Below are 60,948 nucleotides of genomic sequence, written 5' to 3' on the forward strand. Positions count from 1 at the left end.
CACCTTTGATACTCCGGGCTGCCTAGAAGTGCCCTTTGTGTGATGTGCAAACCCAGCTAACACCTCTTTCTCTTCCTTTGGAGGGCGGGGTGGGGGGGTGGGGTGAAATCCTGTTTTTCATGGGCAGCTACTTAAACGCAGAGGAACTTTCAACTTGCTGGTTGCTCCCTGAAAATAAATAAAATTTGGGGGTCGCCTCCCTCCCTCCTGAAAGAAACTCTTCCCCTTAATTGCTTTGACCAAGTCAGGCAAGTTGGAACAAAACCAGAGGTGGCACGTGTGTGTGTGTGTGTGTGTGTGTGTGTGTGTGTTTGTGCGTTTCTGCAGATGCGGGAGAGGGGGAACCAGGGATTGGTTGGTTAAGGTTGAATCAATTTATCTCAGAGCCAGACTTTATTTTGTGTTTCTCTTTCTCCTCCATTCATCCCTGCCTCCTGTTTTATTTTTTTTTTTTATTATTTTCCTTATTTCTTTGGCTTTGGCACCGCTTCTGAATTCTTGAGGCTGCCTCTGCTCCTTTTTCTGCTCCACCCTGCAACAAGGAGGTGGGCAAGGGGCCAAAATCTGCTAATTTTAAGATGTTCAGCATTAACCGAAGTGGACGGAAGGAGCAGGCAGCTGTACAGTCATTCAAAGGGTGTGTCTGGGTGTGCATTTTTGCAAGGCGTCTCTTTCAGGCCTGTTCCGTCTGTGGAAGCAAGACGGGTCCCGTGCAAGGAAAGCAGCTCTCAAAACTGCCACCTCTTGTGCCTGCCCATCAGACCACCGCCTCCTCCTCCTCCTCCTCCTCCTCCTCCTCCTCTTCTTCTTCCTCTTCTTCCTCTTCTCCTCCTAATGTTCTTTTCTCCTCCTCTTCTTCTTCCCTCTCTCCTCCTCCTTCTTTTCTTCTCCTTCTCCTAACCTTCTTCTCTTCTCTCCTTCTCCTCTTCCTCCTCTTCTTCTCCTCCCTCCTCCTCTTCCTCCTCCTTCTCCTCTTCTCCTTCTCTTTCTCCTTCCTCTTTTCTCCTCTTCCTCCTCCTCCTCTTCCTTCTCCTCCTCTTCCTCCTCTTCTTCTCCTCCTCCTAATGTTCTTTTCTCCTCCTCCTCTTCTTCTTCTTCCTTCTCTCCTCCTCCTTCTTTTCTTCTCTCCTTCTCCTCTTCCTCCTCTTCTTCTCTTCCGTTCTCCTCTTCCTCCTCTTCTTCTCCTCCCTCCTCCTCTTCCTCCTCCTTCTCCTCTTCTCCTTCTCTTTCTCCTTCCTCTTTTCTCCTCTTCCTCCTCCCCCTCCTCCTCCTGCACCACCTCCTCCTCCTCTTCCTCCTCCTCCTCTTCCTCCTCTTCTCCTCCTCCTCCTAATGTTCTTTTCTCCTCCTCCTCTTCTTCTTCTTCCTTCTCTCCTCCTCCTTTTTTTCTTCTCTCCTTCTCCCTCCTCTTCTTCTCCTCCCTTCTCCTCTTCCTCCTCCTTTTCTCCTCTTCCTCCTCCTCCTCCTCCCCCTCCTCCTCCTCTTCCTCCTCCATGTGTGTTACATGTTAAAAAAAATAGCTGGAATTTTGATTGCACTGCATAACCGCTCTCTTGACATTTTTCACCACACCCTGTAGACACTCCCTGCCCCCTCCCCCCCCCCCGAATCTGGTTAATGAATTAATCCATTTTCTGTTTCTGTACCCTTCATTGGGCTATCAATCATTTAAGGACTGATTGGGCTCACCCCCTGCGTGAAGTTGCAAAAGGCTAAAAAACGGTCAGGACCAAGCTCCTGGGTGCGGTTTTGACTAGGCTTGTTTGGGAGCTTGCAAATGCTGATCACATGACCCTGGGACACCGCAGTTGTGGAAAATACACGCCAGTTGTGCCAAGTGCCCAAATTTTGATCGCGTAAGCATTGGGGTGCCAGAGTGGTCATAAGAGTGAGGATTGATTGCAAGTCCCTTTCCCCAGTGCCATTGTAACTTCAAACCATCGCTAAACGAATGGTTATAAACCGAGGACTGCCTGTAGATACTCCCACTTTTACCTCCATCTGCATCTCTGAAATGCTGCACGATGATTTTCAGTTTCAGATTAAGGAGAGGCTAGTGAGACCAAAGAGGCAGGTGTTTATGGATCTGCAAGATATGTTCCGAAAGCTTCAAGCTGCAAAAGATGGCGACAAAGCTTAATAGAAGGGAAGAATATACTTTTAATTGGAATATATGTACCTATAAGAGCAAAGGGATTTTGGGATTAAAATTTGGTGGATTACGTAGAAGATATTTAAGAAAAAGATAAGGTTTTCTTTGCAGTTATTTTTGTTGGACAGTATTACAGAGTGTATTGTTATAGAAATTAAATTTATGTTGAATTTAATAGCGGCAGCAAGACTTTGGGTATCGTAATATTGGAAGAAGGAGGATCTGCCTATTATAGAAGAGTGGACTTTAAAAGTTTCGAACTTAGTAGAAGTTGGTACAAGTTTCAGTATATTTGAAAGGTTAACTGCAGCAAAGATACATTTCGGAATGGAGAAGATGGATTGATTACATTCTGAATAAATATGGGACTAAAAAGTTTTATTTAGCGTATGAATGAGCATTAGAATTTAATAAGATGTATTATTGCTTAGTTATGCTTAACGGGAGTTAAAGTGCGATAGGATTTAAAGTGTATTTATAGATAGTTAGCATATTCTAGCTTAAGCTTGTTAGATGCAATACCCTGTATTCAGCTCTGGGAAGTCGGGGGGGGGGGGGTAGAGGGGGAGGGAAGTGTGGGTTTTATGGGGAGGGGGGGAAGTTGGGGGGAAAGGGAGGGAAGTGTGGGTTTTATGGGGAGGGGGGAAGTTGGGGGGAAAGGGAGGGAAGGGTGGGTTTTATGGGGAGGTGGGGGGCAATTTATGTTTAAAATCTACTGTAAAACTTTTCAATAAAAAAAAACCCGAGAGGCTGGCCAAAAACAGACATTCAAGGGGCACAGACTGAAAAGAAGCACTTGCTGGACTGGGCTAATAATGTGGCATAGGCCATTTTTTCTTGCAGCATGCAGTATAAAGCCAGCCATTGTTTCTGGAAAACTCAAGCTGAAAAATGAAAAGCAGAGGGGGAAAATTATCAGCTTTTATAATTACACATTATTGAAGCATTCTTGCAAATATTAAATTTTGACCCCTGGCAAATAACCATCTATCCAGGTGATAATATCTTTGCTGGGCTCTCATATTGTGCTAAACCATGATTTCCTTGGTGGTGTTTCCCCCCCCCCCCCCAAAAAAAAATCACTCATTGCTTAATCATGACCTTTATATACATCTATCTTTATATACTACAATGACATCCATTGCATAAGCCACACTTTATTTAATTGTGATTGTTTCACAAAGGACAGTTGAGCCAGGATTGCTTAACTGCAATAATTGCATAAACCACAAAAGGCTTGTTATGCAGGCTGAGACCAAACCAAAGCAAGGGCAATCTGCCTTAGCCAGTTGTATGAAGCCAGCTGCAGGTTGTCCTCGACTTCCTTAGTGACCGCTCAAAGTTTTTCACACTTATGACAGTTGCAGCCTCCCCAAGATCACGTGGTCAAAATTCAGACGCTTGGCAACTGACTCGTATTTATGACGGTCGAAGTGTCCTGGGGGGGGCGGGTCACGCGATCCCCTTTTGCGACTATCTGACAAGCAAAGCCAAAGGGGAAGCCGGATTCATTTAACAACCGTGTTACTAACAAGTGTAGTGATTCACTACACTGTGGCAAGCAAGGTCATCAAATGAGGCAAAACTCAGATAACCAACATCTCACTTAGCAACATAAATTTTGGGCTTAGTTGTGGTGGTAAGTCCAGGTCTACCTCTACTGCATTTTATCCAGCAAACCACACTGGGAACAAGCTGCGGCTTAACCCCAATCTGCAATCCCAGCTAAGCCCAACCTCTGTTGGGCGAGACCCATACTCTTGGGTGCTAACGACCCCTCTTTCAGACCCATGCAAGACGTGCTGGCTGGATTAGGAACTTGTTCTGCCAACTCGTTATCCACACAGACTGTGGTTTGGGGTTTTTTCCCCCCTTTTAATTTAATCTGCTATTCATTAATCATATCCTTGGAGAACAAGAGACCGTAAAGGCCTCTCTCTGATCCTGGAGAACGATAAAGGAAGAGTCTATGACTCATCAGATGTATGTTTATGCTCTTGAGAGGCAGATCTTTCTTTTTAACCCTGGGCATAAAGAAAGTTTAGAGATTTGTTTTTTCAACATCACAATGATTTATGGCTTGCTTGGAGAGCACGGAGGGCTGCAAGAGGCTGGAAGCGCATTCTTCACCTGTGGAAGGACGAGAGGAAGGAAAGAAGGAAGTGCCTTCCAAGGCCTTACCTGTGCCCCGTGGCTGGTGGCTTTCAGAATAATAGAATAACAAGAGCGCCACAGTTGGAAGGCAGGGAACGCTATAACATTATGATGGCTGGGGTGGGGGTGGGGGTGTCCTGATGTCACGTGATCCCCTTTTCCAACCTTCTCACAAGCAAAGTCAAGGGGGAAGCCAGATTCACTGAACAACCATGTTACTGACTTGACAACTCATAATCATAATAGTAAAGTTGGAAGGGACCTTGGAGGTCATCTAGTCCAACCCCCTGCTCAGGCAGGAAACCCGATACCATTTTAGACAAATGGCTGTCCAGTCTCTTCTTAAAAACTCCCAGTGTTGGAGCACTCACAGCTTCTGGAGGCAGGTTGTTCCACTGGTTAACTGTTCTAACGGTCAGGAAGTTTCTCCTTAGTTCTAGGTTGCTTCTCTCCTTGACTAGTTTCCATCCGTTGCTTCTTGTCCTGCTTTCAGGTGCTTTGGAGAATAGCTTGGCTCCCTCTTCTTTGGGGCAGCCCCTGAGATACTGGAAGACTGCTATCCTGTCCCCCCTCACCCTTCTCTTCATTAAACTACACATGCCCAATTCCAGCAGCCATTCCTTATATGTTTTAGCCTCCAGATCTCTAATCATCTTTGTTGCTCTTCTCTGTACTCTTTCCAGAGTCTCAACATCTTTTTTACATCATGGTAATACTTCACGTGATCTTGATTCTATTCCTCTGTTAATGCAGCCTAGCACTGTGTTGCCTTTTTTGGCAGCTGCAGCACACTGCTGGCTCGTATTGAAGTGATTGTCTACTAGGACTCCGAGATCCCTCTCACAGTTACTACTATTGAGCAAGATACCCCCTATACTATACCTGTACATTTGGTTTTTCTTGCCTAAATGTAGAACCTTACTTTTTCCACCATTGAATTTCATTATGTTAGATAGCGCCCAGTGTTCGAGTCTGTCCAGATCCTCCTGTATTTTAAGCCTATCTTCTGGAGTATTGGTTATTCCTGCCAGCTTGGTGTCATCTGCAAATTTGATGAGTTCCCCATCTATCCCCTCATCCAAATCATTAATGAAGATATTGAAGAGCACTGGGCCCAGAACAGAGCCCTGAGGCACCCCACTACACACTTCCTTCCATGTAGATGCGGTTCCACTGAGGACCACATGCTGAGTACGGCCTGTCAGCCAGCTACGAATCCATCTGGTGGTGATGCTATCTAACCCACATTTTTCTATCTTATCAAGTAGTAGGTTGTGATCTACTTTATCAAATGCCTTACTGAAGTCCAAGTAAATTATATCTACAGCATTCCTCTGGTCCACTAATTTTGTCACTTGGTCAAAGAATGCAATAAGATTTGTCTGGCATGATCTGTTTTTGACAAACCCATGTTGACTTTTAGTGATAACTTTGCATCAAGGTGTTCGCTGATTTGTTGTTTGATTATCTTTTCCAGAATCTTCCCAGGTATTGAGGTCAGGCTGATAGGTCTGTAATTTCCTGTAATTTCCCATCTTTTGTGAACATGGGAACTACAGTGCAGTTAAGGCAATCAACTGCAGTGACTGCTTTAACAACTGTGGGAAGAAAGATCGCAAAACGGGGCAAAATTCACCTAATCACTCTCTCACTTAGCCACAGAAATTTTGGACTCAATTTTGGACTCTTAACTATAAACTATTAACTATAAGGAACGGTTGCTGGAATTGGGTATGTGTAGTTTAACGAAGAGAAAGACGAGGGGGGAACAAGATAGCAGTGTTCCAGTATCTCAGGGGCTGCCCCAAAGAAGAGGGAGTCAAGCTATTCTCCAAAGCGCCTGAAAGCAGGAGAAGAAGCAACGGATGGAAACTAGTCAAGGAGAGAAGCAACCTAGAACTAAGGAGAAACTTCCTGACAGTGAGAACAATTAACCAGTGGAACCACCTGCCTCCAGAAGCGGTGAATGCTCCAACACTGGAAGTTTTTAAGAAGAGACTGGACAGCCATTTGTCTGAAATGGTGTAGGGTTTCCTGCCTGAGCAGGGGGTTGGACTAGATGACCTCCAAGGTCCCTTCCAACTTTATTGTTGTTGTTGTTAGCTGGGGGAAAGACAGTCAGAGGAATGGGATTTATACTGGGCTATGAGAATAACCTTGGGGGACAGGAAGGAGAACTGCAACCAAGGCATCAGTTTGATAAAGGAAATCGGAGTCCCTGGCTGAAACTGTAATCTGAGAAAGGGTCCCAGACAAGACCCTCCCTAGTTCTCTTGAATGTAAAGCAGGGGAGTCATACTGCTGGCCTCTTGGGCCGGGTTCATCATGTCACCATATGTCGGGACAAGTTTGACACCCCTGATGTAAAGGCAAGAGAGGGAAAGGAGCAGACTTGGAAGATTCTGTTACTACAACCTTATAATAAAAGTAGTATTTACGCTCATAGCATTGGTTTCCTGGTCTGGACTAGCTCAGAGGGCTGATAGGATTGTTCATCATAGGTTATGCCTGTGTCCATGTTCATATGCATGCCGTGCATTCACACGTGCATTAAGAGAGTGACATTCCATCCGGGTTCTGGCAGGACAGAAAGCCACCAAGAGACATCGCTGAGCCCAAAACCCCATTCTCTTGTCTTGTGCATGATAGATATCTTGAGAGCCCAAGATTGGTTGGTCTCCCTTTAAGAGGCCTTCAAGAATCTCAGCAACTTTACAGGCCTTCAAGATTCTCAACTGCTGTTGAGTCATCTCTCTCTGATTCTCTTCTGCAACCCTCTGACCAGCTCTTCTCCTCCAGCCTTTAATAACTGACTGAGAAGGACCATCCCCCAGGAGCTTCTGTCGGTGGAGTCCTCTCTTGGCCCCTAAAATAAGGAAGGTAGGATATGGTGAATGTTTGGGAAGAGGAGAGGCAAACACTGTTAGTGTGTCAGGTAAATAAGACTAAGCATCCTATCCAAACATGTCCAGAGACTTGTTGTCAAGTCTTGGAAGCTCTCTGCCTCTTAAGCTGCTCGTTTTGACCATCACTGGTTCTTTACTTGCTCCCTGTGAGCAGACAAGAAGATACCACAGAGAAGACTTCTTTCAGTTGCCTGAAGCTTCCTCATTGGACTAAGCCAAGAAGGAAAAAGCAGGGGTGGCCAAAACAGGGTGGCCTTCATACCCCCAAAAACCCTAGGTCTAAGCAGGCAGGATCTCTAGGCGGAGCCACAAGCTTCAAGATGTCTACCACAACCTCAGAATTAAAGTTTCACCCTTTTTTTCCCCTAAGATGTGTCCCCCATCTTGACTTTGTAAATTCCTTGTGGATGACCCTGAATATAAAGACGTTGGTTTAATATTTTTGCCCTGGAGAAAACATGAAACATTTGTGTTATAAAAATATTCCTATTTGAAAGTGAGATATTTAGGGAACGTAAGGGTGGTGGCCCACCACTTATGGTAGACTGTGTGTGTGCATGCATTAAAAAACACACAAACCAGCTTTGTTTGCTTCCACCTCTGGGGATTGTGTGACACACACACACCCCCAGCCACTCAGATTTCTATGTTGTGATTTGTGGCTTACTATGTTATGCAAAGCCAGTCAAATGTGGTTTATTAGCAAACCATGAATAAACCATGGTTTAATGTTCATGCAAAATCAGGAAGACGCCCCGTCTTCTAGGACTTTTCTGAAAACTGGTGCAATGAGTTTAGTCTCAACTATACTAGGGACGCGGTGGCTCAGTGGGTTAGGATGCTGAGCTTGTTGATCAGAAGGTTGGTAGTTTGTTTTTTATTAAAAAGTTTTACAGTACATTTTTTAAATAGAAAAAAACGGGGGGGAAAACTGTTACTCGTCCCAGCTTCTGCCAACCTAGCAGTTTGAAAGCACGTAAAAAATGCAAGTAGAAAAATAGGGACCACTCCGGTGGGAAGGGAACAGCGTTCTGTGTGCCTTTGGCGTCCAGTCATGCCGGCCACATGACCACGGAGATGTCCTCGGACAAGCACCGGCTCCTCGGCTTTGAAACGGAGATGAGCACCGGCCCCTAGATTTGGAAACGACTAGCACGCATGTGTGGGGGAACCTTTACATTTACCTTATTTATTTTATTTATTTATTTTATTGCATTTATATACCGCCCTTTCCCTGAGGACTCAGGGCGGTTTACAGGGAGTTAAAAATCAACCATACAAAAGTTAAAACCCAATTTAAAAAATATTAAATCAACCCTGTACTATTAAAAACCCCAATTAAAATGAATGTCTCCTCAGCCTGGGCCCGAGAGGTCAAAGAGCCAGGTCTTCAGGCCCCGGCGGAATGATCGGAGGTCGGGAGCAGTCCTCAGCTCCACCGGCAGCTGGTTCCAGAGGGCAGGCGCCCCCACTGAGAAGGCCCTATCCCTGGGTGTCACCCGCCGGCAATCTCTTACCGGCGGGACCCTGAGCAGACCCTCCCTGTGGGAGCGCACTGGGCGAAGGGCGTTTGATGCCGGCAGCAGGTGTTCCCTCAAATACCCCGGACCCAGGCCATGTAGGGCTATAGGTGATAACCAGCACCTTGAATTTCACCCGGAGGGCAACCGGAAGCCAATGCAGCTCGTGTAGTAGAGGTGTTACATGGGAGTATCGGGAGACCCCCATTACAACTCGCGCGGCCGCATTCTGCACCAGTTGAAGCCTCCGAGTGGTCTTCAAGGGCAGCCCTATGTAGAGAGTGTTACAGTAGTCCAAACGGGAGGTCACAAGCGCATGAGTAACTGTGCGTAGGGCGTCTCGGTCCAGATAGGGACGCAACTGGCGCACCAGGCGAACCTGTGCAAAAGCCCCCCTGGTCACGGCTCCTATGTGATCTTCAAAATTGAGCCGTGAATCCAGGAGGACGCCCAAGTTGCGAGCCCTATCAAAGGGGGGTAACACCTCACCCCCCATCGTTAGAGGTGGAATAACTTGGTTAACCCGAGATGCCGATATGCACAGCCACTCAGTCTTGGCGGGATTGAGACGAAGCCTGTTTCTCCCCATCCAGACCTGAACCGCCTCCAGGCACCGGGACATCACGGAGAGGGCATCATTGGGTTGGTTCGGGGTGGAAAGAAAAAGTTGGGTATCATCAGCGTACTGGTGATACCCCACCCCGAAGCCACGAATGATCTCGCCCAGCGGCTTCATATAGATGTTGAACAGGAGAGGCGAGAGAACCGACCCCTGAGGGACTCCACAAATGAGAGGCCTCGGGGCGGATCTCTGCCCTCCCGTCAACACCGACTGCAAGAGGCCCTGGAGGTAGGAGGAGAACCACCGTAGAATGGTGCCTCCCACTCCCAACCCCCTGAGACGCCGCAGCAGGTTACCATGGTCGATGGTATCGAAAGCCGCTGAGAGATCTAATAGGACCAGGACAGAGGAGCAACCCCTGTCCCTTGCCCTCCAGAGATCATTCACCAGCGCGACCAATGCCGTCTCCGTGCTGTGTCCGGGCCTGAAGCCCGATTGGTACGGGTCCAGATAATCAGTTTCCTCCAGGAACAGAGGGAGCTGATGCGCCACCACACTCTCAACAACCTTCGCCAAAAAGCGAAGGTTGGAGACTGGACGGTAGTTGTCTAAAGCAGCCGGGTCCAAAGCAGGCTTCTTGAGAAGGGGTCTCACCACCGCCTCCTTCAAGGCGGCAGGGAAGACACCCTCCTTCAAAGAAGCAGTTATTACTGCATGGAACCAGCCTCGTGTTCCCTCCCGAGCCGCATAAGCTAGCCAGGAGGGGCATGGATCCAACAAACAGGTGGTGGTGCTCAGTCTCCCCATGATCCTGTCCACATCATCAGGGGAAACAGGGTCGAACTCAGTCCAGATAACCTTATACTAAGAAGCGGCTTTCTCTCAGGTTGGACTATGGATCTGTTCATTCAGTCTAAAAAAACTAGACACAAATGGTTTGTCTAATTACAATTAAAAAACTTTGCGGTAGGTTCATCAATATATAAACCATAAATCATAGCTTACTAAACACAAGGACTGACATTCCATCTTGGTCAATCAATTTCAGCATGAGGAGAACAGCCACTGTAGGAACAAGCTTATCTTCTCTCCCCACAGAAGGTGGCTCAAGCAAGAGGCCATATATCATTCCAGACAAATGGCTGTCCAGTCTCTTCTTAAAAACTTCCAGTGTTGGAGCATTCACAGCTTCTGGAGGCAGGTTGTTCCACTGATTAATTGTTCTAACTGTAAGGAAGTTTCTTCTTAGTTCTAGATTGCTTCTCCCTTTGGTTAGTTTCCATCCATTGCTTCTTGTCCTGCCTTCTAGTCCTTTGGAAACTAGGTTAACCCCCCCCCCCTTCTTTCTGGGAGCCCTTCAAATATTGGAACGCTGTCCTCATGTCTCCCCTAGTCCTTATTTTCACTAGACTAGACACACCCAGTTCCTGCAACCGTTCTGCATAGGTGTTAGCCTCCAGCCCTCTAATCATCTTTATTGCTCTTTTCTTGTACTCTTTCTAGATCCAGGGTTATAAGTTTGAATCCCAGGGTTTATAAATTAGAAATGGAAGCAAAAAAAAAAACAACCCCTAGAAGAAGAGAATGACCAACCAGTTCTATTATTGTCAAGCCCATGGGTCTTCAAACTTGGCCTTTTTAGGACTTGTGGACTTCAACTCCCAGAATTCGTCAGCCAGGTGCGTGCCTGGCTGAGGAATTCTGGGAGTTGAAGTTCACAAGTCCTAAAAGGGCCAAGTTTGAAGACCCCTGGTCAAGCCCGTCATTTACAGGTGTCCATGGAGCCACCAGCTCAAGTGGAAGAGAACTTTGCTCTCTTATTCCCTTGATGCTGGCCTTTCTCTCAAGCCCAGGTGCTGATTTGCTCAGCCACAGCTTCCTGTTTCTGTAAGTGACCATTCAAAGTTGCCACGGCACTGAAAAAGACCATTTTTCACACTGACGACCGTTGCAGCATCCCCATGGTCGCGTGATCCAAATTCAGATGCTCGGCAACTGGTTCGTAGGTATGACCGTTGTAATGTCTCGGGGGGGGGGTCACGCGTGATTGCCTTTTGCCACTTTCTGGCCAGCAAAGTCAATGGGGGAAGCCAGATTCACTTAACAACCGTGTTACTAATTTAACAACTGCACCGATTCACTTAGCAGCTTTATGGCAAGAAAGGTCGTAAAATGGGGCAAAACTCACTTAACAACTGTTAAGTTGTTTAGCGGTGGAAATGTTGGGCTTAACATGGATCCATGTCCAGGTCTACCCATACGTGAATAGATAAAGACAACCAGCTAGAGATGGTGGGGATGACAAGTTATTTGGGTCCCAGTGTAAAGTCGCGTGCTTCACATAGAGACGGACACAGAGCTGGGGTAAAGATGAGTTTATTCTGAACAGAACGAACTGGGGAAACAGGGAAGCCTGGCGTCTATTTGTACCTGCCCAGGTGGATGGCATCCAATCAGTTCAAACCTGGGCTTCCTGCCAGTGCAGGTGACAATGGGTGTAGATCCTGGCTTCCCACCAGGCTGACCATGCCTGGGGCTGTCAACAGCTTAACTCATTAGGCTTATCCTGAGTGAGCAGTTATCGCCCGGAGCTGTCCAACCCCTCTGCTGATCTGCACCATCAGGCTCCTGCTGTGCTGTCCTTTGTGTATGCTGGGAGGCATACACTGCACCCAGGGCGAGAGTGATGGTTCTGCTGTGGAGCAAGGAAAAGTTCCTAATCCTGGAGTTGCAGGCTAGACCGAGACTCCCTCCCACATCCACACAGTCCCCCAGATTTAGCTATTTCTACTCTCAGCAGCGTGGGGTATTCCACACCCATTTCTGTAGCTGTCGTGCTTCACCACGTTCTCTCGTCAACTCGGCACTCTCAGGAGGAAGAAAAAAACCACAAGCGGAAAATACGAAACTGAAACTTCACACCAATAAAGAACCCCGTGGAGTTTGCTCCTTGGGACATCTCTGAGCTTACTATGAGTTCGCCAGACCTCAGATAGCTTTGAGTCAGAAGCGATAATTGCTGCTGGATTCATGTTTTTCCACCATATTTCCTGTAGCCTGTGGAGAGAACGGGAGCTGGAATGTGCCTTTTTCTCTGTCTGACTTCAGTCTTCATCGATGAATTCAAGGATTAAGATTCAAGATCGGGGGGGGGGTGTCTTCAAACTTGGCCCTTTTGTGACTTGTGGACTTCGACTCCCAGAATTCCTCAGCTAGGCTGAGGAATTCTGGAAGTCCACAAGTCACAAAAGGGCCAAGTTTGAAGACCCCTGTTCAAGATGAATTTTAAATAGGAAAGCTTAGGGACAAAAAATGTCTGTGGTTTTACCACCCTCTCCAGTTAACAAATAATGTTCAAAAAATGTAGAAATTAGAGCTAGTTTCTTAATTTAAGGAAGCTGAGGGTAGTCCTGTTTGGAAATATCTCTCCTACTTAATGTAGGAGTGTGTGCTTAATGTATCTAGAACGTGCATGTGGAAAAGTTATGTATGGCAGAGAGTAGTTTGATGACATGGATCCAGTCCATGCTGCTTTCATTTGTCTCCTCCAGTGCCTCAGACATAGTACAGGTAGTCCTCGATTTACGACAGTTTCTTTAGTGGCCGTTCGAAGTTACAACAAACGCTTGGGGAAAAGATGACCATTTTTCACACTTATGACTGTTGCAGCATCTGTGATGGTCATGTGATCAAAACTGAGATGTTTGGCCACCGTCTCATATTCATGACGATGGCAGTCTCCCGGGGTCATGTGATCACCCTTTGCAACCTTCTGACCAGCAAATCCAGATGCCCTTAACAGCCGTGTGGCTCACTCAACCTGCAGTGTTTCACTCAACAAATGCAATGAGGAAGGTTGCAAAATGGGACAAAATTCGCTTAGCAGCTGTCTCACTTAATGACAGAAATTTTGGGCACAACTGTGGCCGTAAAGTCAAAGACAAATTACAAATGAGTTGCCTACATCCTGTCAGGCTATGACAGAATAGGTGTAAGAGTTACGTGTACAGTACATTTGTGGTATGTCCAGAGCAGACTTAAATGTTACGAAGGCCCATCGGCTACCTGAAGATGCTTGGTGCTAGTTCAGGGCTGGGGAACGATGGCCCTTTGATGACCTGTGGACTTCAACTCCCAGAATTCCTGAGCCAGCCATAGTTCCCCACACCTTTGTGCTGGATGGAATGAATCGATAGTTCACCTCATGAGAGCGTTCTGCAGTTGACTTGGGTATCCTTTCCTCCAATTCTGTTTTCAAAATATCCCCACTAACAAGGGGTGGTGGTGGCTCAGTGGGTTGTGCGCTGAGCTTGTCGATCAGAAGGTCGGCAGTTTGGCGGGTCGAATCCCGAGTGCCGCATAACAGAGTGAGCGCCTGTTACTCGTCCCAGCTTCTGCCAACCTAGCAGTTCGAAAGCACGTAAAAATGCAAGTAGAAAAATAGGGACCACTACGGTGGGAAGGTAACAGCGTTCCGTGCGCCTTTGGCGTCTAGTCATGCCGGCCACATGACCACAGAGACGTCCTCGGACAAGCGCTGGCTCTTCAGCTTTGAAACGGAGATGAGCACCGGCCCCTAGAGTTGGAAATGACTAGCACGCATGTGTGAGGAAACCTTTACCTTTACCTAACAAATAATTTTAGCCAACTGTAGCAATAGCAAAGGAGCTCTTGGAAGGAGGTCCTTTGGCTATGACATTTTGTCCACCTGGAAGCAGGAGTGGCCGAAACCTATTAAAGACAGTCGAGAATTTGTTATCATTTGTTGCCGTGAATATTCCAAACAGGGAGCGCATCCTGGCCCATTTTGTCAGGGAACGCCTGTGCCGTTTGTAATTTTGGAATATTGCTGTATTTCTAAGTTGGCCTTTCACGTATTCAGTACTGGTTTGAAAGCTGCCATGTCGCTGAGAATTTTTGCTGAAAGTCTCTTAGAGACACTTTTGAGCTGGCAAGAGTGTGAGACATATCAGGGCGAGCTGGTGGTGCTGGGCTGTGTGGGTCTGTGCGTTTGTGCTATATCTTTCTGTTCCTCTCTTGCTTCCCGGGCTGATCTCACGTATCTCAAGCCCGAAGAGATATTTCCTCTTGATGTTTTATCTTGTTGGCTCCTAAGAGACAAAGCCAGTTTAGCCAACCCAGGAAAAAACCTATGTGTGAATGAATCATCCTTAAGCCTGTGTCCAATTATCTCGGGTGGGTTGAACGATCTGAACCCAGCATACTGAGCGAGCCTAACTATTGTACTCTGCAAACCATGATTTACAGCTTACTGTGATCCATGACTGACCCCTTACCAATTCATGTTTCTTTAGCTAAGTCAGGGGTTAAGCAAACCATAGCTGACTGTGATATGGCCAGCCAAGTCACCGTTTCGTGATACAGCAGAGAAGATGCTGCGTTTTCAGATTTGGTCTTTCTATGCTCCACTAGGTTCCTTACCATGAATGCTAGACCCGTTTTCCTAGATTAAGCCAGAGTTGGAAGGTTGTGTCAAGAGTCCATTTCTGTGCCAAGCGAGCGGAGGGTGTTGAAATAGTTGTGGCCTGCAGAAACAACACACATGGGAGGTCCTGCACATTGGTCAACCGCTCTGCCATCATCCCCTTTGCTCCACAAAGCCTTGACCCCACCTTCCTTACCCAGCAGCCTGCAGATGCATTGGACTGAAATTCCCATCATCCATCACTGGGGAAAATGGGGATGGTAGTCCAGCGCCTCTTGAAGGCATCAGCTCCAGCAAAAGCACAGGAAGTCATCACACTATAAAGTGTTCATATAGTGACCAAGCTTACCACAGCAGTGGGGGGAAAAAGTGGCGTGACTGTTTTCCCCACATAGGACCGTCGCAGCTTCCATCTTTGCTCATGGTCACAGGATCAAAATTCAGATGCTTGGCAACTGGCATGTACTTATGACTGTTGCACCGTTCCGGGCTCATGTCATCACCCTTTGTAACCTTCCCAGGGGGCTTCCGACAAACCAAGTCAATGGGAGGGGAGGGGAAAGCCGGATTCGCTTAGCAGCCACGTGGTTCATTCAACAACGGCAGTGCTTCGCTTAACGACTGTGGTGAAAAAGGTCGTAAAATGAAGCACAACTCAGCCCCCATCTTGCTTAGTGACAGAACTGCTGGGCTCCCTTGTAAGTCGAGGACTATGTTGTACACGAGCTTTTATCCCCGTGGAGGTAGAACATTTCCAGGGCAGAAAACTGGGTGGTCAAGAGACATCATGCAGCTCTTGGGGTTGGGGAGGGGGGAGGGGGGAATGAGTTGTCTACCTCAGGGCTTTTCAACCAGTGGTACAGGTACCACCTGTGGTACACTGGCACCTGGCAGGTGGTACGCGACCATCCTAGAAAAGTGGTAGCGGGGGAGGGGAATGAGCTGAACCGGTGGCAGCACCGCGCAAGCCTGAGCGAGAGACGGCTGGAGCTGCAGGGCTGTCAGGGCTCAGCGGAAGCACCAGGATCAGTGCTTCTTCAGGGCTGTCAGGGCTCAGCGGAAGCAACAGGATCAGTGCCAGGCTCCAGCTGGAGCTCGGCGCTGATCCTGGTGCTTCTGCTGAGCCCAGAAGAAGCACTGATCAGCTGGAATGTTGCAGCATCTCCAGGGTCTTGTGGTTTACATTCAGATGCTTGGCAACTGATTCATATTTATGACGGTCACAGTGTCCCAGGGTTGTGTGAAGTGACCAAAACCTGCTGCAACCACCCAGCAGACAGAGGGGAGAGAAATAAAAACGAAACTCCCCCCCCACTCCACCCCCGCTGCCAATCCTGAACAGAAATGCTCACAACAATGAAAACCTCGGACAGGAGGAAGAGCGCCGCCGGGCAGGCAGGCAGGTGTCTTGCTCAGTTGTGGCTTGGGGGGGGCACTTTTTTCAGTGCCATTGTAACTTCGAAGAGTCACTAAGCGAACTGTTGTAAGTCAAGGACTACCTGTACTTCATCACTTTTTTCCTTTTTTTTTTTTTGGTCATCAAGTTTTTGACACCTTGCTAGGCGACTCTGTGATACTCGGACCATATCCTAAAAGTGGTACAAAAGTTGAAAAGCCCTGGTCTACCTTAAAAGCCTGTTGTCGTTTTTTTTTTAAATGTTGGCTTTCACTTTTATTTGGGGTGAGGGAAGCCTGGGAAAAAAGCTTTGCTCCACCCAGGAGGCTCAGAAACATAGTCTTGCGTGTGCCCTTCTCCAAACCAGGGAGGGGGCGATTCGTGCAAAGTTTGGCCATTTGCCTCTCTCACAACTTCTCTCTCCCCCCCTCCTCCTCCCCCCCTGGAAGAGCTGCCTTTTCTTTTCCTTTTTCTTTGCCACCCTTCCCCCTTCCTTCTTTAAAATGCAAAAGGGCTTGCATTTTAGGAGGTAGCAAACCTGCCCAGGCTATTGGGCAAAGCTGCTGAATGGCCTTGTGTCTCCCCCCACCTCCCTCCCACCATTCACCTTCTGAAGGGGAGGGGGGGGTCCCCAGGAAAGAGGAGGGGGAGGGAGGGACTGATTGCCATTCTGGTCATGTGCTTGTAAGCTGGCTGGTGCACTCACTCACTTGGCGCTCTCGCTCTGGTGTGAAACCCAAAAAGGGAACTGACAGACGGGAGGGGCCGCCCCGTTTGCTTGTAGCCCTGGAAGAGACGGAAGCACGATGGGCAGCTGAAAGCAGAGGTAAGGAGGATGCAGATCCCACCGCTCAGCTGAATTTGGGGAGGGGTGGAGGGTCCCTGGGAGTCTCCATAGCTTTCTCTTGGGCTGACAGCAGAAACGCAACCTAGACAATGGCTGCGCTGCTTGGAGGGTCATCTCCTCGGGGAAGGAAGGGCAGGCTGAGAAGAGACCAAACTCAAGGAAATCAGGATAAATGTTGCCTCTCACTCACGTCCTCTTTGTCTCCAAAGGACTGGCGCTTTTTCTGTTTTTCTTTTTCCCCAGCAGCAGCAGCAGCAGCAGCAGCTTAGTTGTCTAGGGGCAAGTGGTCTTCTCCTGCCCACCTTCAGAGTTGGATGGTGTGGCCACCAGGAGATGCTGCTGATGGGTCATCAAGAACAGAAGTAATGGGGTGGGAAAGAGGAGGCTATAGGGTGCGAAGGCCCCCCGGGGAGATGAAGGGTGGTGGGTTGTGTCACGATTGCAGAGTTTGAAGGAACCCCGGACAGACGTGTACTCTGATTTTGACCCTCCCTGGCTTGCTTCCTTTCTGTAATTGAGCAAGCCATCTTTGCTAGTAGAGTAGTATGTGCAATGCCTGGGTGGGCGTGGAGATTCTCCCGGTTCCTGCTTTTTTTTTCTTTTTCTGCTCTCTGTGATTTTCTGCATCTCTGCAGACTTTCTAGTTGCTGGTTGCCCTCCTGGAGAGGTAGATATTTAGCTGTCATCTAATATCCATTCATTTATATATTTATATATATACATATTTATATATTTATACACACACACACACACACATATACATTGTCTCTCTCTTCAATATATATATATATATATATATATATATATATATATATATATATATATATATATATATGGATCTTCGGTCATTCGGGTTTTTCCCCGCGTAGAACTAAAGGTGTAGGTGCATATATATATATAGTGAAGAGAGAGACAGACAATGCAGACAATGTGCATCTTTGGAAGAGGTTTCATTGCTGCAAAAAAAATTTTCCATCCTTGCCATTGTGTGATGAAGGCGGCTGGCTGTTTTTTCTCCTCATGTCAGGGACAAAGGCTAGGAGACTGTCACCTGCACAAAGCCAGAAAGTAAATCCATGGCGGAGGAGAATTCCTGATCTCTAGAAATGAAATCAACCCCCTGTGTAGCAGACAGGAGGAACAGGGGACTAGACATCCATCAATCTAGATTTTAGTGTGCAGACAGAGGCAAAATGTTTTTTCGGGTGGACTTTGTCTGGGATTTTAAAAGAACCATTCCCCTTGTATACAAATATTGGCATGTTCATTTGTGCAGACATGCATGGATCTAATCTGAGGGAATTAACAGAACGACAGAGTTGGAAGGGACCTTCGAGGTCTTCTAGTCCAGCCCCCTGCTCAAGCAGGACCCCCTTTACCATCCCGGTCAAATGGTTGTTCAACCTCTTCTTAAAAACCTCCAGTGATGGAGCACCCAGAGCTTCTAAAAGCAACCCATAATTGATTGATTGATCTAAGCAAGGTTAAAACATTGAATGGAGGATGTTGTGTGAATGCAGCTGTTAGTTTTTTTTTTACTGAGCTGATTAAGCCTAATGTATCAAGGAGGCAAGTCTGTCTCTAGTCTAGACTTCCTACCTGATATTCTCAATTATTTCTGGACATTTTGGACTCCGTTACGATCAAAAGTTGAAGACTGCCTGTAGATGCTCACGGCTGGTCCAATCCAGTGGTGGAATTGAAATACCTGAACAACTGGTTCTCTTATTGGATGCAGGCCTGAGCCTCTGAGGCCTAGAACGGACTTCCAGATTTAGCTACCGGTTCTGCCAAACTGGTGCGAACCGGCTGAATCCCACCACTGGTCCAATCCAACTCAAAAGCTCTTTGAAGGTTCTTCTTTGGCAGCTGCTAGTTGACGGAAGGTTTCGTCATGACAGAGTCAACCAAGTTTCAGATGCTCATCTTTGCTTGCATGGCTCTGGCCCAGCTGGAAATATTGGGTGGGAAGGAGGAAGAGGAGGGGAGACTGATGTCCTTGATCCTGGCCAATGTCTTTTCTTTTGAGGGATGTAGCCAGAGCCCTATGCTCTGAAGAACAACAGGAAGTTGCTCCCACGCTGTTCCAAGAGCAGATGGATTGATCCTCACACCCGCGGGGAAAGGGGGTGGACAGGAAAAGAGATAAAGGCAGAATTTCTGTCTTCTTCTTCTCCTTCTTGAATAATTGCAAGCAGCTGCCCCACAGGGCTAGCATGAAAGGGTAAGAACTGCTTGGCCAGAGAAGCAAAGGGAGATGTTAAGATTCAAGGCTTCTGACTTCTTTGGCTTTTGAGGGTCACCAAACTCTGGCTGACAATCTTTCCCCTTCTTAAATATCAGATTTGCAGTGGGTGGGGAATCAGGAACTCCTTGTCCCTTTACACCAGAGTCCGTCAACCTTGGCAACTTGAAGATGCTGGACAGGGAATTCTGGGAGTTGAAGTCCACCCAACTTCAAGTTGTCCACATTGAGGAACACGGCATCTCTGTCATAAATATTGAAGGACCAACTCAGAAGATTAGGGTTTGGCTCAACTTTCTCCACTGCCATGGCTCAGATTTGAATCCCCCTTCCTTCTTATTAATAAAATTGAAAGAGGTCATGGGTGTATACACACAGATCACAAAGGGACACCATTTGGTTCCAAGATGATCCAGGGTCTTCTATTGAAGATAATGGCATGAAGCTCTTGTAATCTTGGAAAACTATTGCAATTAGAAGAGTGGTACCCCATACTACACACTACAGAAGGTCAAGACCACTTTATTTAACTGGCCTGTGAGTTGGTATCTGCAGCAGCATCTAGCCAGCCTTGACTAAGAAGATCAGATCTGGTCAATATTGGGATGGGGAAAAAAATGCATGGACATTTCTCTAGCCTGGGAAGTTGGAAAAAAACAAACAAACCAAGAATGGCCAAAGAGATCCGTTAACCTGATTGGTTTGATTGCATTTTTTAATCTGTTCAGCTTTGAAATTAAGCACAGGCTGCCCTCTTCTAAAGGATGTTTTCATGGAGCTATGTCCCAACTTCCCAGTCTTTTGAACAATTTAGCCCGGTTAAGACCAGACTTTTTTCCCCTTTTTATTTGGGGAGGTGGGGGGAAAAACTAACCCCTTTCTCTCCCACGATGCCTCTGCAAGGCTTCCCAACTCCTGGGCTGGGTGCCAACCCTCTTTCCCCCACCCCTTCTCTTCTCCAGTGAAGGCCCCCCTCCAGCCTTTTCGGATGAGCTTCTCTTTAAAGTCTGACCTTTGTCAGAGATGTTGCTGTGCATCTAAATTCACTTCTACTTCTCTCTCCCTCTCTCTCTCTCTCTCTCTCTCTCTCTCTCTCTCTCTCTCTCTCTCTCTCTCTCTCTCTCTCTCTCTCTTTTCTTTTTCTTTTTGCTGGCCTAATGGCCTTCTAAGACAAATATGACCTGGATGGATACAGCATGAGAAACCAGCACAATGGGGGCTCTGCTCATGTTGAGGAAGTTGCTTCAGATATTGAGACTCTGGAAAGAGTGTAGAAAAAAAGCAACAAAGATGGTTAGGGGACTGGAGGCTAAAACATATGAAGAACAGTTTTGGGAATTGGGTATGTCTAGTTTAATGAAGAGAAGGACTAGGGCTGACATGACAGCAGTCTTCCAATATCTCAGGGATTTGCCCCAAAGAAGAGGGAGTCAAGCTATTCTCCAAAGCACCTAAAGGCAGAACGAGAAGCAACGGATGGAAACTAATCAAGGAGAGAAGCGACCTAGAACTAAGGAGGAATTTCTTAACCATGAGAACAATTAATGGCTTCTCTTCAGAAATTGTGGGTGCTCACTTAACATTAAATTAACTCGGTCAATATCATTTAAAGAAAATATATGTAAAATGGCATATCGTTGGCATTTGCCGCCGGCCAGGCTAGCCAAAATGTTCCCGGGAACATCCTCAACTTGTTGGAAATGTGGTGTCAAAGAAGGCACATATTTCCACCAATGGTGGACCTGTCGAGAAGCTATGAAATTCTGGAAGAATATTCAGAAATGGCTAAGTGAGATGTTGGGGTTCCAAATACAATTGTGTCCTGAGGTATTCTTATTGGGGATAAGACCACAAAATATAAACAGTACTGTGTGGTACCTGTTGCTACATATAACCACTGCTGCAAGATTGGCGTGGGCCCAATATTGGAAGATGGATGTTAGCCCACCCGACCAAATAGTAATACAGAAAATAATGAACTGTGCAGAATCAGATCGGCTTACTATGATGTTGAGGGGACGAGGGGACACAGATTATTATTTATCTTGGAATCAATGGTATAATTGGATGTTAAAAACAGCTTTTAATTGAACTATTCTTTTTTTCTTAATGGTTGTTTTTCTTATATGTAATGGGACAATATTATTCTTCCTCGCATTGTGATGTAGACCGCTATTGATTTAATGTTTGTTCGATTTATAAATAAATAAAATTCTAAAAAAAAAGAAGTTGTGGGTGCTCCATTACTGGAGGCTTTTGTCACTCGTCTAGAATTTTGAATTTGAATTTGAATTTTATTGAATTTATATACCGCCCTTTCCCGTAGGACTCAGGGCAGTTTACAGGGTACTTAAAACAACGATACAAAAATTAAAAACAATTTTAAAAGATTAAATTAAATCCCTGAAGAAATATAAAAACCCCAGTTAAAACTCTCAGCCTGGGCCAGAGAGCTCAAAGAGCCAGGTCTTCAGGTCCCGGCGAAATGAACGAAGGTCGGGGGCAGTCCTAAGCTCCACGGGCAGCTGGTTCCACAGGGCAGGCGTACCCACTGAGAAGGCCCTCCCCCTGGGTCTTATCCGCTGGCAATCTTTTACCGGCGGCACCCTGAGAAGGCCCTCCCTGTGGGAGCGCACAGGACGAAGGGAACTTGATGCCGGCAGCAGGTGTTCCCTCAGATATCCCGGACCCTCGCCATTTAGGGCTTTATAGGTCATCACCAGCACCTTGAATCTCACCTGGAGGGCAACCGGAAGCCAATGCAGCTCGTGGAGGTGTTACATGGGAGTATCGGGAGACCCCCATCACAACTCGCGCGGCCGCATTCTGCACCAGCTGAAGCCTCTGAGTGGTCCTCAAGGGCAGCCCCATGTAGAGAGTGTTGCAGTAGTCTAAACGGGAAGTCACAAGCACATGAGTGACTGTGCGTAGGGCATCTCGGTCCAGGTAGGGTCGCAACTGGTGCACCAGGCGAACCTGGGCAAAAGCCCCCCTGGTCACGGCTCCTATGTGATCTTCAAAACCCAGAATGATACTGGGTCTCCTGCCTGAGCAAGACGATTGGGTTAGAACATCTCCAAGGTCCCTTCCAATTCTGTCGTTCTGTTACCCTACTGAGCTGAGTTAAGCTGCCAATAGCTTCCCCTCTTGACTGTTTAGGTCTCCTCTCTCTTCCATTCCTGTCCCAGCCTCCCCACCGTCTCTTGCAGCACCCAACTTTAGATAGATGTTGTGTCCCTTCAAGGCTGTATTTCTGCCTCCAGGGAGAGGATATCTTTTCTCTTTCCCTTTCATTCTTGCTCCAGACTTAATGCAGAAGTGCAACAAGACTGCAAGAAAAGGAGGAGGTTACTTGGAGGAACCGGTTGCCTATAACTTACACTTCTCTTCCTCTTTGCAGAGATTCATCCCAAGCTTCAGCAGCTGAGCATGGAGGACGATCTAGCAGAAGAACCAAGGCCTCAGGATGGTCCAGCCTGCAAGACCACGGATGGTGGACTGTTTGGCTATGTGGGCATTGAGGCAGTCCTGGATCAGATGCGTATCAAGACCATGAAGACAGGGTTTGAATTCAACATCATGGTTGTAGGTGAGCATGAACCTCTTATCTCAAGAGCTTTCATACATGTAGAGATTGTATCTCTGTATGTTTTTGCGGGGGGGGCAAGTCCTTCTGATCGAGGCACAAATCCCAGCTTCTGCCAACCTAGCAGTTCAAAAGCACGTAAAAATGCAAGTAGAAAATAGGGACCATTACGGTGGGAAGGTAAAAGCGTTCCGTGCGCCTTTGGCGTCTAGTCATGCCGGCCACATGACCACGGAGACGTCCTCGGACAAGCGTCCTCTTCAACTTTGAAACGGAGATGAGCACCAGCCCCTAGAGTTGGAAACGACTAGCACGCATGTGCGGGGGAACCTTTACCTTTACCTTTGCCTATGTTTTTGTATTCAGTAAAACCATTATCCCTAAATGCATCCAATTCTGGGCATCAAAACTCAGATAAATAGTTGGATCAGGTTTTCCCAAAGGTGCTTGTTCAAAAGAATTAGAATAACCGAGTTGAAAGGGACCTTGTAGGTCATCTAGTCCAACCCTCCACCCAAGTAGGAGGTCCTATACCCTTTCTGACAGATGGCAGTCCAGAAGGCAACTGGACTTTCTGGTTTTTCTTTGAAGATATTTTGCTTCTCATCCAAGAAGCTTCTTCAGTTATGACCATCAGACTGAGAATCTCCATAGACTTTTGGATCAAGTTTCTTCTGATTGGGGGAGAAACTGCAGTAGTCTTTGCCTTCTCCATGTTCAGGTAGTCCTCGGCTTGTGACCAAAATTGAGCCTTAAATGTATGTTGCTAAGCAAGACAGTTGTTAAATGAGCCTTGTCCCATTTTAAGAGTCGGTTGCCAGTCATCTGAATTTTGATCACATCACCACAGGGACGCGGCAATGGTGCTGTGCAGGTCCTGAGGTTTTGCTTGATTTAAAAAAAATATAGGGAGCCAGAAGTTGCCTTTAAGCTTTACGTTTTTATTCAGCTGAACAAAGACGGGCTTCTCTAAAAAAAAGAAAAAGCCCCAAATATCAGAAAAACCTTATTTTTATACCTTCTTTGATTACATAAGCAATTCACCCAGCAAAGCTGACACACATAAGATAAAGACTTCGCCCTTTAAGGCTGGCACACTTGTAGGTAAGAAGGAAGAAAGCAGAAGTAGCTAAAAATGTTCCCTTTTGGGTGTTTCCTTAAGCCACCATATGTTCCCAGGGGTGGGTTAGGATATTGGGTGTTTCCTTTGCTGACCTTTTATGACCTTGCATTCGTGGTTCTGCAAGTGGCCAGAGATAGCGGGCCCATCTGCACAGTATTCACAATAGCTACTGTGGTTGTTCCAACAAGCGGGCCTGGACTGACTACTATTTTTAATTAGGCTTTTTATTGGGTGAAATTCTTTTGTAATTTTGCATTTATTGTTTAATTCTCTCTTAAATTTTTTACTCTGTGTTTTTTTTAATTTTTATTGTTGTGAGCCGCCCTGAGTCCTCAGGGAGAAGGGCGGCATATAAATTTAATAAAACTAAACTAAACTGTCCCCTAAGTCCGGGTCAACAATGGCTATAAGTATGAAAAATGGTCACAAGACACTTCTTTCAGTGCTGTAAGTTCAAACAGTCACTAAATGCAGGGTTGTAAACCGAGGAGTATTTTGTTTCCCCTGCTTTTGCTTACCTCTTTAAAACGATTCCCCTTAATCCTTCCTCTTCTCCTCCTCGGAGGATGTCTGAGGCCCTCAACGAGATCAGCTTTCTCAAGTCACTTTTTCCAGTGTCGTTCTAACTTCGACCGGTCACTAAACCGACTGTTGTAAGTTGAGGCCGGCTTGTACAGCATGAGAAATCCCTCCGCCAAAGCAAGCGCATCTGTGCGCACCATTTGCGTAACTCGCGCGTGAGAACGTGTGGCAATAAGTTGCATGTTACCTCCTAACCGATGGAATGCAGGTAATTGAGCAGCTTGCCAGGAAATATCATTAGCAGAAAACGTTGCCTGGGCATAAGTACACAAATGGCTGGTAACGTGGCCTCTAAAGCCGCCTCTGATTTACCAAAAAGTGTCATTTGAAACCCTAAGTTGAGTAAATCTCAGATAAGCATCAGAATTCAACCTCTCCTGACGAGCACAGGATAGGAAAATTATAGCGTGGCATATAAAAGCAGCAAATGGTAAAAAGCTTACATTGATGGAGAAAAGTAACCAAGAAGAGCTGAGATGTTGCGTGCCAGAGACAAAAGAGAGGAAGGACACGAAAGATCCAACAGGCCCATTTTTTGGAATGGGGCTACGGGAAGCGAGAGTCTAGAGCAGACATGTCAAACACAAGGCCTGGGGGGCCGGATCCGGCCCGCGAAGTGGTTTCACGTGGCCCGCGAAGCCATCCTGGAAACAGTGAGGGAACGGCCCCCGCTGCCTTGGCCCTGGCCCAGAGACCCTCCTTCTGCCAGAGACCCCCAGATCTGTCCCACTCCTGCCCAGGACCCCAAAGGCACCCTTGATGCGAACAATGTGGAGCTGGCCACGCCCACCCAGTAGGCCATACGCACTCTGGCCACGCCCACCCAGTAGGCCACGCCCACCCTGGCCATACCCACCCAGCCCCCCCCAAGGGCAACCACAATGCTGATGTGGCCCTCAATGAAATTGAGTTTGACACCCCTGGTCTAGAGCCAAGGATGAACAAAAGGGCTAACAGCCAAACTAACTAACTAACTAACTAACTAACTAACTAACTGCCAAAAAATTTCTGTTTCAACTGAGTTTTGTCCCATTTTACGAGTGAAGGGGAATGTATCTGTCCCAGGATAATGTTGCAGGATCCAATGTGGGTCAATCACCGGAACCAGAGCTTTGCTTTTCCAAATTTGGGACTCATGCTGGAGTCCCATCTTCTGGGAACCTCTTTCCAGCAGAGTGTTGTCATGCTGTTCTGTGTATAAATTAATACCACACACAGAAACAGCACACACTCTGCTCGAGAGAAATTCCTTGAAGATGGGTTCCAGCAGGAATCTGAAAGCTCGGAGGACAAAACCTCTGGGGGCCGGTGACTATCCCAGATTGGATCCTGTTCCATTTTAATTCCTTTGTGGTTAGGGGAGGGGAAGGATGGCCGGGTCCTTGATGCTCTCTGAACTTGGCTGTGTTCTTGCAGATATTTCATTAGCAAACTAGCCAACATCATCAGTGCTAGAAAGGATAATAACAAAGAGCAAACCCCACTCCCATCTAGAGCTGACGATGTTACCTAGTGTGGTAATGAAATGTCTGCAAGAAAGCTGCCAAGCTCAGAGAGCACCAAGGACCCCACAGTTCTTCTTCTTCTCCTCCTCCTCCTCCTCCTCTCCACAAACCCCACTCCCTTCTACCACTCATGATGTTCCCTAGTTAGGTAATGAAACATCCAGAAGAAAACCACCAAGCTCAGAGAGCACCAAGGACCCCACAGTCCTCCTCCTCCTCCTCCTCCTCCTCCTCCTCCTCCTCCTCCTCCTCCTCCTCCTCCTCCTCCTCCTCCTCCTCTTCCTCCCCTTCTCTTCCACTTTACAAAGCCCAATCCCTTCTAGCACTGATGATGTTACCTAGCTGGGTAATGAAACGTCTGCAAGAAAACAACCAAGCTCAGAGAGCACCAAGGACCCCACAGTCCTCCTCCTCCTCCTCCTCCTCCTCCTCCTCCTCCTCCTCCTCCTCCTCCTCCTCTCTACAAACCACCCCTCTCTTCTAGCACATTACCTAGTTTGGGTAATGAAACGTCTGCAAGAAAACAACTAAGCAACCAAACTCAGAATTCTCCTCCTCCTCCTCCTCCTCCTCCTCCTCCTCCTCCTCCTCCTCCTCCTCCTCCTCCTCCTCCTCCTCCTCTCCACAAAGCCCACTCCCTTCTAGCACTGATGATGTTATCTAGTTTGGTAATGAAATGTCTGTAAGAAAACAACTAAGCAACCAAAGGTAGGTAATGAAACATCCAGAAGAAAACCACCAAGCTCAGGGAGCACCAAGGACCCCACAGTCCTCCTCCTCCTCCTCTCCTTCTTCTATTCTGCAAACCAGACACCCTTCCAGCACTGATGGCGTTACCTAGTATGGTAATGAAATGTCTGCAAGACAGTCGCCAAGCTCAGAGAGCACCAAGAACCCCACAAATAAACAAATAAAACACCTAGCAGCCACTCTGGGAACAGAAAGCCAAACTAGACAGTCCTTCCCTCCAGTAGCAGAACCTCTCTCCCATTGGGAAAATTTGGCCTTCCCTTTATGGAAAATGCCGTCAGAGCGAAGCTTGTTCGGCTCTACCCAAAGCCAGTCTGGGATTAATTCAGCCTCAAGACAGTGATCTCATTAAGCACGGAGGGCTCTGGAGGAGCCACGCATCATCCCCTCTGTACATTGAGGGCCTTGCAGGACTTTTGTTTAAAGAACTGATAGGCCTTATAAATATTTATAGGAGGGTTCCGAATAAGAGGATTTCAACACACACACACACACACACACACACACACACACACACACACACACACACGATACTCATCAAGAATGAGATCAAAAGCCAACTGATAAAAAGCAGGGAGGGGAAAAAAACCAGTCAACACTGGGAAGGGGACGTATACCCATAGGACCCTCAGCTTGTGCATCTGGTTCCCACACCCCAATTTTACATTCTTCCAGAAAGCCCACCTTTGCCTAGCCCAGGGGTCGGCAACCTCGGCTCTTTTATGACTCGTGGACTTCAACTCCCAGAATTCCTGAGCCAGCATAGCTGGCTCAGGAATTCTGGGAGTTGAAGTCCACGAGTCATAAAAGAGCCGAGGTTGCCGACCCCTGGCCTAGCCAGAATCTGGCAACCGCTTGGGCTGTTTCAGCAGATGGATTCCTTCTTTTCACCCATGTGTTTGTTTGAAGAAAACACAAGCACTTCCCCAGTGCCTTCACCCCGAAACGAGCCAAAGCAACCCCCCCCCCCAGAAAAAAAAATCTGGGAAAGGTTGGTCCTCTCTTCTCCCCCTCCCTCTCCTGTCACCATTGACCGGGTATTTGTGCAGGTCTAAGAGCCCTAAAAAAGAAATAATTTGCTCAGCTTCGGTGGATCAAGGGGCTTTCCGCTCAGCTGATTCTCCCAGACTGGATCCTTGAATTTCCCCATTTGTCTGGAGAACAGAAAGTACGACCTGAGGTTTTCAGCCATGCCACCGCCCCTCCTTCTGAGAGGAGAAGTTAATGCTGATCTATAGTCTCTCCGTGCAGGGGAGAACATCTGCCTTGAATTATAGTTCCTGGTTTCCTGTTTGCTTTTGTGTAGATATGGCTGGAGGGCCTCCACTCCAAGGTCCTTCCAGCTGGGGTGGCCTGGTTGTCCTACTTTCCAAAACAAGGGTCACTTGGGACCATCACTTCCAGAGTTACCAGACCCGAGCTGAGGATTTCCTTGGCAGGAAGGGCCAACTCAACGGGGGAAAATTGCTGAGAGACCTCCAGCTTAGCAAGAGGGTCATTGGCTGCTTGAAATGGGGAACCCTGCTTATTTATTTATTTTATTGACCTCAAGAGATGGCGGTGATGAAATGTTGCTTTAGGGAATAGTCCGATAAGAGAGGGCATAGCCCTGAGCTGCATAATGGAGGTGGAAAGAGACTCAAGAATTGGCCCTCCCTATTTTCTCAGGCTGTTAAAGAGACCCTGGAGGATTTATACAGAATTTGCAAGATTGCAGTACAGGTTAAGATAAAACTTTCCCTATCCAGGGTGTTGGACTCTAGGACTCTGTGCTCATCCCCATTTCTTGGCTGAGGGAGCCAGCATTGTCCAAAGACATTTGCTGTGGTCATGCAGCCAGCAGGGGCTAATTACGCCAGAGGTGCACAGAACGCTGTTATCTTCCCACCAAAATGGTACCTATTTATCTACTTGCGTTTGCCTGCTTTCGAACTGCTAGATGGGCAGGAGCTGAGGCAAGTGATGGGAGCTCGCCCTGTTACGTAGCGCTCGGGTCTTGAACCGCAGCTGTCAGCTTTCCAGCTAAGAAGCTCAGCCTCTCCAACCTCTGAACCGTCACGCCTCAAAGTTGCAAGGTTCTGTTAATGTAGACTTAGCACTGTTAGCCCACCTAGTCATGTTTCCTCTCTCGTTTACCTTTGGGACCTTCTTTCTGCTTGGTGCTGCTGTGCATTTCTGTCGCGCCATTCCCAGTTCTTGGGAACTACCTGCCTGCCTTTTACTGGTTGGCCTTTTGTAATAGTGGGTGAAAAAAGACCGTGTTTGGAACCGGGCCATGAAAGCGGCGAGCAAGCGTGCACACAAAGCACCACTTGCGTGAAAAGCAGGTGCTTGTGCGAGCGGCGGGTGCTGGCATTCACACGCAGGCCTGCACTCACACAAAACCATCCCCTCTCCCCACCACCAGCAGGCCAGCAAGCCGGACAGGTTGGGGACCGCTGGCCTAGAGGTTGATCAGATAAGAGAGAGCATAGCCCTGAGCTGCCATAAGGGATGGGAAAGAGATTCAGAAGCCTCTCTGGCTTCTTAGCTTTTAAGGAGACACCGGAGGATTTGTGCAGTACTTTCAGAGTTGTTAACAGTAGCCTTGCAATAAAGTAGTGTGAGCCGATCTGGTCCTGTTTCCTGTCTGGATTATCTGACACCTTTGAATCCTTCTTTTTGCATGCTGCTGCATTCCCGTTGCACCGTTCCCAGTCCATGGATTGCTTTCCCGCGATGACTACCTGCTTCCCAAAAACTTTGCCCATGGCCTGCATTACTTTTTGGTGTTCGTTTCTGGGAATCCTCTCCTTCCTAGCAACCTCCCGCCCTTTCCCACCCTTTCCCACATTTTCTCCTTGCCCTCTTTCCCTCCCCAACACAGTTCAAATCTTTGCACGGAATTCTCTTCTGAAGTCCTGACTCTCCCATGCGCTCGGCAATAAATCTTCCCCCATCAAAAGCCGCCAGCCAACTCGGAGCTGCCAGAAAGCCAGCAAGAAGGCCTGATTTCATGGAGGCCTTCAAACACCCTCCAAGAAGAAGAAGAGGAAGAAAGAATTAAAAGGGAACCCTTTGAAAGAGCTAAGCGGGAGCACAAAATATACAGGAAGTCCTCGACTTACAACAGTTCGCTTAGTAACCATTGGAAGTTACGGCACTGGAAAAAAAAGTGACTTGTGGCCGTTTTTCACAGTTATGACCTTGACAGCATCCCCATGATCACCTAATCCAGACCTTTCGCAACGGGCATGTATTTCTGACGGTGGCGTTGTCCCGAGGTCATGTGATCTGCCTTTGGCGACCTCCCGACAAGCCAAACCAATGGGGAAACCAGATTCACTGAACAACTGTGTCACTCACAACTGCAGCCATCGGCTTAACAGCTACGGCGAGAAAATGGGGCAAAACTCACTTAACAGCTGTCTTGCTTAACAACAGAAATTTTGAGCTCAGTCGCGGTCGTTAAGGACTACCTGTAACTTCGACGCTGCCGTCCAGGGGTTCTAGTGTAAAAGAAATAAAATGGTGGGACAGGAAAATGGACAAAGCAACTTTCCAATGACTTCTGGCCCTGAAGGGTTTTGAGCTTCAAGAGATACGAGCAAGTGGTCTTTTGTCTAAAACGGTGAGAAATTGGTTGGAAAGTACTGAGCCATAATTTGTGTTTTGTCATAGAAGAAAATGGATAGATTTCCCTTTGAAACACCCCCTTGGCTTAACGTCCTGAGTGAGACACCTACTCTCCTAGGCACTTCAGTTTTCAAATGTTTCTAGTCCTCATGAGCATGAAAAGTCAGCTTCCAGAAGAACAGAGTTGGAAAGGACTTTGGAGGTCTTCTAGCCCAACCCTTTGCTCAAGCAGGAGACCCCATGCCATTTCAGACAAATGGTTATCCAGTCTCTTCTTTAAAATCTCCAGTGATGGAGCACCCACAGCTTCTGGAGGCAAGTCATTCCACTGCTCAATTGGCCTAAGAGTCAGGAAATTTCTCCTTAGTTCTAGGTTGCTTCTGTCTTTGATTAGTTTCCATCCGTTGCTTCTTGTTCTGCCCTCAGGTGGTTTGGAGAATAGCTTGACTACCTCTTGTTTGTGGCATCCCCTGAGATATTGGAAGACTGCTATCACGTCACCCCTTGACCTTCTTTTCATTCTTCCAGTCCTTAGATGAAATCTCTGAAGCCAGAGAGGAAATTAGTAGGATTTCCATAATTCCTGGTGAGGTCATTGAAAATGTCCTGTCTGACATTTTGACCTGAAGTTTAAGTAGGAAGGACATCTTCAACCGAAGACTTAGGGTTTATGTGAAATTCTGAAGTGGTCCATGACAGTGTTTAATGTAGCAAAGGTAGAAAGAGAACATTGATGGTGCATTAAACTATGAGTATTCTTTGCCTAGAACACAGGTCTGCAACCCACGGCTCCGGAGCCGCATGCGGCTCTTTCAGCCGTCTCCTGCGGCTCCCAGTCCTCTGCCATGTGCAGTCCAAAAAAAAAGTGGGACTAAAAAAGTTCAACCAATCAATTCAAATATGCAGGGTAGGTGCATATCTCGCCTTGGCTCCACTCTTCAGTCAAACCCTGTTCTGCACATGCACGCATGTACACACATGCGCACACATTTTTTGCGGCTCCCAGTTTTTCCTTTTGTGAGGGAACCGGTTCTGAGTGTCTCTTTCACTGTTTCAGGTTGCTGACCCCTGGCCTAGAATATAGGTCCTTTTCTAACTCCCGACTAGAGATAGTCCTCATTTAGCTACCTCAGTTGGGATTGGCCACTCGGTCATTAAACGAAGCAGCCACTAAGAATAACTACAACCATGTTTATGATCTTCCATCAGGCTTCCTTTTATGTTAAAGATCATAAATGTGAGAATTGGTCACAAACTTTCTTTTTCATCACCGTTGTAACTGAATGGTCACTAAAGAAGACTGTTGCTAAATGAAGACTGCCTGTAGGCTATTGAACGTACGCTCAAAGAGACCAAGGCGCTTCTGTGTAGTTGTGTCTTCCAGTTCTCAATAACGCATCAATGATCGTGCTGAATCTGGCAATTTAACTAAGTCTGTGCAAAGTCTTCCCGAAAAAGAGCTTAGTAGAATATATTAGCAGAACTGAATTGCTCTCCTTGAAACCATATTTCTTGGAAGGCTGACACAGCCGCCTTGAAGGCTGTGCTTTGGTACCAGGCCCAGCGATCAGTCTCACCTCTCCAGAAACTTAACCCTGGATTCAGGACTTTGCTTCCAGCAGAAGCTCACGAGCAGAGCATGGCTTGGGACTACAAGCTGCTTTCTCGCCAGCAAGAATGAAGCCACGCATGAACAGTGAGGACAATTAACCAGGGGAACAGCTTGCCTTCAGATGTTGTGGGTGCTTCATCACTGGAGGCTTTCAAGAAGAGCCTGGCCAGCCACTTGTCTGGAATGGTAAAGGCAACCTCAGCTCTTTTATGACTCGTGGACTTCAACTCCCAGAATTCCTGAGCCAACTGGCTCAGGAATTCTGGAAGTCCACAAGTCATAAAAGAGCCGAGGTTGCCTACCCCTGGTATAGGGCAACGATGGCGAACCTTTTAGAGACCGAGTGCCCAAACTGCAACCCAAAACCCATTTATTTATTGCAAACGGCAATTGAACCTGAATACCGAGGTTTTGGTTTAGAAAAAAACAACTTGTACATTAACATCTTTTGTCTTAAAAGAAAAAAAACACAATGACAAAGCTTTCAATGATGCAAACAACTTTGTACTAAAAGGTAAAAGTTTGCATTTGGCATGCTTTTGAACAATTAATGTGGTTTTTGCTGTTGTATGCATGCTGATCATTTGTCTAACCTTGGCTCATACTTTGTAAGTTTGAGGGCAACGCACTCAGGTCATCTGTTAGTCTGTTTCTGGTGTCAGACTTGATAGAATTCAAAGCTGAAAACAGCAGGCTCGCTCCGGAGGCTTGTTTTGGCTAGGAAGGGGCTTGAGAAATGGCTTTTTCCTGCAAAAACGTAGCCAAAGAGCGAGGTGCGCGTGCCCACAGAGAGGGCTCTGGGTGCTCCCCTCTGGCACGCATGCCATAGGTTCTCCACCACTGGTATAGGGTCTTTGCTTGAGCAGGGGGTTGGACTAGAAGACCTCCAAGGTCCCTTCCAATTGTGTTATTCTGTTCTCTTATTCTATGGAATTCTGAGTTGACGTGCACATATCTTAAGTCTTGCCAAGGTCGAGAAGCAACTGCTCCAGATGTTCCATCTTTGGTGTTTGTCTGAAGGCTCTCCAGAAAAATGTAAGCCCATGTGCACTTGAAAAGAAGTTGACCCTGAATTTGAGATGACTTTCCTCCCCCCTAAGAAAACACACCACCCTTGCTGTATACTCCACAGCTTAAAAAGCTGGCCACTGCTTTCTAATTATCCCAGTTATCCAAGGAGAAAATCTAATCCTCCTCTCTTCGGCTAAATGCTGGAACTGTACCGTCTTCCAATCAAGATTGCTGTTTTCAAGACCCTGGGTGTCCTTTCCCCTCTATTTTCCTGCTTTCCTGCCCCAGTTTTGCTCCGTCGGTGGGGCGGCGGGCTGTTCCGGTGGCTTGCCTGAGCCCCCTTCCTGGGGGTGTTGCATTGACCAATTGCAGACCAGGACTGGAAAGGCAGGAAGACATCCCAGCTGTGGTTCCTTTGACCCTTGAACATCTGGTTGCACACATCTGGTTTTGATCACGCCTGGGAAGCTCTTCTCCCCCTCCCGAGCCCAGAGGTTTTGACTTTCTCGAACTTGAGAGGGGTGTGTGCAATGCGTGTTTGGGGGGAGAGGGGGAGGGAGAAGACCAGAAATGCTTTGGATAGGGAGGGGAAAAATAGACCCCGCAGACCAGATTAAGTCTCTTTGGAGAGATGTGAGATAAACAAGCAAGAAGCAAAATGAAGCTCTGAAGGGTTTGGGTTAATTAAGAAGACTGTTCCATCTCATGAGACTTAGATAATGACCACTTTAAGCAGAAGCTCTATTTCCCATCTTCGCCACCCCCACCCTCCAAACACAGGCAGGACATTCACCCAATGAGAGATAAAATGAATAATTTGCAACGTGTGAGAGGTCTACAGTCTCTGGGAAACCTCAGTGTCTCGCCTCAGGTTGGCCAATGGAGATGAAGTTCTGACCATAGTCTTATTCCAGTGCGTGGTGATGTTGGTCCCAAAGAAATGACAAGTGTTAATAACAGAAGTGTAATAATGTGTTGGGTACCTGGCACCACTGCTTTGGGGGCTGCATGGATTGCCAGTGTGTTTCCAGGTGCAATTCAAGGTTCTGGTCGGTGGGTAGATTAGATTAGATTAGATTAGATTAGATTAGATTAGATTAGATTAGATTAGATTAGATTACATGGATGGATGGATGGATGGATGGATGGATGGATGGATGGATGGATGGATGGATGGATAAGATGATGGATAGGTGAGGGATGTGGTGGCTCAGTGGATTAGGACGCTGAACCTGTCGATCTGAAGGTTGGCAGTTTGGCGGGTCGAATCCCGAGTGCCGCGTAACAGAGTGAGCACCTGTTACTCATCCCAGCTTCTGCCAACCTAGCAGTTCGAAAGCACATAAAAATGCAAGTAGAAAAATAGGGACCACTACGGTGGGAAGGTAACAGCATTCCATGCGCCTTTGGCGTCTAGTCATGCCGGCCACATGACCACAGGGATGTCCTTGGACAAACACTGGCTCTTCGGCTTTGAAACGGAGATGAGCACTGGCCCCTAGAGTTGGAAACGACTAGCACACGTGTGCCGGGGAACCTTTACCTTTACCTAGGTGAGTGAGTGGGTGGAGAGAGGGATGGATGGATGGATGGAAAGATGGAGAGAGAGGGGGGGAAGAGAGAGGAGAAAGGAGAAACACATGTCAGCCAAAGATCTCAGGCAGCCCATCCCTTTAATGAATTTCTGTAACGTGCAGCTATCTGTATCCATGAGCAGAAGTCAACGTGTAAGAGGGTTTTAGATTTTCATTCATTTTTTAAATACATTTTTAAAACATATACCCCATCCACCCCACCCCTCTCCCCATCCCTCCCATCCCAACAACCCCCCCCCTGACTTCCCAGAGCCGAACACAGGGTATTACATCATACAATCTTACTCTAAAATAATCTAATTACTATAATTACACTTTGAACCCTATCGCACTTTAACTCTCCTTAACCATAGAAATGAAAAATAAGATAGCCTCTAATTACAATAACTAATAACTATTCAAATGCTAAATGATACTTTGTAGTCCCATATTTTCATTCATTTCTGATTGGTGTGTTTCTGTTTCTTTTACTCCGTTTTGGAGCCCATCTTACTATGCTCTAAATTTCATGCCCCTGTGCAGCCCACACACTTTTTTTAAAAAAAAAACTTCTCAAAGGTTCTTCTTTATCTCTTTGCTGATGGAAGAGAACTGCGCTCCCTTCTACTCATACCTAATTGGGAGGCCTCCAGAAACTACATCTTGACCAACTGAGGCCAAAGGTGAGAAGGTCCTATGTCCTGGAGGAGAAAAATCTGAGAAATGCAAGATGGAGCCAGTGTTTTATTACCAACCGTCTTCTCCTGTTTTAGCCCGCCATGGCCAACAGTTTGCTGTCAGTCAGAAGGAGATGTAGCTTTGATGAGGACCTTCTCTTCCTGACAGTCTAGCAGACCCCCAGTGGGCCATCGGTATTCAAGGATGGAAAAATGGCAACTTTTGTATTCTGAGAAGGAGCTCCAGGCTTCCTAAGGGCTTGTTTCATTTAAAGAGCAGATTTTCTTATTTTGACTTGGCTTATTCTATAGTTCTTCTTCCTGAAGGTGTCCCAGGGCAGGGGTCTTCAAACAAGTCATAAAAGGGCCAGGTTTGAAGACCCCTGTCCTAGGGTTAGGGTTAGGGTCCACCAAAGTCCAATCAAGCGATCTCCTTTAAAGCAATTGAATAAAACCAGTTTATGTATTAATGAAGCCAATTGCATGCCTTTCAGAAAATTACAGGTGTGTGTGTGTGTGTGTGTGTGTGTGTGTGCACGCACGCGTGGGGGGGATAATCTATCATTCTGACAGAAGTCAACATTTCTTGTCTAGACTTTCTTGTTTTTTCCTTGAAGACATTTCACTTCTCATCCAAGAAGCTTCATTTAATCAGGCATCATACCTTTTTTGAGTCCAAAAGCCTGGAAGAGTAAATCTCTGGTCCTGGTGTCCAACCTAGATTTGATCTTGCAAAGCAAGTCCAATTTTTTTGTTTTTGTTTTTTGGTGGTGGTGGTGGGGAAACATCTTTGAGAAAATCATGACCTGGATGACTGAGAATCTCCATAGACATCCAACATTTTGTAGTTTCCTAAGGAATCATTAGGGACGCGGTGGCTCAGTGGGTTAGGATGCTGAGCTTGTCGATCAGAAGGTCGGCAGTTTGGCGGGTCGAATCCCGAGTGCCGCGTAACAGAGTGAGCGCCTGTTACTCGTCCTAGCTTCTGCCAACCTAGCAGTTCGAAAGCACGTAAAAAGGCAAGTAGAAAAATAGGGACCACTACGGTGGGAAGGTAACAGCGTTCTGTGAGCCTTTGGCGTCCAGTCATGCTGGCCACATGACCACGGAGACGTCCTCGGACAAGCGCTGGCTCTTCGGCTTTGAAACGGAGATGAGCACCGGCCCCTAGAGTTGGAAACGACTAGCACGCATGTGCGGGGGAACCTTTACCTTTTTAAGCAATCATTGCTCCTATATTTAAGACAGTGCAGGGGCATATTAAGAGTTCTTTTACCTGCTACTTAACAGAGTTTGGGATGTTTTACGCCACCTCCTTCTTTCTCCTCCTGCAGGACAAAGTGGCCTTGGCAAGTCCACCATGGTCAACACCCTGTTTAAATCCAAGATCAGCTGGAAATCAGCCTGTTCCGGGTATGAGGAGCGTATTCCCAAAACTGTGCAGCTGCTCTCTGTCACACATAGTAAGTAATGTGAAGAAGCTGGCTCCTTGCTTCTGTTTTGGAGAGAAAGTGTCTTTTCCTCTCCCTTTTGGCCATCTTCATTCGAGTAGGTCCACCACAAGTCTAGAAAAACCACTAGGGATTTTATATATTCTTCCTCATTCATCTCACGTCGAGGTCGCAAATGAATATTGTTGTGTTTTTCCTTTTGTGTTCTGGCTATACAGACAGACATTTAATTCTTCCGGTCTTTAGTTCCTGTCTTAAACTAGCCTTACAAATTGCATGATAAGTTTCCGGGTAGAAAGGAATTGTGTTTGTAGGGAAGTTGCTCGCTAGAGAGCTGTTTGGTTGGATTTTGAAACTACGCTGGATAAGTTTAAAATACGAGTTAGGAAATCCCCGAGCTTGGTAGTTTGTTTTCAAACGTTTCATGACCCAACTAGGTAACGTCATCAGTGGAAGGGAATGGGGTTTACAGAGTGGAGAAGAAAGAGAAGGAGAGGAGGAGAAGGACTGTGGGGTCCTTGATGCTCTCTGATCTTGGTGGTTGGTTTGCAAACGTTTCATGACCCAACTAGGTAACATCATCAGTTCAAGAAAGAAGTGGGGTTTGCTCCATGGTTATATACAGTAATTTGCCCTGCCAGTGTTGAAGAGCTGGTGGTTTTCTCCTTGGTTAAGTATATTACCTAGTTGGGTCATGAAACATCTATAAGCAAATCATCAAGCTCAGCATGTCCCAAGGATTCTATGATTCAACCCCGAGCTACAAATATTCTTTTCTATGGTACGATAAGAAAACCACACATATTGTTTTTAGCATGGTATATGAGCCAGGATCTGGTTGTTGTTTTCTGGCCACTGAGTATTGAATGGCAATTTTGACTTGTAAACAGCAATTTTGGGTTCTCAACCTGGGTTTAGAGTTAAATACGTCGTGTGAACCCAGCTGCTGAGCCTAAGATGGCTAAGGCATTCAAGAGAATCGTATCATGTATTAGTCCTTTGGGTGGACTTGCAAAGTCCAGAGCTCTCATTGGAACGTGATCAGAAATCTGATGACATTGAATCAGCAATGAATTTTGCTTCTCCATCCCTTTTCTCCATCACCCTTAGCTTGGTAAAGCTATTTTGATTTTCTATGCTAGTTCAAAAGATGATATACATGGTGTTCATCCAACACACTTAATCTGCTGATTGGGTTTTCTGTGTTGGGCCAGTATACCCAACCTAAACAAGCTAAGGTGGTATCTGGATACCTCCAACAGACTATTCTGTTACAAACCCAGACAAGAAGAATGTGTGAATGCAAAGCCTAGATCCAGTGATGTGGTTAATTCAATAAGAAATTGAATAATGTAAAATATCCAGGGGAAAAATGTGATCTCTTTTATAGACAGCTGTTAGATCAGTAAGGCGCAGTCTCCTTGAACGTAGCTAAATTCTGCTACACCGTTGGTAAAATCGGGCAGATTTTGTTGCCCATCGATGACCTCACCACTAACTGTAATATAATATTATGTCTCGCTCTGCTTTGTTTGATTTTAATGTCTTCATTTTTTGATTCTGGCCTGTGACCATAATAAAGCATTGATTGATTTAGCAAGAATAATTCCATGCTTGCTTTGATCAGTAACCATTTTGGCCCTGTGGACAAAGCTTCCTGTTTTAAAAAAACGAAAACAATATTATTTTCTGTCTCATATCTTGGAGAACAAGAGAGAGAGGGAGAGAGAGAGAGAAAGGGAGAGAGAAAGAAAGAGAGAGGGAGAGGGGAGAGAGAGAGAGAGAGAGAGAAAGAGAAAGAGGGAGAGGGAGAGAGGGAGGGAGAGAGAGAGGGAAAGAGAGAGAAGGAGAGAAGTGAGAGAGAGGGAGAGGGGGAGAGAGAGATGGAGAAAGGGAGAGAGGGAGGGAGAGGGGAGAGAGAGAGACAGAGAAAGTGAGAAAGAGAGGGAGAGAGAGAGGGAGGGAGAAGGGGGAGAGAGAGAAGGAAAGAGAGAGAAAGAGAGAGGGGGAGAGGGAGAGGGGGGAGAGAGGGAGAGAGAAGGAGAGAGAGGGAGAGAGAGAAAGAGAAAGAGGGAGAGAGGGAGGGAGAGAGAGAAGGAGAGAAAGAGAGAGAGGGGGAGAGATGGAGAAAGGGAGGGAGAGGGGATAGAGAGAGAGAGAGAAAGGGAGAGAGAGAGGGAGGGAGAGGGGGAGAGAGAGAAGGAAAGAGAGAGAAAGAGAGGGGGAGAGAGAGGGAGGGAGAGGGGGGGAGAGAGAGAGAGAAGGAGAGAAGAGAGAGAGAGGGAGAGGAGGAGAGAGAGGGAGAGGGAGAGAGAGGGAAGGGGAGAGGGGAGAGAGAGAGAAGGAGAAAGAGAGAAAGAGAGAGGGAGAGGGGGAGAGAGCGAGGGAGGGAGAGAGAAGGAAAGAGAGAGAAAGAGAGACTAGGAAGGTAGCATTCTTCCATACTTGAAGGGCTGACCCAAAGAAGAGGGAGTCAAGCTATTCTCCAAAGCACCTGAAGGCAGGATGAGAAGCAATGAATGGAAACTAATCAAGGAGAGAAGCAATCTAGAATTAAGGAGAAATTTCTTGACAGTGAGAGCAATTAGCCAGTGGAAGGGCTTACCTCTGGAAGCTCACTGGAGGTTTTCAAGAAGAGACTGGACAGCCATTTGTCCAGAACAGTATAGGATCTCCTGCAATGGGCAGGGGGTTGGTCTAGAAGACCTGAAAGATCCCTTCCCACCCTGTGATGCTATGCTCTAAAAGCAGTAGTAGAAACATTGTGTGGTTCCTAACTGGGAAACCTCTCTACAGGACTGGAGGAAATCACCAACAGTTTTGCAAGAACGGAGGGATAACTCCTTTTGAAAAATAGCTGGACTGCTGACTGCCCAGGAGAGGGATTGTGTGCTGGAAGCAACCTCAGGATGGGGCAAACCGGGAGGGGAGGAAGGATTCCAAGTGAAGTTGGCTCACTGGGTCGATGAAAAAAAGCAGGCCCCTTTATTGTGCTATCTAAACTAGACTATTCTTCTTCCACATCCTTCAAACTGCCCCCTCCTCCTCCTCCCACTCCTCACTTACCCACCCGGGTTTGAAAGGAGCTGGGCCTGCTCGTTTCAGCTCTTGGAAACAAAAGGGGTCTTGTGCAAGACTCCCACTGACCCATTAGAGCGTTGCCATAGCTACCCTCCCAGGAAATTCATGCTGCTTTTCAGAAGGGGGGGGGAGAAATGCTGTCATTCTTCCAAAAGGGAGAGCCCACCACTGGCCTCGGAGTTTGAGATCAGAGACCCCCCCCTCCCCACCCACTCCCCAGAAGGGGCCAGGCTGGGGAGGAGACCGAGGAAGAGGTTTCTCGAAGGCAGTACTCGCATCCTACCCAAAGTTGAAGGGTCTTTTCAGCATCCAGGGGAAGATGCTAAGGGGGTAAGCTCTGCCTAGTTGCACATGGAGTAGGGGAGGATCCTTCATCCTTTACCTCAGGCACCTTTGAGGACCTTGGGGTGCCCCATTTCAGCAGGTTTTTCTGTAGCCTTTCAGCCTCAGCCACAGAAATAAAGGGTCTTTGTCCCCACCTGCCCCCAATTCTAAATCCCATCAGGAGTCCCTGCACCTGGCATTGATTTGAAAAGTTCAAGGAGTCGCTAATCCACTCCTCATCCTGACCATCAGAATGACCTATCCACCTGTCCATCTATCTATTGATCTATCAATCAATCTATAGAGCTATCTATCATATCTATCTATCTGTCTGTCTGTCTGTCTGTCTGTCTATCTATCTATTTCTCTCTCTCTCTCTCTCTCTCTCTCTCTCTCTCTCTCTCTCTATATATATATATATATATATATATATATATATATATATATACTATATATATATATACACACACACATATATACAGTATATATATATTGTGTGTATATATATATACATATATATATATACATATATACATATATACATATATATATACATACATACATACATACATATATATATATACACACACACACACACACCTTTCTTTCTATCTATCTTTCTCTTTATTTATTTCTATCTATCTATTTGTTTTTTTCTTCTTTCTTTCTTTCCTTCCTTCTTTCCATCCATTGCACAAGAAGGAATTCAGGGTAGCGTACAACAATCAAATAAAAACAACATTTATAAATATGGGATCATTATAAAAATATGAAGCAATCATTGTTTAGAACTTAAAATATATTACCAAGTAAACTATACAAGCCACGGGCGTGGAGAGGAGGAATATATATGAATAGAGGAGCCATCTTAAGGTGTCATTGGTTCCCTGGGACCCCAATTCTGGGTGACCAAAGCAGGTCTTGAGGGACTTCTGGAACATCAACAGAGATGGAGCTTAGTTGACTTTTAGGGTGGTGGGAGAATGTTCCCCCCCCCAGCCTGCAGTTGAAAAGCAGGAAGGAAGCAGGTGAGTCTCAGTCTGGATTTGGAAACATGACCTAACTGAATGTCCTCTCCCTCTGACAGTTGTTGAAGAAAAAGGAGTGAAGATGAAGCTGACGGTAACGGACACCCCAGGATTTGGGGACCAGATTAACAATCAAAACTGGTAAGAAGGTGACAGATCCCTAGCATCTCACACGGAAGATCTGGCATTGATTTCCTTTATTCAAATTTCATTCATTCATTCATTCAACTTATATGTCCTTTTTTTAAAGGCCACCCTCCTTTAAGAGTGGCTTAATTAGGGAGGGGGCATTTTACTGCCCAAAGCAGGAGAAGCTTTTAAATGGATCTAAAACAATCAACCACCAAAGCTTTGCCTTTTGCTCCATACAAGGTTATCTGAGGGTGGGGGTCAAAAAAAAAGTCAAGCTGGCAGCGCCAACAGGGCCATGGAGGCCTGTGCAAAATGAGCCAAGGTTTATGGGCTCCGTCGCAGTCACACTCTCCATTTTTATTACCATATCTGGCTACATAATTTCAGCATGGGATGCTATATAGGTAGTCCTTGACTTACAACGATTCATTTAGGGACCATGCAAAGTTACAACAGCACTGACAAAAGTGACGTACGACTAGTGCTCACCCTTACAACCATTGCAGAATTTCTAAGGATGATGTGATCAAAATTTGGGTGCTTGGACTGCCACATCCCAATTTATATAATCCCCATTTGTGGCTTTCCCAGCCAGCTTCCAACAGGCAAGGTAACTAACATGGACTGCTGCATCCCAGTTTATATAATCCCTATTTGTGGCTTCCCAAGCCAGCTTCCAACAAGCAAGATCAATGGGGGAACCTGGATTCTCTTGATGACCGCAGGATTTACTTAACAAAAGCAAGGATTCACTTTACAGCCGTGGCAAAAAAAAGGTTGTGAAATTGTTTGCAACTCGCTCAACCAACCCCCTTCTTAGCAATGGAAATTCTGTCCCCCCCCCCAATTGTGGCCCTTAAGCCGAGGACTGCCTGGAGAGAGCATGCTGCTGTTAACAAATCTGGATGTAACACAGGCTTGTGGCGAAGGCATAACGCTTGACAAATTAAAAAGGTGTGATTGCAGGACATTTGACATTTAAGAAAACTTCTAGATGACAAAAAGCAAGGTGGGCAGACAACGGTATCAAGAAAGGGCAAATTATGTCAGTTGCATCTTGTCATTATGTGGATGATGTAAGTTGATTCGTATGACATCGTTTTCCCCGTTTCCATTACAGCTAGGATGTAGATTTCAAGTTACCAGCCTTTGACGGGCAACAGACACCCCTTCTTCTAGTTCAGGGCTAGGCAACCTTGGCTCTTTTATGACTCATGGACTTCAACGCCCAGGAATTGGCTCAGGAATTCTGGGAGTTGAAGTCCACGAGTCATAAAAGAGTCAAGGTTGCCTAGCCCTGTTCTGGTTAATCCATTTAAAAAGTGGCTTTGCTGAAGGAAGAACAGCTTGATGTTCTTTGAATGAAGGTACTTTTTCAAAGAAGTGTACCCACTGTTTGTTTGTGTCTTTGTTTTGAGCGATAAGCAGCAGGGGTGGCTCACAACAGTCCAGGAAGCTGACTCTCTGCTTCTTCCTTTCTCACAGCTGGGAACCCATCATTCAGTACATCAATGACCAGTATGAGCGTTATTTGAAAGAGGAGGTCCTGATTAATCGCAAGCAGAAAATCCCAGACACCCGTGTACACGCCTGCGTGTATTTTGTCCCCCCCACAGGTCACTGGTAAGTCCTCCTTTGCGATGAGAGTCCAGCCCCCACTCATTAAAAGCAAACAGGTGGTCACAGAAAGCTAGGCCAGCTCTGTTCAGAGCAAAGCATTGAGAAGACTGCTGATCTCCAAGATCACTTTCATTGTCCATTCCTATGCTCTGAATCTGCTTTTAGCTTGGCTGTCCAAATGACAACCCCGGGACTTGCAGGAAACTCTTAAAGGAACAGCGCAACTATCTTCTTTAGCCAGCCGGCCATAGACAAGACAAATAAACACAGAATCTTATGTAGATGGTCTTTAGATTGCACTTCCCATCAAAGGATGGGGAGAACCCATGACAGGTGGATCTTTGAAATCCACCACCCTAGGTGTTTGAGCAGTTGGGCTTCAGGGAACTTCTCCAGGGAAGGGGGAAACCCCCCAGCAACAACAGGCTTCAAAGGGAGAATTTTTATAAAATGTTTTATAGGTGGCACTTAGATCCTAAAAAATTAGCATGTATGTATCCAAATTATCAGCCTAAATGCTGGAGGTGTGGTTGTGAGGATGCAACCTATTATCATATGTGGTGGACTTGTAAAAAAAAGTTAAAGTTTTTTGGATTAAAATTTGGTGGAATATGCAGAAGATATTTAAGAAAAAGATAAGGTTTACCCCACAGTTATTTTTATTGGGTATTATTACCGATTGTACGGTTATAGAAACTTAAATTGATGTTGAATTTAATAACGGCAGCAAGACTTTTGGTTCCCCAATATTGGAAGAAGAAGGAACTGCCGACTATAGAAGAGTGGACTTAAAGTTTCAAACCTGGCAGAAATGGCAAAAATTTCAGGATACCTGAAAGAACAATCGCAACAGAGATATATCTCAGAATGGAGAAGATGGATTGAATATATTCAGAATAAATATGGGACTAAAAAATTTCATTTAGCATATGAATGAGTATTTGAATTATAAGATGTACTATTATTTATCTATGTATAAGGGGAGTTAAAGTGCGATTGGATTTAAAGTGTATTCATAGATAGTTAACATATTTTAGTTTAAGCTTGTTAGAGGCAGGGCTTTTTTTCTCATAGAACGTTCAGAACGGAGTTCCGGCACCTTTTTGGGATGGAACCTTGTAGGTTAGGCAAGGCGGGTTGACGTGTGAGTTCCGGCACCTTTTTCTTTTACAAAAAAAGCACTGGTTAGAGGCAATACCCTGCTTTCAGCTCTGGGAAGTCAGGGGGGGAGGGAGGGAGGGTGGGGATGTGGGGGGGCAGGGGGAGGGATGGAGTATACTTAAAATGTATTGTAAAACTTTTCAATAAAAAAAAACCAATAGGCTTCAAGGTGACGGCCGTTCGGTTCACATCGCAGAGGCGGGTCTTCTTGAGTGTCTTTTCCCCTCAGGCTCCGCCCCTTGGACCTGGAGTTCATGAGACGTCTCAGTAAGATCACCAACGTGGTGCCCGTCATCGCCAAAGCGGACACCCTGACCCTGGAGGAAAGGGCAGAGTTTAAACAGAGGGTAAGAGAACTACTACCTGTGCCAGGAGAAACCCAGAAGGTTCCTTAATGACAGAATGGTGGGTTGACCTCAGTGGTGGGATTCAAATACATGAACAACCGGTTCTCTGTGTGGATGCCGCTTCCGGAAGTCCATTCTGGGCCTGGGCAACAAAAAATTGGCTACCAATTTTGCCAAACTGGTGCGAACTGGCTGAATCCCACCACTGGTTGACCTAGAGAAAGGGGAGAATACCAGAATAACAGATTTGGAAGGGATCTTGGAGGTCTTCTAGTCCAGCCCCCTGCTCAAGCAGGAGGCCCGGTCCCATTTCCAGACAAGTGGCTGTCCAGTCTCTTCTTGAAAGCTTCCAGCGTTGGAGCACCCACAACTTCTGAGTTGTGGTGGTGCAGTGGTTAGAATGCCGTATTGCAGGCTAATTCTGCTGATTCTTGACTGCCAACACTTTGGCAGTTCGATTCTCACCGGCTCAAGGTTGACTTAGCCTTCCATCTTTCCGAGGTTGGCAAAATGAGGACCCAGATTGTTGGGGGGCAACAGGCTGGCTCTTTAAAGCACTTAGAGAGGGCTGTAAAACACTGTGAAGCGGTATATAAGTCTAAGTGCTATTGTTATTGCCATTGCCTTTCTGGAGGCAAGCTGTTCCGCTGATTGTTTTCACTGTCAGGAAATTTATCCTTAGTTCTAGGTTGGTTCTCTGCTTGATTAGTTTCCATCCGTTGCCATTACGGAAAAGCAAGTCCTGGAAAAATGGAAAGTATGAGAAACTCAAAGAAGTCATCTTGTTTGTGTTAGGAATAAAATGAAGCGAAGAGGGCTTTAGATAGGCTTAGACATTCTGAATCTATAATTCAGAGTCAAGATTCTAACTCAGGGTTTCTCAGCCTCAACAACTTTTAAGAGCTTTAAGAAATTCAGCTCCCAGAATTTCCCATTCTGACTTTGAATGCTGGGCTTAATACTACCATGGTCCAAGAATAAAACTGACCTGGCCATCTTGAAATAACAGATGCTTTCTTTTTCTTTTTTTATCCCATTTATATCCCGCCCTTCTCCGAAGACTCAGGGCGGCTTACAATCTAAGAAGCACAAATCAATGTGCTTAGCAATAGCCTTCATTCTATGTATATGCCTGCTTATTAGGGCTTTCGCTCCCCCCCCCCAAGCGGCATTATTACAAAGTCAGCTTAATTGCCCCCAACAATCTGGGTCCTCATTTTACCTACCTGGGAAGGATGGAAGGCTGAGTCAACCTTGAGCCTGGTGGGACGCGAACCTGCACTAATTGCAGGCAGCTGGTGTTACTTAAGGAGGCATTAGCCCACTGCTCCACCAAGGCTTTCTTAAAGGGGAGAAAAATCCAAAAAGTTTATCTCAGGGTAAGGTTTGGACTTGATATTTTGTTTGTAAACAGAGAAGCATCCAATTACAAAATTTATCTAGGTTTCATGGTTAATTTGACTCCATAAAGAGATTTACAGCATTTCTGTAAATCGAGCGACAAAAAGAAAAGAAAAACCTGCACTTTGGGGGTTGATCAAGAACATCACGACGCGCCACAGATCAGTTTTGCTTCTATATGATACTTGTTGATCCTTCCATGAAGGAATGTTCTCCTCCTGGTCATGATTATGATTACCATTTTTTATCTTGGCAGGTCCAGAAAGACCTGAAGGCCCACGGCATCCATGTTTACCCCCAAGTTGACTTTGACGATGACCCGGATGATCGGCTTTTGAACGATAAAATCCGGGTAAGTCCATGGTGGTCAACAGGATGGGAAGAACATTATGGAGGATTCATGGCTAGATTTGGGGCTCAGCTTAAGCTACACGTTATTTTTCAGGAACATTTTTTTTTACAGCATTACCTTCCTTTCTTCGTCCACATCCTTAGGTAAAGGTAAAGGTTCCCCTGCACATGCGTGCTACTCGTTTCCGACTCTAGGGGCCGGTGCTCATCTCTGTTTCAAAGCCGAAGAGCCGGTGCTTGTCCGAGGACGTCTCCGTGGTCATGTGGCTGGCATGACTAGATGCCAAAGGCGCACGGAACGCTGTTACCTTCCCACCGGAGTAGTCCCTATTTTTCTACTTGCATTTTTACGTGCTTTCAAACTGCTAGGTTGGCAGAAGCTGGGACGAGTAACAGGCGCTCACTCTGTTACGCGGCATTCGGGATTCGACCCGCCAAACGGCCGACCATCTGATCGACAAGCTCAGCATCCTAACCCACTGAGCCACCGCGTCCCACATCCTTGCTAGGTTTTAAATATCGATCTTGGCTAGACAACATGGCAATTACAAGACACCCAGTCATGAGGTCTACTAACAAAGTTGGATTTTGAAATGTACTTCTGTTGGCATTTTTTTAAAAAAAACTAAACAGCTTGTAATTCTCTATTGGATTGAAACGTGATCAGCTTCTGAAGGTGTGTTTCAGTTTAGGTGAAGTTCTGGATGCTCTGAGTCTCTCAGACATGTGATACATGTGAATACATATTAGACTCCGCTGACTTTTTTCTATGTGACCTCACAGGATTCCTCACCTCCTTCTGCTTCTCTTAATCCAGGAGAAAATCCCCTTTGCAGTGGTGGGTGCTGACAAGGAACACCAGGTGAATGGGAAGAAGGTCCTGGGTCGTAAGACCAAGTGGGGGACCATTGAAGGTAAGGCTTCTTGGAGGAAGAGCTGGCCTGCAGAGGTCCATCTGAGAAAAGTCCAAACAAGGAAGACTCTGGAGTGAACCTGCTCCCTTTGTTCTGCATGCTTGAGTGTGGCAGAATCTGTGGGTGGAGTTAAAAAGGGGGCCAGCCTAGAATCCTTACGTAGCCACAAATGATTAGGACTGCCCCCGATCTCCGTTCATTCCGCCGGGACCTGAAGACCTGGCTCTTCGAGCTCTCTGGCTCAGGCTGAGAATTTTTTAATTTTTAATTTTAACTGGGTTTTTATTTTCCTCAGGGTCTCATTTAATCTTTTTAAATTTGTTTTTAACTTTTGTATTGATTTTCTTTTAAATACCCTGTAAACCGCCCTGAGTCCTTTGGGAAAGGGCGGTATAAAAAAATTAAATAAATAAAATAAAAATAAATAATGCCGGGCATGAAAAATCAGGTTCCCACGGGAAAGCCCAATTAAACTGACTTAACAACCGTGTTACTAACTTAACATCTTTGGTGATTCACTTAACCAGCACGGCAAGAAAGGTCATAAAATGGGGGGGTGGAGGGGAGGAAACTCTCTTAAAAACTCATAGAGCAACAGGGAAAACCACTTTTATTGATTAAAACAGGAATTCTGGGAGTTGAGGTCCACAAGTCATACAAGGGCCAAGTTTGAAGACCCCTGGATTAAACCTACAGGAGCTTCAAAACGTTTCTCCTGTCTCTTCCACACCACTATTGGCAAGGCAATAGTTAGGAATCTGGCGCCCCCTAGCGTTCAGCATAGACTTATTCCCAGCAAGACATGAGCCATTCAAAACATTTGCTGGGAATTCCAAAATTTGATCCAATGGCTCAAGCCAAACCTTTGGCAGGAGCAAGAGAGAGAGAGAAACGAGGACTCTTGCAGCTGAGTGGATTGAGGGAGGATTGAGGCGGTTTGAAAGGGAGGAAGATCAGATGAATGAATTCTCTGCTCTTCATCTTCCTCCTCCTTGAAGAGATGCCTAGAATTTAACTTGGGGAAGGGAGCAGGAGGCAAAATGTGGGTTATGCAGGATTTTGGCTTCCTTCCTAGGCCTTCACAGAGCCCAGCAGCTGCTTGCTACTCACTCAGCTTCCCATTTACTGGTGCTGAGCAAAAAAGGGACTTCCTGATCAAAATTAACCTGAGCCAACCGCATACTTCCCAAGTTTGTAACATTTTATTACAGTAGAATAGAGCTGGAAGGGACCTTGGAGGTCTTCTAGTCCAGCCCCCTGCTCAAGCAGGAGAACCTGTACCATCTCAGACAGGTGAATGTCCAGTCTCTTCTTAAAAATCTCCAGTGATGGAATGTCCATGATTTCTGGGGGTAATCTGTTCCACTGGTTGATTGTCCTCACTGTCAGGAAGTTTCTCCTTAATTCCAGGTTGCTTCTCTCTTTGGCCAGTTTCCAACCATTGTTTCTCGTCCTTCCCTCTGGTGTTCTGGTGAACAACCTGACCCTCTTCCTTGAGGCAGCCTCTCAGATACTGGAACACAGCCATCATGTCTCCCCTGTTTCTTCTTTTCTTTAGACTAACCAAACCCAAGTCCTGCAGCCATTCTTTGTGTTTTAGTCTCCAGGCGTTTGATCATCTTAGTTGCTCTTCTCTGAATTTTTTCCAAACTCTCAACATCTTTTTTGTCACACGGTGACCAAAATTGGCTGCAGTATTCCAGGTGTGGTCTTACTAGGGTTTTATAAAGCGGTACTAATACCTCGCGTGATCCTGATTCTATGCCTCTGTTTATACAACCCAGGATTGTATTAGCTTTTTTGGCTGCTGCTGCACACTGCTGGCTCATGGGCAGAGGATCATCCACTAGGACTCCAAGGTCCTAGATTATACAAAATTAAAAAAACAAATAGTAGGACACAGTCGGAGGGGAAAGGGAAAGAAAAGTGAGAGGGAGAAGGAAAAAAAGAAAAAAAAAGGCATTAACTTCCAACTTCCTCTGTTGCAGTAGAAGGACGTGTTAACACCGAACCTCAACTTTTTACTTTTCCATAATAGCATAAGCTCGCCATTTCTATAACAACAAACCAATCTAGTCAGTAAAACCCCAGATCAAAGTTTCATTTTTCCCCCCCACCTCAAGCACAAAACCCAGCCACAGTCGCCAAGCGGAAACAAAAGTTCTTCTGGTTTTTTTCTTTCATCCAAATGGTCGGTTTAGCCATCTCCTAGGGAGGAAAGCCATGGCAAATCTAGACAGCACACTAAAAAGCAGAGACATCACCCTGTCAACAAAAGTGCGTATAGTCAAGGCTATGGTCTTCCCAGTTGCAATGTATGGCAGTGAAAGCTGGACCATAAGAAAGGCTGAGCACCAAAGAATTGAAGCCTTTGAACTATGGTGCTGGAGAAGACTCCTGCGAATCCCTTGGACTGCAAGGCAATCAAACCGGTCAGTCCTAGAGGAGATCAACCCTGACTGCTCTTTAGAAGGCCAGATCCTGAAGCTCAAACTCAAATACTTTGGCCACCTAATGAGGAGGAAGGACTCACTGGAGAAGAGTCTCATGCTGGGAGAGATTGAGGGCAATAGAAGAAGGGGACGACAGAGAATGAGGTGGCTGGATGGAGTCACTGAAGCAGTAGGCGTGAGCTTAAATGGACTCCAGAAGATGGTAGAGGACAGGAAGGCCTGGAGGAAGGTTGTCCATAGGGTCGCGATGGGTCGGACACGACTTCGCAACTAACAACAACAACACATCCCCCTTCCCATCCATCGGGGCTGAGCCCCGTCTCTCCACTGCTAAGCGAGACAGTTATTAAGCGGGTTTTGCCCCATCTTACGACCTACCCTGCCACAGTTGCTAAGTGAACCGCTGCAGTTGTTCAGTTAATAACACGGTTATTAAGTGAATCTGGCTGCCCCATTGACTTTGCTTGTCAGAAGGTCACAATTTTTTACATATTGCGATTGTTTACATATCACCATCAATGCGTGATCCCGGGATGCTGCAACCCATCATGAATGCACGCTGGTTGCCGAGCATCCGAATTTTGATCACGTGACCACAGGGATGCTGCAAGGCAAGTGTGAAAGTCACTTTTTTTTAAAAAAAATAATATTTTATTAATTTTTCAGTTTTACATTTGAGTATTTAAAAAGCAACGTGGTAACTGGGTTAATCAATAGTTCAATAACAAAATCTTTGGTGGAAATCTCAGGTTACAACATCAGATATTTCTTCTCTTTTTCCCTTAGCATTTACTGTCTCGTATTCAAGCTAGTGCAGTTCTAATTATATCAACTCAGTAAAAACATCATTACTACATTTATCAATAACGTTTTAGCTTGTACATATCTTACATTCAATCTTCATAAACAATCCATATCCTGTTATTTAAAAAGTCACTTTTTTCAGTGCTGAAACTATCCCTTGGTTCTGCTTCAAAATGCACTTCTGTGTTCTTCCCTTTCAGTGGAAAACTCAGCCCACTGTGAGTTTCCTTTGCTGCGGGATCTCTTAATCCGGTAAGTTGTTGGTTTGGGAATCTTAACCATTTTTGAGTTGGGGGGGGGGGGGTTTGAAATGTTTGGAAATCTAATGAGACAATCAGAGAGGAAATAGGAGAGCCACAACTCTTGCATTTTGATGACCGTTCTGGCAATGTTCCTTTGGCAATCCGGTAATCGCCCTTGGTATGCACTCGGTATGTGCAGCAGGAATTCTGGGCTAAAATTGTGGAGGATTCCTGGAGTATTTTTACTGGATCTATATTTACTGGTGTAACTGAGTAGTATGAGGTCAGCTAATAAGAGCCAGCCACGGTGCTTCAGGAAATCCATGTCATAATGGTGCCATAGTTCCCCATCTCTGAATTAAGGCACCAGGCTACAAATTGGGAGACAGTGAGTTCGAATCCCAACTTGAAAGCTCGTTCGGTGACCTTGGGCTAATCACCAGGAGACTGGGAATTCTAGTTTCGCCTTAGGTATAAAAGCCAGCTGAGTGACTTTGAGCCAGTCACCAGGAGGCTCTGAGTTCTACTCCCACCTTAGGCCTGAAAAGAAGCTGGGTGACTTTGAACCAATCACCAGGAGATGGTGAGTTCTAGTCCTGCCTGAGGCATGAAAGCCAACTGGGTGACTTTGGGCTAGTTCCTCTCTCTCAGCTCAGTCCACCTCACGGTTTTGGGGGGAAATAGGAGGAAGGAGGTGTATTAAGTATGTCCACCAGCTTGAGTTGCTTATAAAAGTAATAAAGGCTGGATGTAAGTAAATAAATAAATAAATAAATAAATAAATAAATAAATAAATAAATAAATAAATAAACGAACAAACAAACAAACAAACAAACAGGGAAACCCAGCAATCCAGCTGCTGCTGTAACAAAGTTTAGCCCTAGCTTTTTTTTTTATTGAAAAGTTTTAACATACATTTTATCTTTAACAGTCCCCCCTCCCCCTCCCCTAGCTTGTAACTGGAATTACTCCTCAGTTGCCTTCTTGGTGAGAAGTAGACAATTTTACCAAGGCCAAAGCAATACCAGAAAGAGAACAGTGGCCTGGAGCAGTGGAGCATTTAAGTTTAAGCACATTTAAAAGGACCGGATCAATCCTTTACCATCTATGTAAAAATGGTCATATAAAACAGCAGTCCTCAACATTTTTGGCATCAGGGCCCAGTTTGGTGGAAGACAATTTTTCCATGCGCTGGGGGGAGGGGCGAAGAGTCGTGCACAATTTGGATCCCACGCAAACAGTAGGATTTGCTTGCTTGCCGTTCACCTCCAGCTGTGTGGCCCGGTTCCTAACAGACCACGGACCGGTTGCTGGTCTGTGGCTCAGGGGTTGGGGATCCCTGATCTAGAGGCTATCAGAAAGAGATATGGTTGTTGTATATTCCATTCTGGTAGTTTCTGGGATGAGAGAAATAGTTTGGGAGCTAAACGATGGAGAATTGGTAGGAAGTTGTCAGGGAATTGCACAGCAGGTGTCCCATTGAAGTCAGAGATGCTGAAACAAACTTGTAGTTTTATATCAATAAATATATTTTACATCTACATTTACCGTAAACAAGATAGTCAGGCACATCACTACATCATGAGGTAAATTGTCACGAGGTAAATCACAGAACAGCGTACAGAACACACAGAAGAAAAAGGCGGGAAAAAAGGGAAACTCCCCCTTTCCAACCACTTTTGCCAATGTCTATGGAGATTCTCAACCATCCAGGTCACGGATGCTTTTCCAAAAGGCAACTAGACTTTCTTGGGGTTGTTGTTTTTTTCCTTGAAAAGGTTTTGCTTCTCATCCAAGAAGCTTTTTCAGTTCTAACTGAATGATGTGGTTGATGCCCCTTTTTCTTCTCTGTAGGTCTCACCTCCAGGATCTCAAGGACATCACCCACAGTGTACATTATGAACAATACCGCATCCAGCGCCTCAATGAAAGCAACCGGCTAGCCAAAGGTGGCGGGTGGCTGGCACTGAGCTCCCTCACTTACGAGCCACAGGGACAGCATGGTCTCCCCTGCACCGCCTCAGCCCCACCACCGCTCCAGTAGCTGCTGCAGATGGCTTTCCCCTTCCATCTTCTTCTTTTGGGGGGGGGGGGGAATTAGCTGGAGCAATGTTCCCAGAAGACATCACATTCCCTCTGTAACCCCCGTGTCCTCTCAGCATCTATGCCCCACTGCTGGACACCTTCCCTTTCATCTGTCTTCCATCCAGTTTCACACCTTGGAGAAGAGCAATACTGGAAGAGCTGCCAATTTAGCCCACCTTTTCACAGTCTTTCCCACCTGCACCACGTGGCTGTCTTTTTTGTGACCTCTGCTTCTCAGCTAAGCTGTGTGCGTCACTCCAGGAAAACCTCCATGCTGCCTTTGGAAGCAGGTTCTTCTTTCCAGAGGTTTGGGTGTGAGCCTACTGTCCCCAGCAGACCTATTTTCTTCCTTAAACCACACCCTAATTCTCTCTTTTGTTTCATCCTAAAGCTAGGGGCTCCATGCTACTTCCCTGTCACGCTTGGGGGGTGGATTGGGGGAGAGACTCTGAAGGTTTTGCGTTGGGTCAGAGACGGAGCTCACAAACTCTGTCAGGCCAAAGGGTGACTCTTCATTGTAGATTGTCCCAGACTGGGAGGTTGGTAGCTGTAAGAACTTATGAGAGCAAATATGGTCTTCAGATGAAGAGACAACCTTTCTATGTGACCTGGACTGACTGATAGGACCAAAATTACTCATCTGAAAGTACTTGGACAGCAGGAGGAATGAGATATCACAAGCAATCTTCTGCACAAGAGACCTTTGCCACCGTGTACAAAGCTATGGGCTTCTGACTGTGGAATGCTCCTACTGGATACTTCTTGTTCTGAGATCCATGGGCATGGGACGATGCAGAAGATTTCTTCTAGCCTGGTCCTGTGTTGATGCAGAAGAAGAGACCTGGGGAAACGCTTCCATTTTCCAGAATTTGCTCGATTGCCCGAGTTTGTGGTTCCCTCCATGACATTGACACTCCTGAACAAAGGGCTTTTGGTCAACTTGTGAGTTTTTCCAGTTATTACATTAAATTCCAATTTAGAAGAATTGGAGTTTTTCTTTTTTCTTTTTGTCAGGGGCCCTTTAACTTTGATGTAGAACGGAGCTCCAGAGATTGGGTAGACCGGCTTCTCCTTCAGCTAATGGCAACCAGGTAGACCAGATCCACCCTAGGTCTCTGGTGACCACACTCACTATCAGCTACTGGAGAACAATCAACCACGGTCAAGATGGCAGGAAGTCAGAAGTCACACACACACACACACACACACACACACACACACACTGCATTTTAGCCCAGCTGTTTTTCTGTTTAGGTAAAGAAATACCTCTGAAAGAACCATCCAACAGGGCACGGGTTATCTAGCGTTTTGTAATTCTATTGGGACTATGATTCTTAAGATCTAAATTAGCAAGGCCAAAGGATAGCTGATTGTGCAAAGTTACCATAAAGACTTAGAACAAGCCAAGGAAAGTCATTAACCTACCCTAGCAGAGAAAAGGGGAAGGAAGATGTAATCCTCTGAGGGTCATTTAGGACATGGGGAAACTCAAGGTCCACCTAGGCAGCTGTTTTGGGAGACCGACTGTTGCCTTAGGCAAAGAATTGGCCTAGGTGATGCCATAGTAGAATTAGTAACAGTTCCTCTGCTGTTTCACGGAAGAGACATGTCTATTTCTTGCTTTTCTGCCATGTATTTAGGACAAGGTTCATAAGTCACGCTATTTTCAAGAGAAATGGAAGCTCCTGTTCCATTGCTAGGGTTCGAAGAAATTAGAAGTGCGCATGATGGTAGGGAAAAGGAGACCAACATATCCTTTGCCAAATATTATGGGCTGTTCTTGAGAAACCCCTGCAAACCAGAAGTGGAGAGCTCAAGGCACGTTCTTCTGTGTCTTTCAAGATCCTTGGAATTACGTTTCAAAAAGATTCTAAAGCATGTCGATCACTTTTGACCCCATGATCAGAACTCAGGAAACTGGGAGTAGGTGGGTGTACTTTGGACTGAGTAGAAAACAATGTGACTTTTCTACCGTCACAAGAAGTAGAAAGCAATTTTTGAAAAGGAAGAGGAAGCACAATCTAGAAATGGATGCAACTTTTTGAGGGAGGACCCCAACCCCTTTTTCACTTTCATCTCTACCCCCCTGGAATCATGCAGGTAGAACCTTAATTCCTGCCTAGCTTCAGATGAAGGTCTGAAAAGATTTGGATCCCTGCGCCAAGAGCAGGTGCAGTAGGTGGCCAGGTGTTATTACCTTATGAACTTCACTCTCGTTAATCATCTACCTGCCTCTCATTTCCAGACAAGCCTTTTCCTGCTTTGAAGCAGAAACCGCTTGCAGTGAAAGGCTACAATCCAAAGAACACAGTTTGACACCCAGGGCGGGCTTCTTCGGCCCTTCCCTTAGGCGAACACTCCTCAAGGTGATGTCAACAACTTTGCATTCTTCCATGAGAACACTCAACACGGAAAGCTTGATGGCGGAAAGATTGTGAGCAGAACAGCAGCCCTCTTGCTGCTGCTGCTGCTGCTGTTTCATTTCCCTGGCCTGTCCCAGATTTAGCAAAAGTTGAGAGCTTCTAGGAAAGTCCCTAAAGCAATGGCAGAGCTCCACCCTCCACGGAGACTTTCACCCATCCCTCCAACTGGGCGTTCCTTTCCTTTGGAGCAGTGCCTAGACTAATATAGGACCGCACCCTCATAGGCTTTCTGATCAGCTTCTCAACACACCTTGCTTGGTCTCTAGTCTTTCCTGCGGCCTCTTTGCCCTGCTGGCATCGGGGTCACCATGCCAGCCCTTCAGATCAATGAGCGCTCTCTGATTTCTCCGCTGGGGATCATTCGGTTGTTGGAGATCCTTTTCTCCTGCACTGCTTTCAGCTTAGCAGCTGTCTATCAAAGCTACTACGGAAGCTATGGGACTTGGTCGATGTTTACTTGGTGCTTCTGCTTCATCATTTCTGTCCTTGTGGTGATTGCGGAGCTGATCAGCCTGGACAAAGCCCTGCCTCTTTCCTGGCAGGACTTCACCTCTGCCTTCTCCATGCTGGCCACTCTGATGATCTTCACGACTTCCATTGTCTACCCAGCAACCTTCATACCTTACTGCAATAGTTACAACTGTGGTTACCAGATTGGGGCTACCATCATGTCTTGCCTCTGCTTCATTGCCTACGCAGTAGAAGTAGGATTCACCCGGGCCAAAGCAGGGGAGCTTAGCAACTTCTTAACTACCATCCCTGGCCTTCTGAAGGTATTTGAGGCCTACGTAGCTTGTCTTGTCTTCTCCTTGCTGGAAAGCTTTTCCTATTACAAGATTTATCCTGGTCTGGAATGGTGTGTGGCCGTCTACTCCATCTGCTTCACTCTCACCATGGTGATCATCATTCTCACTATTGGACGCTGCCTTGGTTCCCTGCCCATCCCTGTGGAGAAGACTCTCGTGGCCTACAACGTCTTGGCTGTTTTCATGTATCTTACAGTGGTGGTCATATGGCCTTTGTATAGCTTCCGGAATATTCAAAAACCTTCATGTACTATTTCTCAAGTCGAGTGCGCCATGTGGGACAATCACCTGGGAATTACCTTTCTCTCCTTCTTCAACCTCATTGCCTACATTGTGGACTTCGCCTATTCTTACAAAATGGTTTTTGTGACCACACCGGCATAGATTGCTCATGTCCTCATCTCGCCCATACACACGTGTACGTGTGGAACCATATTGGCTTATGCTACTGAACATGCTGAAATCCAAGAAGCATGGATCCAGGAGTAGCGGAGGTTATGGATATCTGAGGTGATGGTGATGATGGTACTTCTAATCTTATAATTATGTGATTTAAATTTTGGACTGTTTTGTTTTATACTTGCAGTTATGTTGGATGGATAGATCCCATTTCATAAAGAGTTGAACCTGTCTTCATTCATTGCAAGACTTCTATGAATTACACCCTGATTAGATGTGAGCCCTTCAGGTGTGACTAAAAAGTTTGATCCAGGGCCTAAAAATTCTCCCCAAATTTTGGAGAAACCACTGTGCTTCAGGCTTTCCAACTTCTGTTTTAAAAGCAGTAGCTGTGAGAAGTGAGAAGATTATGAGCAAAGAAGGAAAATCAGGATTGGAGAACAAGCCGAGTCCTCCACAGAAAGAAGACAACTTTAATCACCGCACTGAGCTGAGGACGCAATTTTTGTCCTCAGATATGTCCTACAGGAATGTTTTCTTTTGCCTTTGGACAGAATCCCTTATTCAAGTTAGATGAAACAAGAGACATCACCGCAGAATATGGAGTGGGAGGGTTTTTATTGCCGTACCGAGCAGCCAGCTAAAACATGGCTTGTTGGATTATGGATTGCTGAATAAACCACAGTTGGCAATAAACATCTCCACCAAGTCAAACCTGGATACCTCTAGGTTGTTTTCTTGGTAACGGTGTGAGTTAATTTCTGGTAGTTTGCCCCATCTGGCCATGTATGAACACCTGCCCATGGACTATGCCTAGTAGGCAGACACAGAGGTGAAGGTAAGATTTCCTCAGAGCTGAGTTCAAGTGCTGGCGACTTTATGAACATGGTCGTGTTTTGCCGGCAATAATATAAAGGTGGATTGCCCTTGTCTTCTTACAGGATAGGTTTGGGGCTTTCCCCCCCCCTCTCTTTCTAGTTTAGCCTATATCTGTGGGGTATCTTCCTACTCCTCCATCTAGATTCTAGGTAATGTGGAGGAGTAGACTTTGGAGAAGATGGGTGGAGATTGCTGGAACAATGTGATCTTAAACTATTAGCGGAATATCAGCTCAGTTTGAACAAACAAGAAAGGATGAGAAAGACGTATTCTTCAATGAAGGAGAATATTGGTAGCTCAGGGTTGAAATGAGAGGGTCCTTGGTGCTCTCTGAGCTTGCTTGCTTTCTTGCAGACATTTCGTTGCCCTAACTAGGTAACATCATCAGTGCCCGTGGGTGCACTCGTCTTTTGAAAGTCCGTCTTTTCTCTTCCCTCCCTCTTAGACCAAAGTAGGACAGACTTAAGTCTCTTTCCCAATGTCCCCAGACTGAGCTCATGTTTTACTAAAAGTATCCACAAAATGTCTCCGTAATTTCTGTACTCCTTTACACTACCAGACAAGCTTCCTTGACATCAGCCAAGGCTGCTTAAATCCACCCATCTGCTAGGTCCAATTCACACTGTAAGCTAAGCCAAAAACCCTCTGTTTGTAAAGTAGGCGCTGAGTTCATAAAACACTGTAAACTAAATGGCAACATAAACTTAAGGTCGTATGGATTCAGAAGACCAATCTGCCATTCATTAGTATTTATATATATATATATATATATATATATATATATATATATATATATATATATATATATATATATATATATATATATATATATATATATATATATATATATATATATAGGCACTACTGTCAACCTGGCCTTGGATGATCTCAAGCCTCAGCTAGTCCCAAGGCACTAGACAAGGCTGGGAAGTGAAAAACGCATCCCAGAAGAAGACAAGGCCAAACCACGTCTGTTGTGCTTGTCAAGAAAACGACACGTGCGTGAAGTTGTCAAGAATGCTACGAGGATGTAGCTTCAATCAAAGGAGACTTACTTGGTATTAGTTGTACTGAGTTTGTAACTAATTTAGGGTCTCAGATAAATAGCAGATGTTTGCGATCCCCGGTTTCCAAGGATTGTCAAAGCTGAGATGGGCGATCCATGCTGTGCCGCCCATTAGAAACGGTATATTCATGATGTCAAGTCATTGTAATGCTGAAAGGGGAGAATTAAACCCGTTCAGGTTTCACTTGAGAAATGACAAGCTGGGCATGTGGTTGTTCAGCAGCCAAGGAATGTCCCTTATTACAAATATATTGGTGAATCTGGGTCTCGTTGCAACATCCCTGCCATCTGGCCAAGATGATTAAAAGAGTTTGTGGTCGGTTGCAGCTCCTCTGCCAGCACAGAACTGTTGCAATCAAGGCTCTTGGCTCAAGAGTTGTATGAACAGCATGACCTAGAGGTAGTCCTCGGCTTATGACTACACTTGAGCCCCAAAATTTCTGTTTCTAAGCAAAACAGTTAAGTGCATTTTGCTCCATTTTACGACCTTTCTTGCCCTGGTTGTTAAGCGAATCACTGCAGTTGTTAAGTTAGTAACAGGGTTACTTTCTTTTCTTTGCATCTTATGTTCAGGTTAGTCCTTGACTTACGGCCACAATTGAACCCAAAATTTCTCCTGCTAAGCGAAAGATTTGTTAAGTGAATTTTGCCCCATTTCACAACCTTTCTTGCCACGGTTGTTAAGTGAATCACTGCAGTTGATAAGTTAGTTACCCGGTTGTTAAGTGAATCCAGCTTCCCCCATTGGCTTTGCTTGTCAGAATTTCGCAAAAGACAATCACGTGACCCCAGGACCTGCAACCGTCATAAACACAAGTCAGTCGCCAAAGCGTCCCAATTTTGATCATGTGACCGTGGGGATGCTGCGATGGTTGTTAGGTGTGAAAAACAATCTTAAGACGCTTTTTTCAGTTGTAACTTCGAACAGTCACTAAATGAACTGTTGAAAGTCGAGGACCACCTGTATTGACATTAAGGTAGTCCTCGTTTAAAAAGTTAGGACTGGCAGCTCCATCACTAAGGAAGGCAGTTCTGTGAAATGTGACTGCACCCTGTGGATCTCTGCCAGTTTCCTTTCCGAGCAATTGGCTTCCTTTCTTGCGGCATTAAGTTTGGCAAAGTTTCGCTTGGATTCGCCTGCCCAACTCTTGCCATTATCACCGTACACCTCATTGTGGAACGGGGTCTGCTCCTTGAGCAGGGCGTTGGACTCGAAGCCCTGCAAGGTCCCTTCCAACTCTGTTATCCTGTGATATCGGTTTTGCTACGGTCGTTAAGCAAGACCTCACCTGACTGCAACTTGTGACTTACCCCTGGCTTCTCTGTAGGCCAAGGGTAGGCAACCTTGGCTCTTTTATGACTCGTGGACTTCAACTCCCAGAATTCCTGAGCCAGCTAGGAATTCTGGGAGTTGAAGTCCACGAGTCATAAAAGAGCCAAGGTTGCCTACCCCTGCTCTAGGCTTTGCTTGTCCACAGGCCAGCTGGAAGGGTGCAAATGGCAATCATATGTCTGTGGGACGCTGCAGCGGTCGTACCTTTGAGGAGCAGTTGTAAAATTACTTTTTCAGCATTGTTGTGTTGTCCCCAATTGGTGGTTTGAGCCTGGTGCCAAAGCCGATGAAGAACACCAGACACAAAGTGCAAGTTTTGTTCCCTTTTACTGAAGCGCTTCAGCAAAAGGGGCCCCGGCCAGCAAAATGCCAGGACCCAGAATGAAGGATTAAGACAGCTTCATTCACTAAAACAGAAGGTGGGACATATAAGAAATATCATCTAGCAAACATTTTAAAGGTAAAGGTTCCCCCGCACATGCATGCTAGTCGTTTTCCGACTCTAGGGGCCGGTGCTTATCTCCGTTTCAAAGCCGAAGAGCCGGCGCTTGTCCGAGGACGTCTCCATGGTTATGTGGCCAGCATGACTAGACGCCAAAGGCGCACGGAACGCTGTTACCTTCCCACCGTAGTGGTCCCTATTTTTCTACTTGCATTTTTTACGTGCTTTCGAACTGCTAGATTGGCAGAAGCTGGGACGAGTAACAGGCGCTCACTCTGTTACGCGGCACTCCAGATTCGACCCGCCAAACTGCCGATCTTCTGATTGGCAAGCTCAGCATCCTAACCCACTGAGCCACCACGTCCCTTAAAATATTTTAGTAATGATCTAACAATTATTATATTGGCCTCTAGCCATCCCTGTTCCTAGGTCTTGGCTAATGAATGCTTCAAGAGTTATCTAATTAATACACATTCTATTTGCTTCAGGCCATCTGTTGCCAGTTTGAACAGTGGCTAAACAGGGCACTCGTTGGCTGAGGACTACCTGCAAGAGATTTATCCTTTTCTCCTTATCTCCTAGGCCAGGGGTGTCAAACTCACAACGTCACATGACATATTGTGATGTATTACGACTTTTTCCCCCATTGCCGGCAATGGGGTGGGTGTGTTTTCGCTATGATGCATCCAGCCTGCAGGCCGGCAGTTTTACACCCCTGCCCTAGGCTGTTGGAAAAAGCTTATTCCAGGTTACTGGGTTTCCAACCAATCAAAAGCTCACTTTTTTGTTCTTCTATAAAATAGTTTCTGCCCTACCAACCAGGGATCACATACTCACCAAGAAGTCTTTGGGTTTGCATAAAGGGCTTGCTTGTGTGTGTTGGCACCCAATCATTCAAAGACCCCCCCCCCCCCACCTTTGCACCTCCTCACAGGTCCCTAGC

At 46.1% G+C, this 60,948-nt stretch overlaps 2 protein-coding genes across 2 annotated transcripts; both read left to right on the forward strand.

Moving 5' to 3' along the window:
• The first annotated feature begins 16,912 nt into the window (after window positions 1–16,912).
• On the forward strand, window positions 16,913–52,619 carry SEPTIN12 (septin 12). The gene is made up of 10 exons (XM_083373026.1): window positions 16,913–16,962; window positions 22,629–22,817; window positions 36,598–36,726; window positions 41,207–41,288; window positions 42,765–42,902; window positions 44,290–44,407; window positions 46,065–46,160; window positions 46,977–47,073; window positions 50,531–50,582; window positions 52,427–52,619. The coding sequence occupies exons 2-10, from the start codon at window positions 22,658–22,660 to the stop codon at window positions 52,614–52,616; spliced, it is 1,062 nt and encodes a 353-aa protein (XP_083229152.1). The 5' UTR covers window positions 16,913–16,962; window positions 22,629–22,657; the 3' UTR covers window positions 52,617–52,619.
• Window positions 52,620–55,374: 2,755 nt separating this feature from the next.
• On the forward strand, window positions 55,375–56,976 carry LOC310646511 (myeloid-associated differentiation marker-like). Its single transcript, XM_083373032.1, has one exon. It carries the CDS (start codon window positions 55,389–55,391, stop codon window positions 56,268–56,270), a length of 882 nt encoding a protein of 293 aa, XP_083229158.1. The 5' UTR covers window positions 55,375–55,388; the 3' UTR covers window positions 56,271–56,976.
• The last annotated feature ends 3,972 nt before the right edge of the window (window positions 56,977–60,948 follow it).

This window comes from Vipera ursinii, assembly GCF_947247035.1.
Source record: "Vipera ursinii genome assembly, chromosome: 13".
In the NCBI taxonomy this organism is placed as follows: domain Eukaryota; kingdom Metazoa; phylum Chordata; class Lepidosauria; order Squamata; family Viperidae; genus Vipera; species Vipera ursinii.

Coding starts and splice junctions, on each gene's coding strand:
- SEPTIN12 (XM_083373026.1), top strand. CDS start 22,658: ATGGAGGACGATCTAGCAGAAGAACCAAGGCCTCAGGATGGTCCAGCC. Junction 41,289..42,764: donor CAGATTAACAATCAAAACTG/GTAAGAAGGTGA, acceptor CCTTTCTCACAG/CTGGGAACCCATCATTCAGT. Junction 44,408..46,064: donor GGGCAGAGTTTAAACAGAGG/GTAAGAGAACTA, acceptor TTATCTTGGCAG/GTCCAGAAAGACCTGAAGGC.
- LOC310646511 (XM_083373032.1), top strand. CDS start 55,389: ATGCCAGCCCTTCAGATCAATGAGCGCTCTCTGATTTCTCCGCTGGGG.